Below are 71,151 nucleotides of genomic sequence, written 5' to 3' on the forward strand. Positions count from 1 at the left end.
CTCCTGCAGAAGAAGGAAGAGGCCATTTGTGCTTAGTGTCACACGGGGGGGTGGGGGTGGGGGGTGTTCTGTCCTGTGGGATTCCTGTCCCAGGGCGTAAACATGCTGGACAAGGGGCTCCTGTCCTGGTGCATGGCAACTCTGGGAAGGTCGAGACTTCTTTATTGTCGCTCATCCCCTGTATGATCTGAACCAGCAAGAGCAGCTCAGGAATGGAGCTCTGGGCAGGAAGGAGCTCCCAAACTCCTGCTCCTTGAAGCCAGTGGCCATCCAAGGGTGGGGCCCAGCCATGGACCAGCCCCTCTGCACAGGGATGGCCGTTGCCCAGCCCTGCTCTGGCCAGCCCCAGGTGGCAGCCAGCACCTGAGGGTCCCCCCTGCCCCCTTGGCTTTGATTCTGGCAGCCTTAGAGCTGCTGCAGAGGTGAGAATTGTGTGGGGGAAAAAGGCCCTGCCTGTGGTTTGCTCAGCCCTGCAAGAAGCACAAAACCCAAAGGGAGCCCAAGCAGTGGCTCTGCGAGGGACTATGATGGTTTTCAGAGAAGGTTGGGCTGGAAATCCCCCCTGCAGGGGCTGCTATGAGGGAACCAGTCCACCAATTGAACATTTTCTCCTCTTGGTAAGAGACTGAGAGAGCCCCAGATCTACTCCAAAGACAACAACACTCAACTCAACAGCCTGACAGAGACCCTCCTTCTCGAACAAAACCTGCAGCCTTCTGGTACCTCATGGAAAGAACACTTGGGATTGGACTGTGGCCACCACATAAGAGAGAAATGTGTGGAAATATCAGTCAGTGGCTCTGCCCATGGCCACGGTGGGGCTGTGGGGAGTGATGTTGTCTGGATTCCAGGTGTCCCCAAAGCTGCTCCAGCACTGCCCTCCTCACTTGACTGAAAGGCTGAGGGTTTGCAGGAATTGTGGCATAAAGCCACCAGATGTGCTGCTGTGGACCCGACCTGGGGTCAGGCGCTGCCTTCCTTCCATTTGGGATCATGGAGAGCGGGTGCAGGTGTTGCACAGGGCGTGTGCCTGGCCCCAGGACACTGCTACGCTGCCAGTGGGCACTGGGATCCAACCTGCTGCCTTGGCGGCTTCTGCCCGCTGCCGGTGGTGGTGCCAGGACCGATTGGTGCCCGTGAGTTTGCAAAAGGAGAGATTTCCCCTCCTCCCTCCCGTCCGAGGCCGCCATGGCCCCTGAGGGGATGGAGCTGGACCGGGGCGCCCCCTGCTGGCCGGGAGTGCTCCCTGCAGCGCCCCCTGCTGGCTGCGGTTATAACTGCCGCAAAAACCAACAGCGCTGAGCGGGAGGGAAAGTTCTGGGTTTGTGTTGTTTGTTCTGTTCTGTTCTATAAATTTCCTAGTAAGGAGCTACTATTCCTTTTCCTACACTTTGGCCTGGAAGCCACATTATCTTTTATATTAAAAAAAAGTTTTAGACTTGGACCTTCACTCCAGAAATGCTCCCACTTTCCCTGGAAGATATTTCTCACGTAAATGAGTTGCCAACACCTCCGTTCCAGCATGGAGGGGACAGACACCCCAAGACCAGACACGGTCAGGGATTTGGCCACCTCATACTCTGCCTTTTAAGCCAGTTGGGCCACCAAGGGCCCTCTCTCCAGGTGGCATTTCTGATCACCTGGCCACTCAGGAGCTGGCTTTGGCAGAGTGTCACACTATCCCCAGTGTGCCATGGCTGACAGACTGATGGACAGACAGGGCCCTGTCTCACCAAAAACAGAGCCTGACCCACCCCCACCACATACTGGTGTTCCGAAACGTCTCCAGACATCAAAAATTCCTGTCTCTGACACCCCACCCTGTGCCATGGCCTAAACCCCACTGCCCTGCAAAAGGGGGAGGCTCCAGAACCCCCACAGGGCCTTAGTGACATCCTGGTGTGGGGAACACGGCAGAGGAGGGGTTTGGGACAGGGGACAAGGGAATCCAGAGACTCCTGAAGGCTGCTTTCGCCATCAGTGAAAGGAAGGTCGAGGGCCCTGCCAGGTTCCTCTGGTGGAGGAAACATGGGGACAGTGTATGGAGTTTGTTCCTTTTTGGGGGCTTTCCCCAGAAATTGTTCCCTTTTTGACCCATTGGACACTGAACCTTGTTGCTGTTGGTTTTATTCTCTCTCATTGCTGTTTCAGGAAACTGTTCTTCCCTCAGCCCTTTGGGATTTTCATGCCATTACAGGGAGGGAGAGGGGCAGTTTTTAGTGGCAGCACATACACAAGTGGGTGCCCATGGGTGGGGACCCCCAGTGCCCCCCAGTTCCCCCCAGTGTCATAGCACATTCCCGTAGATGTCACTGGACTCCCATGGTTGCCTCTGGGGTCCCCACAGCTCCGTGTAGGTCACCTGGGGATCCTGGAGGGTGGTGGCACAGGGGACGCTGCGAGAGACACAGGCTGTGGGATCTGGGTGGGGTGACACTCATGGGTGACGTGTCCTTCTGTGTGTGTCCCCCCTGTACTCACCCCCTGCCCTCTTGGTAACCACAATGAGGGTGTACAGAACCTCCCCCTCCTCTGGGGGGGCCAGGGGATCTGGAGGGGCCCTGAGGGAATATAGGGGATGTTGGGGAGGGAACAGGAGATCTTGGAGATTGGGGTAAAAGGGGAGAGTTTGGTTTGAACCCCTCACTTACCATTCCTGCTGCTTCCTGGCAGCTGCAGAGGAAAGAGGGGAGGGATGACTGTGGGGTCCCTGGGCCCTGACACCTCTCAGGAATCCTGAACCTCCATGAGACCCTCCATTCTTCTTAGGACTCCCAAGCATTTCTGAAGCCCCTCAGAATTCATGAACATCCCCAGTGCCTCTGACCAAGTCGTCATCAAGAACCCAAAGCCAGGTAGGTACTGAGACTCCTCCCCAAACACACTCAGAGGGCCTCTGAAAGAACCCCCAACATCTCTTCAGGACCCTCCAGCACTCCCCAAACCCTACAGGACCCTCTGCCAAAGTCACACCTTCTGGAGCTGTGGGTGCTGCCCTATCGCTCCCCAGCTCTGGGGGCCTCTACAGCTCCCTGGGACCCCCGTCCCCCCCATTGTCACCCACGCACACAGTGCCACCAGTGCCAGGCCACAGTGACATCCACAAGCAGGAGCAGGAACAAAAGAGCCCCACCGACCCCTGCAGCCACTGCAAGAACCAGAGGGGGACACATCAGTGTCACCCATCACCCCAGGGCTCCTGCACTCCCTGGTGATCCTGTGGGACCCCACCTGAGTCCCTGTGTTTCCCTGTGTCCTGTGGTGTCACCTTCAGGACACTGGGGATGTCAGTGGCATTGTCCACAGGCACTGCGGGTAGTACACAGACAGGGCTGAGGGTACAGGGAGGGGCTGGCACCCAGTGTGGGGGGATAGGGACGGGCAGGGATGCATGTGGTGGGGATGGTGTCACAACTCAGAGGGGTGAGGGCACAAGGGGAGTAATAGAAGGACCAAGGAAATTTGTGTTGGGGACTTGGAGATGCCCAGAAAGGGAACCCAAGGAGGCTGTAGGGGCTCCCCGTGCCCATCCCCACACTCACTGTGCACTATGATGCGGAGCAGGGCGCTGCTGTTCTGCATGGACTTCCCCCCCGGGAGCGCACCTGGCAGCTGTAATTCCCCGAGTGGGAGATCCCCATAGCGGGCACCAACAGCTGCGAGGACCCCTGTGGCCCCCCAGCACCCGCCCATCCCGGTAGAACACGTGCTGGAGGGGGGCTCGGGGCCGCAGGGGGCTGGGGGTGCTGAGGCAGCTGAGAGTCAGGGGGGACCCGACGGTGGGCTTGGGAGGACCCTCCAGCACCGGCACTGAGAAGAGCTCAGGGAAGGGGAGGGAAGAGGGAATTTTGGCCCCGAGTGCTTGGGGAGGGGCTGTGGGGGAGTCGAGGAGGCAGCGGTGGGGTGCTCACTCTGCACTCTCACTGTCAGTGGTGGTGACTCCTTCCCACCCCAGGATCCCACCCAGCCCCTGCAGCTGTAGCAGCCCCTGTGGTGCAGCTGCAGAGGGGACAGGAATAGCTCAGTGCTATTGGGAAACACCTCCAGTTCTGTCTCCTCCTGGTAGAAGTCACTGAGGTGACCGTGCTGTTCCACCAGGCCTGGCAGCGCAGTGTCCCCCTCCAGCAATGCCCACACTGGCATCTGCAGCACCAGATCATCTGGGGGACAGAAGGGATTCATCACATCACAGTGACCTTGAGGGTCCCACTGACATTGCGACCCTCACTGAGTCACATCCAGTGCACCAGAGGTCATCAGTTCCACAGTGTCCTCTCCCTCTGGGATGCTATGGCATGTCCCCAGATCAGGGGATGGGCTCTGGTTACACAGGAGACGACCCGTGGAACAGAGCCCACCCAGAAACCTCAGGGTTCCCGTGGGTTCCAGGCTGGGGACACCCAAACCCCCCTCACCATATGAGACAGTCACAGGAGGGCTGAGGCCAATGCCGGATCTGTCACACATGTAGGTGCCTTTCATGACGTTGACGTTGGCATGTACCTCCAACTCCCAGCGCTGCCCATTTCTGTACCAGGTGGTGCCACTGGTGGTCCCTGAGCCCTGGCAGGGGAGTGTCACCTGGTCCCACAGCACTGCCGGCCTCCAGGGGGGCTCCACCAGGAGCTGGGTGGTCTGGGCACCTGTGGGTGACAGGGAACACCAGCCTGCCAGGGCCAGTGTGGGGCTGGGACAGCGGGGTGGGGACATGGCATCCCCCGAGGACTCACCAGCGAGGCCGAGGGTCTGGGCTGGAAGGGAGAAGGGACAGGGCTGGGTGAGGGTGGCACTGTGGGGACAGAGCTACAGGGGCATGGGGTGTGGGGGCTGTCCCCAAAAGGTCTCACTTGGAGCACTGGTGTGGCACAGATGTCTTGAGTACAGGGACACAACAGCCAACCCTCGTTCAGCCATAGGGACCCTGTGCTGGCACAGGTCACCCATGCCAGCCTCACAGCCACATCTCCATGGCCCTGTGCCCATGATCCCATTCCATTGGCACCTGTCCCCATGGCCCATCAACATGGTGCTTGTCCCCTTGTTCCTGTCCCTGCATCCCTGTTCCCCTGTACCTGTCCCCACATGTGCCCCAACCCCAAGTTTCCTTCTGCCACATCCTTGTCCCCACAACTCCATCCCCCTGGCCCTGTCCCCACATCCCAGTTCCCCTCTTTCTATCCCCATGACCACAACTCTGGTCACACAGGGCTCCATGCCTTGCTGGCATTGGGGACCTCAGGGGACCCCACAGTCCCCCTGTGCCCCCTCCCCATCCCCAAGGTGTCAGGCCCGTTCTTGGGGTGCTCACCCCACAGGAGCAGCGCCACCTTCCCGGCCATCCCGGTGTCCCCAGCCATGTGCACTGGCTGTCACTCGCTGCTGTGGCCACCGCTCCCCTGGCTGGCAGCGCTTTGGATGAAGGGGAAGGAAGCGAGGTCACGTCTGTCCCCACTTGTAAGTGGCCCTTGGTGGGGGCAGGGTGGGGACAGGATGGGGGCAGGGTGAGGATATTATGGGATGGTCTTGGGACAAGGTGGGTGATGCTGTTGCCAGGAGTGGGGGGTTCAGGGGATGTGGGGAACCAAGGATGGGTTTCCAGGAGAATGGGGGTCCAGAGAAATTGGGGTCTCCATGCCTGGGGGGATTCAGGCATGGGGGTACTGTGGGAACATGGTCCCCAGGGATTTGGGGTAATGGCATGTGGGTGACAGGGTTGGGGGTGTTGGGAGGAAAAGGGGACCCTCGGGAATAGGGGTTCTGGGGGAAGAAGCAGCCCATGGGATAGCATGAAGGTAATGGTGGTGCTGCGCAATGGGAGTCCTGGGATGGGGGTCCCCGGGGAGGAGAGACCAAGGCAATGGGGATCCCATGGTTGGGTTCCCATGGGAATGGGGGTGCCAGGGATGGGCAGTGGCTGGGTGGGCACAGGGGTCACAGCTCCTTCCTGGGGTGCCTCAGATTTTGGGGTGACTCAGATTTTGGGGCACAGTCCCCACCCCTGGGCACCCCAGGGCTGTCCTGGGAGGCTCTGGGTCTCCGCCCCACAAATCCCTGTGCATTTTCCTGTCACCCAAATTTCCTGGCTTAGCAGTCTCAGGCAGCACTTGATGCCCAATTCACTGTGACAAAATTATACATCCATATGAAAAAGGCAAAAATCTTTTCCCACACCATTATTTTCCCAATAAAAAGACAAACTCATCAAAAATCAAACTGACAAGGTATAAAATGCTCTGGTTTATAGAATCTTTTTAATAATTGCTTTCCCAAAAAGAGGAAATCAAAACACAATAAAAACACAAATATGTGGAAATAGAAACACAATAAAACCACAAACAAATCACAAAGAAATGAGAACTTTTTGGTTCCGTTAAGCAGCCCCTTGGTGCATGCAACAGCAATGTTTGTTTGTGGATAACAGAGAGTGTGGAATCTCCCTGAGTGTCCAAAAGCTCCATGGAATTGCTCCCTGCCTGCTGGGCAGCAACACAGCCCCTAAGGAAGCCTTTTGTTGGGCCATATATAGGAACTCTCCCCATTTTGCTCATTCCCACCCTGAAACTTGATTGACTTCTCATGGATTCAGCTCCCAAAATGGGAGAAGCTCTGTCCATTCTTGGGACAGTGCACAGGAATCTGTGGAAATGCCCATGTGTGTCTCAGGGTCTGATTCCCTGGTAAATCCACTCCAGCCTGCCCTGAATTCCCCTGCCTGGGCACTCCCTGCTCCTGCTATGACACCCCTGTTCCCCAGCCCCTCGTGTGCAGCTCCTGCTCAATATTGCCACACTTTTCTCTCTCTTTTCTGGTGTGCACATCCAGGACCCAAACATTATTTCCAGGAGGTTCCAAAGGGCTGCAGGTTTTTTCAAGAAGGAGGGTCCAGGTCAGGTTGTTGAGCAGATTGCTGTGGTATTTGCAGTAGTTCTGGGGCTTTTTCAGTTCCTTGGGGAGAGGGACAAAATGATCAATTGCTGCATTTCTGGACTGGTTCCCACACAGTTGCCTTTGCATGGGGTGTTTCCGGCCAGCCCTGCTCTGAAAACCACCAAAGGCCCTCACAGAGCCACTGCTTGGGCTCCCTTTGTGGTTTGTCCTTCTTGCAGGGCTGAGCAAACCACAGGCAGGCCTTTTTCAACCCACACAGAATTCTCACCTCTGCAGCAGCTCTAAAGCTGCCAGAATCAAAGCCAAGGGGGCAGGGTGGACCCTCAGGTGCTGGCTGCCCCCTGGGGCTGGGCAGAGCAGGGCTGGGCAATGCACAGTGCAGTGTGCACAATCCCTGTGCAGTGGGGCTGGGCCATGGCTGGGCCCCACCCTTGCATTGACAGGGGTCCCCAGGATGTGCCACCCCTGGGACAGGCACCCGGCCAGGAATGTGCAGGGACATTTCTGGAACTGCCACCCCCTGGGACAGGACCCCCAAATGCCAGGATGTGTCACCCCCTGGACTGGTTTCCCCCAGGTGAACTCCAGAACAGGGACCTTAGAGGACAAAACCCCTCTGGATGTGCCCCCAGATGACAGAACTCCCTCCCCCCTTTCCCATCTGACTCTCAGCACAAACGGCCTCTTCCTTCCTGTCCTGGAAAAAGAAAGTGAAAATGTTGAGGCAGCACTGCCCAACACCTCCATCCCCCAAAGCCTCCCCACCCTTCCCTGCACCCCCTGCTCCCCATTTTCCCCCTCTCCTGGGTCCCTCAACCCATTCCCTGCTTAGGTGCACCCCAGGATTGCTGAGCCAGGAACCGGGGTTGAGGAGATATGGCAAAAAGAAAGGAGAATAAGGAAAAAAGAGAAATAAAGAGAGGAAAATGTCAGGGGCAGGGGAGGACACAGAGGCAGAGCTACCTAGGACCCCCATGCAATGCCTGGCCAGGAAACGAGCACCCCAGGGGAGCAGTGCTGGACCCTGGGTCATGCCCAAAATCTGAGGCACCCAGGGAAAGGAGCTGTGATCCCTGTGCCCACCCAGAAATTGCCCATTCCCAGCACCCCCATTCCTCTGGGACCTCAACCTTGGGCCCCAATTTCATTCTGTCTTCCCTTCCTTGGGACCCTTATCCCTGGACTGCAATTGCCATGATCTCCAACCCCAAGGAACCCCATCCTGGTAATTCCAGACCCTGGGACACCCCTTCCTTTGGGGACATTGATTCACCAGGACTCTCATTCACACAGGGTCCCCCTATCCCCTGGCATCCCCATGCCATGGCCCCCATCCCATGATCACAAATCCCTGGAGGCCAAGTTGTTCATGGACCCTCATTCTCAAGTCTGAGTTCACCCAATCCTTGGGACCCCCATTCCCATTGGACTCCCTCCCTGGGCATCCCATTCCCTCAGACACCCATCCCTGGCTCCCTACACCACCTCAAAATTGTGGCAACACCATGTCTCCACCATGTCGATCATCACCCCCATGTCCCACAAGATCCCCACCCTGCCCCCACCAAGGGCCATCTACACATGGGACAGGAGGTGACCTCGCTTCCTTCCCCTTCATCCAAAGAGCCGCCAGCCAGGGGAGCAGTGGCCACAGCAGCGAGTGACAGCCAGTGCACATGGCTGGGGACACCGGGATGGCCGGGAAGGTGGCGCTGCTCCTGTGGGGTGAGTGCCCTGGGCACAGGCCTGACACCTTGGGGATGGAGAGGGGGCACAGGGGAGCTGTGGGGTCTCCTGAGGTCCCCAATGCCAGCAGAGCCAGAGCAGGGCATGGAGCCCTGTGTGACCAGAGTTGTGGGGTGGCTGTGGGGACAGGAGCTGGAGAATTGGGCTGTGGAGACAGGAACAGGGGGATAGACATCTGGGGACAAGGATGTGGCAGAAGGAACCTTGGGGCTGGGGTAGCTGTGGGGACAGGAGAACAGGGATGCAGGGACAGGGAATAGGGCCAGGTACCATGCAGATGGGCCATGGGGACAGGTGCCATTGGAACAGGATCATGGGCAGAGGACCATGGGGACTTGGCCATGGGGACAGATGCTGTAGGGCTGGTGGAGGCGGTCAGTGCAAACATGGGATGTCCACAGTGTCCCCATGACCTTTACCCAGCCCTGTCCCTTCTCCCTTCCAGCCCAGACCCTCGGCATCACTGGTGAGTCCTCAGGGGATGCCATGGCCCCACCCCGCTGTCCCCAGCCCCACCCTGGCCCTGGCAGGCTGGTGTCCCCTGTCACCTGCAGGTGCCCAGACCACCCAGCTCCTGGTGGAGCCCCCCTGGAGGCCGGCAGTGCTGTGGGACCGGGTGACAGTGACCTGCCAGGGCTTGGGGATCACTGGTGCCACCACCTGGTACAAGGACGGGCAGCGCTGGGGGCAGGAGGGAGGCGACCACTTCACTGTCACCGAGAGAGTCACCTACATGTGTGACAGACCTGGCAGTAGGTGCAGCCCGCCCGTGAACGTCTCAGACGTTGAGGGCGGTTTGTGTCCCCAGCTTGGCACCTGCGGGAGCCCCGAGGATGCTGGATGGGCTCTACTCCATGGGTCACCCTCTGGTGTGACCAGACATCCCACAGAATCCCACTGTGGGGGGACCCTTGTGTTGAAATTGAGAAAACCTGGTGTGCTGGCGTTGACCCAATGTGGGGTCTCGGTGACATCAGGACCCTCCAGACCCCTGTGATGTGACGGCACCCCTCTGCCCCACAGACTGGCTGGTGCTGCAGGTGCCAGCACGGGCACTGCTGGAGGGGGAAACGCTGACACTGCGCTGCCGGTACAGGCAGGAGATGTCGGTCACTTCAGTGGTGTTCTACTGAGAGGAAACAGAACTGAGAGGGCTCCACAATGGGACCGAGCTGTCCCTGTCCCCTCTGCAGCTGAACCACAGAGGCCACTACCACTGCAAGGCCTGGGTGAACTACGGGGTATCAGACAGATGGGAGGAGTCAGCGCTGGTGACGGTGACAGTGCATGGTGAGCACCTCACAGCCGCCACCCCGACAGCCCCATAGCGCCTCGCCAGGGACTCGGGGTCACCATTCCCACAGTCCCCCATCTCCTGCCATAAGCTCCTCTGGGTGCCAGTGCTGGAGGGTCTCCCCAAACCCACCCAAGGGTCCCCCCTGACTCTCAGCTGCCTCAGCACCCCCAGCCCCCTGCAGCCCCGAGCCCTCCTCCTGCACGTGTTCTGCCGGGATGGGCAGGTGGTGGGGGGCCCGCAGGGGTCCCTGCAGCTGTTGGTGCCCGCCGTGGGGGTCTCCCCCTCAGGGAATTACAGCTGCCAGGTGCGCTCCGAGTGGGGGGCCATGTGGAAGAGCAGCACTCAACTCTGCGTCAGGGTGCGCAGTGAGTGCGGGGATGGGCACGGGGAGCCCCCACAGCCTCCTCGGGTGCGCTGCCTGGGTACCTCCATGTCACCTAGACACCTTTCTTGGGTTCCCCAGCCTCTGTCCTTTGTCCCGTCACCCCTCCATGGTGTGACTCCATCTATGACATACCCCCTCACACCCATCCCCTTCATCCCTATCCTCATACTGGCTGCCAGCACCTCCCTCCAGCCTCAGCCCTGTCTGCGTCTCCCCAGTGCCTGTGGCCAATGCCACCATCACCCTCAGTCCCCTGTCACACCAGCTGTACCCAGGTGACTCCATGACCCTGTGCTGCTCAGTGCAGGTGGGCTCAGCCCCTGTCACCTTCACGTGGCTGCACAATGGGCAGGAGGTGGCCCAGGGTCCCCTCCTGCAACTCAGGGCCTTTGATGAAGGATACTCAAGCACATACCAGTGTGTGTGACCACCAACCAGCTGGATGGGCACCAGGCACTCAGCCCAGAGCTGGCACTGAATGTGACACCATGTAGACACAGGGATACAGCTGAGGTTACACAGGGTCACCAGGGAGTGCAGGACCCCTGGGGTGATGGGTGACCCTGATGTGTCCCCCTCTGGTTCTTGCAGTGGCAGCAGGGGTCGGTGGGGCCTTTTTGTTCCTGCTCCTGCTTGTGGGTGTCATTGTGACCTGGCACCGGTGGCACTGTGTGCGTGGGTGACAATGGGGGGACGGGCGTCCCAGGGAGCTGTGGAGGCCCCTAGAGTTGGGGGTCAATAGGGCAGCACCCACAGCCCCAGAAGTGTGACCTTGGCTGAGGGCCCTGTAGGGTTTGGGGAGTGCTGGAGAGTCCTGCATGGATGTTGGGGGTTCTTTCAGGGGCCCTGAGGGTTTCTGGGGGAGTCTGTGCCTGATGGGTTTTGGGTTCTGGATGCTGAGTTGGTTGGGGGCATTGGGGTGGTTCATGAATTCTGGGGATCTTCAGAGATGCTTGGGGGTTCCTGAGGGAAATTGAGGGTCCTGTAGGGGTCAGGAATCCTGAAAGTCATCAGGGCCCTGGGGACCCCACAGTCACCCCTCCCCTCTTTTGTTTGCAGCTGCCAGGAAGCAGCAGGAAAGGTGAGTGGGGGTGTCCAGCCATTACTCCCCCACCCCACATCTCTCCATCCCCTCCCACCCATCCCCCTTATCCCCACGGGCCCTCCCCAAGCCCCTGGCCCCTCCACTGGAGGGGGAGGTGCTGTACACCCACGTTGTGAGCAGCAAAAAGGTGCAGTGTGAGTACAGTGAATGGGGGGGACAGTGACCCATCACCCACTGGTGTCATCCCCCACCTTGGTCTCCACAACCAGTGTCTCTTGCAGGGCTCCCCAGCAGCACTGTCCATCAGGCACCTCCGGTGACCTACGCGGAGCTGCGGGGACCCCAGGGGCGACCATGGGAATCCAGTGACATCAATGAGATTTTGCCATGACACTGGGGGGAACTGGAGGGCACTGAGGGTGCCCACCAATGGGGACCCACTTGTGTGTGTGCTGCCTCTAAAACTGCCCCTCGCCCTCCCCATGGAGTCATAAAGATCCCAAAGAGCTGAGAGAAGAACAATTTCCTGAAACAGCAACCAGAGGGAATAAACCCAACAGCAACAGCAACAAGGTTGAGAGTCCAGAGTCACAAAGGAATGGTTTCCAGGGAAAGCCCTTAAAACAGAGGCAAATCCCAGATGATTCCCCCAGCATGTTTCCTCCACCAGAGGAACCTGGCATGGCCCTTGACCTTCCTTTCACTGATGGCCAAAGCTGCCATCAGGAGGCTCTGGATTTCCTTGTCCCCTGTCCCAAACCCCTCCTCTGCCATGTTCCCCACACCAGGATGTCACTAAGGCTCTGTGGGGGTTCCGGAGACTCCCCCTTTTCCAGGGAAGTCAGGATCCGGCCATGGCACAGGATAGGGTGTCAGAGACAGGAATTTTTGATGTCTGTAGACATTTTGGAGCAGCTGTGTTTGGCAGGGGTGGGTCAGGCTCTGTTTTTGGTGAGACAGGGCCCTGTCTGTCAATTATTCTGTCAGCCATGGCACATAGGGACAGTGTGACGCTTTGACAAAGCCAGCTCCTGAGTGGCCAGGTGACCAGAAATGCCACCTGGAGAGAGGGCCCTTGGTGGCCCAACTGACTTAAAAGGCAGAGCATGAGGTGGCCAAGTCCCTGACCCTGTCTTCTCTTGAGGTGTCTGCCTCCTCCACATTGGAACCCAGGAGTTGGGCACTCATTTAAAAGAGAATTATCTGCCTAGAAATGTGGGAATATTCCTGCAATGGAAAGAATACCCACTTCTACAACATTTTTTAATTTCAAAAATGATGTGGCTTCCAGGCCAAAGTGTAGGAAAAGGAATACATCTCTTTCCTAGGAAATTTATAGACCAGAACAGAACAAACAACACAAACCCAGAACTTTCCCTCCTGCTCAGTGCTGTTGGTTTTTGTGGCAGTTCTAACTGCGGCCAGCAGGGGGTGCTGCAGGGAGCACTCCCGGCCAGCAGGGGGCGCCCCGGTCCAGCTCCATCCCCTCAGGGGCCATGGCGGCCTCGGACGGGAGGGAGGAGGGGAAATCGCTCCTTTTGCAAACTCACGGGCACCAATCGGTCCCAGCACCACCACTGGCAGCGGGCAGAAGCCACCAAGGCAGCAGGTTGGATCCCAGTGCCCACTGGCAGTATAGCAGTGTTCCGTGGCCTGGTAAATGCCCTGCTCAATGCCCACGACTGCTCTCCATGATCCCGAATGGAAGGAAGGCAGCACCTGACCCCAGCATGTCTCGGGTTCACACCAGTCACTCTGGTGACTTTACACCACAATTCCTGCAAACCCTCAGCCTTTCAGTCAAGTGAGGAGGGCAGGGGTGGAGCAGCTTTGGGGATGCCTGGAATCCAGACAGAGTCACTCCTCACAGCCCTACTACGGCCACGGGGCAGAGCCACTGCTTGATATTCCCACACTTTTTCCTCTTCGCTTGCAGCCACAGCCCAAACCCAAACATTCCTTCCATGAGGTACCAGGTGGCTGCAGATTTTGCTCAAGAAGGAATGTCCAGGGCAGGTTGTTGAGCAGACTGTTTTTGTCTTTGCAGCAGTTCTGGGGCTCTCTCAGTCCCTTACCAAGAGGAGCAAATGATCAACTGGTGGACCGATTCCCTCATAGCTGCCCTTGCAGAGGGAGTTTACAGCCAGCCCTGCTCTGAAAACCATCTAAGGCCCTCACAGAGCCATTGCTTGGGCTGCCTTTGGGTTTTGTGCTTCTTGCAGGGCTGAGCAAACCATAGCCAGGCCTTTTTCCCCCACAGAATTCTCAGCTCTGCAGCAGCTCTAAAGCTGCCACAGTCAAAGCCAAGTGGGTGAGGGGGACACTCAGGTGCTGGCTGCTACCTGGGGCTGGCCAGAGCAGGGCTGGGCAATGGCCATCCCTGTGCAGTGGGGCTGGGCCATGGCTGGGTGTCATGGTTTGACCCAGAAACAGGATTTCTGGGATGCTGTAGATAGGGCCAATATGTGCTCAGATTTGAATATTGCCATCTGGCCCAACCACTGGGCATTGGATCCACCTCTGGGAACACAGGGTAAAAGCAGGGCTCTCCCCCTGGCAGAAAAGCAGGGCTCTCCCCCTGGCAGGCTCTCTTTGGATTTCCGGCACGAAGGAGTTGGGTCTCTCCCCCGGCCCAGTTGCTGGCTGGGCAGGGTGAGGGGAAAAGCCATGCGACCCGGCCTGGGAGAGGTAGGCCTGGCCCCCCGCCAAGGGTGGAAGGAAGAAGTAAAGAAATGCCGGGAAGCAATGGGCAGCCTGTTTCCCTCCCCCTTGGAGACAGACAGAGAGAGAGTGCAGCCTGCGTTTGTGGCCGTTACCTTGAAATTTAGTAAATATGTGCTGGCAGCAGGCAGCCCGGCTGAGGAGATGGGGGGGTGTGCAGCCAGGAGTCCAGCCGCTTGGAGGAGTTTTTAACCCTTTTGGGACAATGAAAACTTCACAGAACATCAACCCTTCCTAGATGAGTGATGAAGGTTCTGGACCAGAGAGAGCGAGAGTGAGAGATGTTGGAAAAACGGAGAAGATGGAGTGGCATTTTATGCTGGACTCTTTTGTGTAGCCATGGACAGAGCCATGTTTCCGTGTGATACAGAGACTGAGTCCAGGGGGAGAAATGTCCCAGAGCCAAAGAAGATTCAGTGTGGGTACCCCTTGGCCCCAGGGGGTATATAAAATATGGGGGGGACAGATGTCCCAAAGGTGGAAGACTGTGCTTTTCTGGAACTGGACAAAGCATCCTTAAAAAGACAACCCTGGAAGCAGCCCTGATTCTTGTTCGGTGGTAAGAGCACCGGAACAAGGACGGAAAAGGCCACCACGACACACGGAAGGACTCCCTCTCCTCTTGAGGAACTGAAAGGTGAGCATTCTAAAGGGGTGGTGCTGGACCCAGAATTGGTGATTTTGGAAGACGTATTGTATTGGGAATTTAGGTGAGAGGAGGAGGAGAGTGTTTTTGTGAGGTTTTCATTTTCCTTGTGTTTTCTTTTGTGTGTAGTTTAGTAATTGTTTTTGTAGTTTAGTTAATAAACTTTTTTTTCAAGTGGGAGCCTGCTTTGTTTATTCCTGGTCAAAATCTCACAGCAGACACCAGAGAAAGTGTATTTTCATGGGGGGGCATTTGGCCTTGTGCCAGTGTCAAACCTTGACACTGGGCCCCACCCTTGGATGGCCACTGGCTTCAAGAAGGGGGCATTTGAGAGCTCCTTCCTGCCCAGGGCTCCATTCCTCAGCTTCTGTTGCCAACTCAGATCCATCAGGGGACTAGCAAGAATGGAGAAGTTTGGATGCTCCTGGAGCTGCCATCCCCCAGGACAGGAGCCCCTTGTCCAGCATGTGTCCCCCCTGGGGCAGGATCCCCACAGGACAGGAGCCCCCTGGATATGCCCCCCCAAGACAGAACCCACCCCCTGTGTTCAAAGGTGTCAAACGGCCTCTTCTTTCTGCTACAGGAGACAGAAAGTGAAAGTGTTGGGGGAGGCACAGCCAGACACCCCCATCCCCCACAGCCTCCCCAGCCCTCCCTGCAGACCCCTCACCCCTGCTTCCCCCACCCTGGGCTTCCCCCAGCCTGTTCTCTCCTCAGGTTCCCCCAAAGACCATCAAGGCACAAACTGGGGGCTTGTGAAATTGAGGGGTAAAATGATGGAAATGGAAAAAAAGAGAGGAAAAAGATCCTGGCGGCTGGGGGGGGCACAGACCCAGAGAACCAGGTAATCTGTCTGGGGTTATCCCCAGGCCACTGGCACCTTGTGAGGGCTGTACTGGCTCTAGGTCACCCCAAAATCTGAAGCACCCAGAGAAGGAGCTGAGATCCACAGGCTCACAAAGTCACTGCTCATCCCTGGAACCCCCATTCCCCTGGGAACCCAACCACGGCACCCTCATTCCCTATGTCCCACCCTCTCTGCATCCTCCATCCCAGTATTCACATTTCCCAGGATCACCATGGCCCAGCACTCCATTCCCAAGGAACCCTCTCCCGTTCATTCCAGCCATGCAATGCTCCTTCCCACAAGACCTTGATTCTCCCATGACCTACCATTGCCCCATCCCATGACCCCAAATCCCTGTACCCCATGTTCCTTGGGGACTCCCATCCCTGAGTCCCCCCAGCTCTGGGGAAACCCATTCCCATGGCACCCCCATCCCTGGTGATTCTCCCCCCTCAGGACCCCCATCCCTGCTTCCCCAAACCCATCGAGCCCCCCACTCCTGGGAACCCCATGTCCCACTTTGTCCCACCTAGCCCATCCCCAACTTGTGGCCAGCCTGGCCCCACCAAGGGTCATCTACACATGGGGATGGATGTGACCTCGCTTCCTTCCCCTTCATCCGAAGAGCTGCCAGCCAGGGGAGCGGTGGCCACAGCAGCGAGTGACAGCCAGTGCACATGGCTGGGGACACCAAAATGGCCAAGAAGGTGGCGCTGCTCCTGTGGGGTGAGTGCCCTGGGAACGGGCCTGACACTCCGGGGATGGGGAGGTGAGGGGCACAGGGGAGCTGTGGGGTCCCCTGAGGTCCCCAATGCCAGCAGTGCCAGTCCATGTTACCCACAGTGAACCTGGGTGGGACTGGTGATGTAGGGTGGCTTTGGGGACAGGAACAGGGGGCAGGAATTTGGGGATGGGGATGTGGGGACAGGAATGTGGGACTGGCACCTTTGGGCTCAGGTAGCTCTGGGGAAAAAGACAAAGGAACTGGGATGCAGGGACAGAAGGGGACAAGTACCATGAGGATGTGGCCATGGGGATGGGATCATGGGGATGGGATCATGGTGGGGGGGACCTGGGCCGGCATGAGCTGTGTCTGTGATGTCCTCATGCCCAGATTGTCCACAGTGTCCCCATGTTCTGTCTCAGCCCAGGGTGGCCTCTGTGTCCCTGTTCCCAAGGCGGCCATGCCACAGGGATGTGGTGCATGGGTGCCTGTGACACAGACATGTCTCCCTGCCTCTCCAAAACATTTGGGGACCGCCCTCATGCCTTTTCTCACAAGAACTGCTGTCCCCACGAAGACAGTTTGGAGACAGTCACAACACCTTGTATCCCAGGTGCTGCTGTCCCCACAGTGCCACCCTCACCCAGTCCTGTCCCTTCTCCCTTCCAGCCCAGACCCTCGGCCTCGCTGGTGAGTCCTCGGGGGATGCCATGGCCCCACCCTGCTGTCCCAGCCCCACGCTGGCCCTGGCAGGCTGCTGTCCCCTGTCACCCACAGGTGCCCAGACCACCCAGCTCCTGGTGGAGCCCCCTGGAGGCCGGCGGTGCTGTGGGACCGGGTGACACTGACCTGCCAGGGTTCAGGGACCATCGGTGGCACCACCTGGTACAAGGAGGGGAAGAAATGGGGGTAGCAGGGACACAATCACTTCAAGGTCACTATGAGAGGCAATTGCACGTGTGACAGACTGGCAGTGGGCTCAGCCCCCCTGTGAGAGTCTTAGATGGTGAGGGGAATTTGGTTGTCCCCAACCTGGCGCCTGCGGGGACCCCAAGGGATCTGGGTGGGCTCAGCTCCATGGGTCACCTCCTGGTGTGACCAGAGCATGTCCCCTGCTCTGGGGACATCCCAGAGCATCTGATAGTGGAGGGATCCATGTGTTTGAATATGGGATCCCTCGTGCCCTAGGTGTGACCCACTGGGGGGATCCCAGGAAAATGGGACCCCCTGCTGTGACAGGATGCCCCCCCCTCCCCCCCACCCCATGTTCCTCAGCCCAGCTGTTGTCACAGGTACTGGCATGGGCGCTGCTGGGGGGGGACATGGTGATACTGTGCTGCTGGGACCAGCAGGACAAGTCAGTCACTGGGGTGCGATTCTACCATGGGGACAAGGAGGTGGGGGGGGTCCCTCTATGGGACTGAGCTGTCCCTGTCCCCTCTGCAGCTGCACCAAAGTGGCCGCTACCGCTGCTGCTGCAAGGGTTGGGTGATACCTTGGCAGTCATCAGCAGCAGCAGTGACAGCGCATGGTGAACATCCCCCCGGCTGGAACTCCAATCTCCTGACAGACCCAAAGACTCTTCCCAGCAGCCTCAGAGTCACAGTCCTCACTTCCCCTCTCCTTTCCAGAAGTCTTCCCTTTGCCAGTGCTGGAGGGTTCCCCTGAGCCCACTGAGGGGTGCCCCCTGACTCTCAGCTGCCTCAGCAACCCCAGCCCCATGTGGTCCCGAGCCCCCCTCCTGCACGTGTTCTACCGGGACAGGCAGGTTGTGGGGGCCCACAGGGGTCCCTGCAGCTGCTGGTGCCCGCCGTGGGGGTCTCCCCCTCGGGGAATTACAGCTGCAAGGTGCACTCTGAGGGGGAGCTGTGCGGAAGAGCAGTGCCCGGCTCCGTGTCACAGTGTGCAATGAGGGCAGGGATGGGCTCAGGGAGCCCCCACAGCCTCCTCAGGTACCCAGCCCTCCCTGGAGACCCCTAGCCCTCCCTGATGCCTGCCCTATGGCCCTCAGTCTTTCCTGGATTCATGCCTGGCTTTCCTCCACCTTTCTTGGGTCCCTTCCCGGCTCCCCCAGCTCAACATGAGAACCCCCATCCTTCCCTGACGCTTTTTCCATGTCCTATCACTGCTGCCCCAGGTTCCTCCCCAGGTCCCCCATTCCTGGCTTGTGTCCCCCCATCCCTCACCACATCCCCTCACCCCTCCCTAGAAACCCCCACCCCTCTCTGAGGTCTGTGCACGCTCCCCAGGTCGCACCTCCCCTGACAGGGTCCTTGGGTACCCTTCCTAGTGTTGCCCCCCTCCCTCTCTAGGTGTCCCCTCCCTGAACCCTCCATCCCCCCATGGGGTTCCGTTCAAAGCTCCCGCCATCTCTGCGCCCCTTCTCCCTCACTGGGCTCCCCCTGCCCATCCCTGACACCTCTGGGTCCCTCCCTGTCACCTGCTGTCCTCCACCTGTAGGCGTCCCACCCTCGGGGGTGTCCCTGTCAGCACAGCCCCCGGGGGAACAGGTGGCACTCAGGGGCCGCCTGGTGCTGAGCTGCACAGTGGCCATAGGGACAGGTCCCCTGTCCTCCTGGCACCGGGAGGGCTCGGGGGCATTGCTGGGCACTGGCCCCCGCCTGGAGCTGTTCCACGTTGGGGACAAAGACAGTGGCCAGTACCAGTGCGGGAACAGCAATGGGGACAGTGCGGCGGAGAGTGTCCCCCTGAATGTCACCGTCCTGGGTGAGCGGGACCCTCGGGCTGGGGGTGACCACACTCACGGCATCACTCATCCCACCTTGCCCTGTGCCAGCCCCATTTCTGTCCCCACAGTGTCCGTGGACAATGCCACCATCACTCCCGGTCCCCTGTCACACCAGGTGTGTGCAGGTGACAACGTGACCCTGAGCTGCTCAGTGCAGGTGGGCTCAGCCCCTGTCACCTTCACCTGGCTGCACAACGGGCAGGAGGTGGCCCAGGGTCCCCTCCTGGAGCTCAGGGCCATTGATGTGGGACATTTGGGCATCTACCAGTGCGTGGCCACCAACCAGCTGGGACAGGACGGACACCGTGTGTTTTCTGGGCAGTCAGTCCTGAGCTGGTCCTAGAGGCGACCCTTGGCTCACCCTGGGTCACAGGTGGTGTCAGACAGGGTCACCAGAGTGTTCAGGACCTCTGGGATTCAAGGTGACCCCAATGTGTCCCCTCTGTCCCCAGCAGTGGCTGTGAATGTCGGGAGGACCCTCCTGTTCCTGCTCCTGCTCCTGGCTGTCATCGGGGGCTGTCACTGGTGGCACCGCCAGGATGGGTGACAATGGGGGGGATGAGGGTCCTGGAGTGAGAGGGATCCCCCAGAGTGGGGGCAGAGATCAGCAGCACTCAGGGCCCCTGAGCTGGGGGAAACTGAGCCTGCAGTGACCTCAGTTTGAGGTCCTGGGGATTTGGGGGAATTTGGGAATTTGCTGGGTCTTGATTGGGCTCCAGGGCCATCCCTGGATTTTGAGGAACATTAGGGTGGCACAGGGAGCTCCTGGAGGGTTTGAAGTGTTCTTGGAAGGCTGTGCAGGCATATTGGAGGATCTTTATTGGGGGAGTTTGGGGGGTGCCCCTCCTCGCTTGGGTTTCTGAGGGTTCAGAGGGTCTGGGATGTTGGGGATGTTTGGAGCCCTGCGGTGGTGCAGAAGTTCTGGGGAGTTCAGAGATGCTTGGAGAATACTGGGGGAATCAGGGGTCCGGTGGGAATCGGGGCTGCAGTGGGGATTTGGGGTTCCCATGGGTGGTTGGAGCTGCCAAGGTCCCAGGAAGGTTCAGGGGTCCCGGGGTCCCCACAGTCACCCCCTCCTCTTTCCCTTGTAGCCTCCAGGAAGCCCCAGGATGGGTGAGTGGGGGGCTCAGGCCGGGACTCCCCTTTCCCCCTCCTCAGACACCCCCCAGACGCCCCCTTAGCCCCACAGGATTCCCCGGAGTAAGGGGCAGTGCTGGACCTCAAGTCATGGGAATCGAATGAGTGAGGGGTGTGTAGGAGGGGGCCAAAGGGACACGTCACCCATGGGGGGCACCCCCCCACCCAGGTCCCCAAAACTGGTGTCTCTCACAGGGTCCCCCTACGCCACATCCCCCCAGGTGACCAACACAGAGCTGTCGGGACCCCAAGGGTTACAGCAGGACCCCAGTGACATCTACAAGAATGTGCTGTGACACTGGGGGCTCTGGAGGTCCCTGACTAAGGGCAGCCCCTGTGTGTCATCCTGCCCCCAGCTCCTGTGCGTCCCCACTGTGCCCGGGGATTGGCAATTAGTGGGGGACTCAAATGGCCTGCCCAGAGCTCCCGTTCCAGTGCTCCCAGTGCTCCCTTGTCCCTCTTATTGGACTCAAAATGCAGCTTTTTGATTAAACTGGGAGAAATGGTTTTTGTTTGTTCAGCTCTGCCTGGTCAGCTAGGGAAGGAGGAGGGTTCTGGTCAGGTTGTTGAGCAGATTGGTGTGGGATTTGCAGGATTTTTGAGGCTCCCTCAGTTCCTTGGGGACAGGGATAGAATGATCAATTGCTGCATTTCCAAACTGGTTCCCTCACAGCTGCCCTGCAGAGGGGAAGGAGCTGCCGCTCCCTCTCGGTGACACCGACCAAGGGCTCAGGGATGTTCTGCGGTGCCGCCCCATTACCTCTGGTCCTGCCCCCGCAGCTGCCAAGCCCCTCAGGCCGAGGTGGAGCCCAGCAGCAGCAGCAGCTCCCTGAGGGCCATGAGAGCCCTGGGTTGCAGCTTGGGGAGGCCGGGGGTCTCCCCAGATGCCACCCTGATGCCTGCCCCATCTCCAGCCCTGCACGCTGCCCCTGGAGCCCAAACCCCACACCTGGTGCTCCCTGAGCAGTGTTTGAGGCCTGGAGCTGCTGCGGAGCCTCAGCCTGGCCTGGCCATTGGGCAGGCTGGGGTGCCGGGAGGAGCCAGGAGGGCAGAGGGGACTGGGAACCCTGGGGAGGAGTCCCGGGCACTGCAGGAACTGAATCCCGGCCTTGGGTCACTGTCGCAGGTCGCGGCTGGCATTGCGCTGTGAGGGCCGGTGTCAGCATTGATGGAGACAGCATCCCGTAGTTTGCATGCATGAAGCCAGTTTATTGATTTGGAAAGCTCCGTTTATATACCTTTTCAGCTATAGCTACAATTAGCAGCAATCACAATGTTTACATTTCTTGGTAATATCTCTTAATCATAGCTTTGCACAGGCTCACAGAGGCACGTACAGTCTTGCATGATTTCTCTCAAACGAAGAATACCAAGCACACCGTTATCTTTTGCTTCCTCCTTCAAGGTTCTGCTTTTTCTTGCCAAGGCTTGCAGCCTACAAGGGCTAAAACGTCCGTGTCAGTTACAAGCTGAGCAGTACTTTCAGTCCTGCTTTCTGGCTGTATTCCCATATCTCCCCCTTTCTTTTCCACCAGTAAAATCTTTTTTATCAATTTATCAATTAGTCTTTGAACACATTGCAAAACACATGGCAAACAAATTACCATAAGCAACATTACGGCTAAAACATAAATTCCTATTTTAACTAAATTTTTAAGCCAGCCAGTAAGCCCTCATCCCTCAAGTATTTGTCCAAGAAAATCCCCATCGCTAATTTGCAATTTAGTTACACTCTGTTGAAGGGCTTGTATGCTAGCGTGGATAGAATGAGAGTGGTCTGACAGATTGATACAGCATAAGCCTTCAAAGCTTCACAGCCAGTAGTCCTGGAAGTCCTACTTCTGTTCTTGTCTTGCTTGAGAGCTGTGTGGCAATTAGGGAATTTTTCTTTTCTCTGGGTCTCATTCTCTTGGAGGCCGTCGACATTTGTCCAGATGAGCAGGTAACTCTTTCGGACCTGTTGGTGGTAAAACACATGCCTACCTTCTCCCTAGGTTAGTAAATGAGTTAGACCTTCTCACTGTACACTCAACTGAAGATCTCTATATAGAAATTTTTAGAAATTGCCTCTGCACATGCAAATCTTCAAAGCAGTATCACTCTGCAAAAGATCAAATTTGATTTTATTTGCTTTCAAAATTTTTTGTGTAAATATTAGTGTAAACACTCTTGAGGAGCCATACTCTCCCGTCTTTTGGTTTTAACAACATGTGTCTCTTGTTATGAACATGAAGGCAACATAAAAAAACAAAATATGCAGCAAAACAATAAACTTACACTAAGCAGAAGTAAATCAGATAATATGTACAATTAGTAGTACATGAGAGACAGAAGGGTGATTTAAAACAATGCATTATCAATTCCCTAAATACTGTACCACCCCTAGGGTCTGTAGATACTGGCAAGCCTCATTTTAGAGTGAGGGCTTGGAGAACCATTCCTGGATAAGATTTCCAAGTTCACTCTGAAAGGCGTTCCAGCTAATATAGGTCCAAGTTTGGCAAGTCAGAATGACCTGAGTAAAGTTTTGGTGCAGAAAACCCCTGGGGATGGTGGGCACCCATGGGAGCTGGGGGCAGGGGCACTCACATGGGGAGTGTCCTTGGGCTGGAACCCCCAATGCCCCCGTGCCCCAGTGTCACAGCACAGTCTTGCAGATGTCACAGGGTCCCACTGTCATCCACGGGGTCCCGACAGTTCCACATTGGTCACCTGGGGAGCTGTGGCACAGAGGGGGCTCTGTGAGAGACACCAGGGTGACGTGTCCCTGACACCCCCCATACTCACCCCCTGCCCACTCGGTGCCTATGATATGGAGGTCCAGCACCACCCTCTCCTCCAGGAATATCCTGTGGGGATAAGGTGGGGGGTCTGGATGGTGTCTTAAGAGGGGGAAAAGGGAGTCCCAGCTCAAGTCCCCCACTCACCTGTCCTGGGGTTTCCAGGCAGTTGCAAGGAAAAGGGGAGGGGGTGACTGTGGGACCCTGGGACCCCTGAATCTTCCTGGGAACCTCGGCAGCCCCAAACACCCACAGGACCCCCAAATCCCCGCTGCAGCCCTTATTCCCACTGGACCCCTGATTACTCCAGGACTCTCCAAGCACCCCTGAACCCCCCAGAACTTCTGCACTACTGCAGGGCCCCCAACCTCTCTGGTGTCCCTGACCTCTGAGCCCCGAGAACCCCAAGCCTGGTAGAGAGAGGCACCCCTGAAACTCTCCCAGGACCCCAAAAAGATCCTCCAACATCCCTGCATGGCCCTCCAAGATCTCCCCAAACCCTCCAGGAGCTTCCAGTGCCACCCCAAAGTTCCTCAAAGCCAACCCAGGAATGACCCTGGAGTGCAACCAAGACCCTGCAAATTCCCCCCAAATCCCCAGGTCCCCCCATTGTCACCCACCCTGCTGGTGCCACCAGTGACAGCCCCCGATGACAGCCAGGAGCAGGAGCAGGAGGGTCCTGCTGACATTCACAGCCACTTCTGGGGACAGAGGGGACACATTGGGGTCACCACAAAACCCAATGGTCCTGAACACTCTGGCAACCCCGTGTTACTTCACCTATAACCCAGGGTGAGCCAGGGATTGCCAAAAGGGCCAGCTCTGGGCTGCGTGCCTGGAACATGCGGTGCCTGTCCAGCTGGTTGGTGCCCACACGCTGGTAGGTGCCCAAATGACCCACATCAACAGCCCCGTGCTCCAGGATGGGACCCCAGGCCACCTCCTCTCGTCATGCAGCCACGTGAAGGTGAGAGGGGCTGAGCCCACCTGCACTGAGCAGCTCAGGGTCACGTTGTCACCTGTGTGTACCTGGTGTGACAGGGGACTGGGGGTGATGGTGGCATTGGCCACAGGCACTGTGGGGACAGAGGGCTGAGGCCAGAGGGAGGGGCTGGCAGCAGCAGCACTGTGAAGAGCTCTGGGAAGAAGACAGGAGGTGAGGACTGTGGCTCTGAGTCCACTGGGAAGGGACTTTAGGAATTTTGGTGTTCCAGCCACAGAATGTTATGAGTAGAAAAACTGTCCATTTTTTTAAAAGGTTGCAGGGTTCACAGATTGGGCTAGTTGCTGCCAGGCTGGAGTTCCAACTGTTTGTTATTGTAATCGCCGGTCATTTCCATTGGCTACCTGTCGTTGATGTTTAAGAATTCCCCCTTTTGTCAAGTGACATCCTGCTGCTTCCTGGAGGATGGCACCCAGACAGTGAAGAGCTGTCACAGACAACTTTTATGAAAAATCCTTTCTTTAGGATTTTTCCTCCTGAGAAGCTGGAGGCCTCAGGAACAAAATGTAAGCAATGATTGTCTGCTGCTGTGGAATGCAACAGGTGGATCTGTGATTGGTCTCATGTGGTTGTTTGTAATTAATGGCCAATTACAGCCCAGCTGGCTTGGACACAGAGCCCCGAGCCAGAAACCTTTGTTATCATTCCTTTCTATTCTTAGTTTAGCTAGCCTTCTTATGAAACCCCCTTGTTCTATTCTTTTAGTATAGTTTTAATGTAATATGTATCATAAAATAATAAATCAAGCCTTCTGAAACATGGAGCCAGATCCTCATCTTTTACCTCATCCAAGAACCCCTGTGAACACGGTCAGAAAGAGGAAGGGACATCGAGTCGGCATGCAAATGAAGTCAGATCCAGCATGACATAGGAGAAACCCCCCCAACAAACCTAGACAAAAACCTCTAAAAACAACGAGCCAACACAAAATTGATGAATCAAAGTGATGTCGAGACGTGAGGAACAGAATCTAGTATCTGCTAAGACCCTTTTTACCCCTAACCTAAAAAGATGTTGGCTAGACAGAAGACCTTGAATGTTGAACCAAAAAGCAGGGAATCTCCTGATGCTGTCATGAGGATGGAGCCCCCAGCTCTCCCTGCAGACCAGCGGGCAAAGCTACACTCTTCCTCCTCCTCCGTGGCACTCCTGGGAGCAGCAGCAGCGTGAGTGCGCACCCATCGGTTCTCCCCACCCAAGCTGATCACTTTTAATAAAGACAATTAAAAAGGAGAAAGGTCTCCTGCCTGTGTTTATTTCACTGGAGAATCATCCGGGATAGCCACACCCAAAGAGGACACCAGGACTCGCCATCTTGGACACCCAGGACAGCTGGCTATCAGGACCAGAGAAGATGGGCTTGGGACCAGTGACGCGGAGGAGCGTTGGATTGGTGAGAAGTATCTTGTGGCGGGAGTAGGGGGCGAGCAAGTGTGTGTGAGTGAGATGGGGGCTGGCAGCTTGGATCCTCAGCACAAGTGTGGACCTCCTAGTACTGTGGTTCCGAACCCCTGCGAGGGGGCCAGCTGCAAATGGGGGGAAGCGAGTAGAATCAGTGTGAGTTGTCTCCTAAGGGGTAAAGAGGGCCCTCCCCTCTGGGCCTGCAGAGGAAATAGTGTATGAGTGGCACACATCTCAAAAGTACTGACAGACGGAAGTCAGGCAGATTGCAAGTCCCAAGAAGGATTCAGGCAAGCTCACAAGTCCTGCAGGCAAATTAAGTCCTGACAAAGGGGTCAGGCACGAATCCCGGCGAAGGAGGTCAGGGTCTCGTGTTTTTAAATCCTGATACATAATGTTTTGGGGAGAAAAGAAGAAACCTCACAACTTTGTAAAAGTTGTAAAGCTCGGTATGTTTATTACAGCGCTGGACACATGCGGAGATTGCTCTCCTCAAAAAAGGACATGCGTACCTCTGAGAACTTCAGGTCTCTTTTTATCTCTCTCAAATACATATGCATACAGTTTCACAATAGGTTCATACATATTCATTTTTATGGGTTTCGTGTGACTTTTACCACTAGTTCCTTTTTATCAGAAAGAATTCCGAGGTCAGGTCTACTTGCCCTTACAGCAGTCCCTGTCTCTCTCTGTCATCTTCTGTCTCCCCCCCTTTATCTCTGTCCTTCACTGAAGTAACTTCACTGAGCTTAGGCCTTGCAGTCTGGCTAAATAACTATGGTTTCTAACCAGAACTCAACTCAAAAATGTACATTTCACCTAAATTAAAATGGATTTCTATCCTGGAAAATTTTCACTTTGCCTCAGTAAGTCCTGGCATTTGGGGAAGTTAGGCAAACTAGAGATCAGGCAGTGGTTTTTGTGTAAAGTCCTAAGTGCTCAGGCAAATCTGAAGTGCGGTGGAGGAGGCTGGAACTCCTCAAATACGAATTTTTCTTGAGATTACCTGTCAGTACATTTTTTTTGAGTAAAGACACCTTTGTGATTTTTTTTTTCTGCTGAGACTTGAAAAAATGGGAGGATGTAATAGTAAAAAGAGAGGTGAGAGATTGAAGAATATACCCCCCACAGTCCCTTAGGTGAACTGCTAGAGAGATGGGATTCTGTAGAGGCCATGGAGTGATTAGATAAGGTTAAAGATGATTCACTACTGTGTAGAAGTCTGGCCAGCGTTAGATGTGCAAGGAGGATGGCCATGATGAGGGAAAAAAGACAAGTGGATGTGTCAACAACTGAGTTACTATCTGACAGCTTGAGGAAATACTGATCCTGAGCAACTATTATATGCAGCTTGTTGGTTAAAGAGTGCTATTGTGGATGAAAGTTTGCAAATTTGTAAAGTGCAGAAGAAGAAAGAGGGGAATGAAGGAGGGGATGCTAGTGTTAGAGAGAGTAGTAAAAGGTGGGACCCCCTAGACTATTTGCCTCCTGATGCCCCTCCACCTTTTCATCCTCTTCCTCAGGCACCTCAAATGGCAGATCCGGCTTTTCCCCTGGCTGCCACCCCATTACCGCCCCCTCTAATTCCCTCTACCTCTTTGCCTTCCTTTGTGGTAGACCCGGTATCTCCCCTGGTAGCCATTCCCTCACCACCCCCTTCGGCTCCTCCAGTTCCTTGTGCACTCCCACAAGTGCCTACTCCACCTGCTGCATTCTCCACCCCTTCTCCAGCTCCAATTAACATGCACCCAGGCTCCTCTCCCCCTCCTATTGCTATCCCCTTACCTCCTCCTAGTTGGGACACAAATGCCTCCTTACTTGGTAAACTCTTACCACCAAATACAGCTGTGGATCTACAGAAAGTCCAGGGTAATGCTAATACCTCTCAAATGAGTAGTTTTGTATCTGCAGGTGGGCCATACTGTGGTACCCGATCCAGGACCTCCAGAGCAGAGAGACTTTTTTCCCTCAGAGAAGTTCCTATGGGAGGAGTAGTGGGAGGTATTGGCTTTGTGTATGCTCCTCTAACTGCTTCTGAGGTGAGAGGATTCAAGAAAGAGTTAGGGAATTTAGTTGAGGACCCAGTGGGCATGGCCAATCAAGTGGATCAATTCTTAGGTCCAAATATCTACACTTGGGGGAGAATGAATTCTATTTTAAATATAATATTTTCCTCAGAAGAGATCCGGATGATTAGAGCTGCTAGCATAAGAATTTGGGAGAAAGAGAACCGTCCAGGACCCCAAGTGCCATCAGGTGAACAGAAATTGCCACTAACAGATCCCAATTGGAACCCTAATCAGGAGGAAGGGAGGAAGACCATGATAGAATATAGGTCTTAGATAATTCAGGGATCAGAGTCAGTTCCCAAAGGAACTAATACCAAATTGACATTTGAAGGTACACAAGAAAAGGATGAAACTCCTCCTACTTGGCTTAATTGCCTAAAGCGGAACTTCCAATTGTACTCTAAAATAGATCCAGACACCCCAGAAGGTCAAGTGCTAATAAAGGTCCAATTTGTTACCAAATCTTGGCCCAATATACGGAGAAAACTGGAAAAGATTGAAGATTGGCAAGAGAAGGACATTAATGAGTTATTGAGAGAAGCACTGAAAGAGTATTTAAGGAGGGAAGAAGAAAGAACACAGGCCAAGGCTAGGATCATGGTTGTGGTAGCTAGAGAAAGTGTGGGGGCAAGCAACTCTATCCCACAATCCAAGGTAACAAAAGAGTAGGCGGGTCCACCACCAGGAGGAGGCAAGGATAGGCCAGTACTGTCAGGTACAAGAGGGATGGAGAGACCTCAAGTCCCAATAAGCGAAAGGCACTGCTATTATTATGGAGAAACTGGACACGTTAGGAGGGTTTGTAAAAAGCTCAGTCTCGATGAGGCAATAGCAAGGCAACAAGAAGCCTTAGAGAGGGTTCTTAGAGGTGACAATTAGGGGTGTCAGGGGCTTTACACTTTAGGGGACCCGATGCAACATGTAGAGGAGCCCTTGGTAAACTTTGAGGTGGGACCCCTAAATGAAGAATTTGAATTTTTCGTTGATACAGGAGCAGATAAGTCCTGTCTCAACAAAGTACCAGAAGGTATGGTAATTGGTAGAAAACTTTGTGAGGTATTAGGGGCTGACGGGAAACCATTTAGAGTCCCAGTGATTGAAGATGAAAAAATAATTGGAAACTCAAGACAGTGTGAAGCTAATTTTAGTCACCTGTCTAAGCTAGAAAAGAGTGTTAGGAAGAGATTGGCGAGTTCATTTGAGGGTTGGGATTGTCCCAAGAGAAGGGAGGATGGTAGTACAAGTAATGAAGTTATCCCAAGGAGATGTCGCAGAGATAAACCCTGAAGTGTGGGCTGAAGGGGAAAGCAGAGCTTATTGGATATTCAACCGATAACAATAAAAATGCAAGATGGTACATCACCCATATGGGTTAAATAGTATCCGATTTCCCTAGACGGAAAGAAGGAGCTTGCTATAGTTATTGGACAACTGTTGCAAGAAAGAATTTTGGAACCCTGTATGTCACTGCACAATACCCCTATAGTGGCAGTTAAGAAAGTTGAAGGGAAATATAGGCTTGTGCAAGATCTGAGGGAAGTCAATAAAAGGACCATTGCCAGACATCCAGTGGTGCCCAACCCGTATAGTCTCCTAAGCAGAATTCCAAGAGAACATACTTGGTTCACTGTTATAGATTTGAAGGATGCTTTCTGGTTGTGTCCTTTGGCAACAGAATGTAGAGATTGGTTTGCCTTTGAATGGGAAGACCCAAGTACAAAAAGGAGACAACAGCTAAGGTGGAACAATTACCACAAGGGTTCACTGAATCCCCCAACTTCTTTGGACAAATCCTGGAGGGTTTGTTAGAACAGTTTGTTCCTGAACAGGAAGTACAGATTCTGCAATATGTTGATGACATGATGGTGTCAGGGAAGAGAAAAGATCAGGTCAGAACAACTAGTATTAAGCTTTTAAATTTTGGGGGGGAAAAAGGACTAAAGTTTTCCCAAGAAAAGCCACAGTTCGTACAATTGGAAGTAACATACCTGGGGCATCGAGTTGTCATGGAAATGACATTGGATCCAGCATGACATGGGAGAAACCCCCCCAACAAACCTAGACAAAAACCTCTAAAAACAATGAGCCAACACAAAATTGATGAATCAAAGTGATGTCGAGACGTGAGGAACAGAATCTAGTATCCGCTAAGACCCTTTTTACCCCTAACCTAAAAAGATGTTGGCTAGACAGAAGACCTTGAATGTTGAACCAAAAAGCAGGGAATCTCCTGATGCTGTCATGAGGATGGAGCCCCCAGCTCTCCCTGCAGACCAGCGGACAAAGCTACACTCTTCCTCCTCCTCCGTGGCACTCCTGGGAGCAGCGGCAGCGTGAGTGCGCACCCATCGGTTCTCCCCACCCAAGCTGATCACTTTTAATAAAGACAATTAAAAAGGGAAAAGGTCTTCTGCCCTATTTATTTCACGGGGGGAGTGGGGGGGAGGGTGCTGAAGCTATTTAGGGCTGGCCCCTCCCTCTCCTGCTCCCCATAATTCCCCCTATGGGGTTTATGTCCTGGGACTTGGGATGATTTGAGTTTGTTGGGTTTTGGGAGAAATCCTGTTCCAGACTTCTCCATTCTTGTTCATCCCCTGCAGGATCTGAGCCAGCAAGAGCAGCTTGGGAAGAGAGCCCCAGGCAGGAAGGAGCTCCCAAACTCCTGCTCCTTGAAGCCAGGGGCCATCCAAGGGTGGGGCCCAGCCATGGCCCAGCCCCACTGCACAGGGATGGCCACTGCCCAGCCCTGCTCTGGCCAGCCCCAAGGGGCAGCCAGCACCTGAGGGTCCCCCTCTGCCCCTTGGCATTGACTGCGGCAGCCTTAGAGCTGCTGCAGAGGTGAGAATTCTGTGGGGGAAAAAGGCCTGCCTGTGGTTTGCTCAGCCCTGCAAGAAGCACAAAACCCAAAGGCAGCCCAAGCAATGGCTCTGTGAGAGCCTTAGACGGTTTTCAGAGCAGGGCTGGCTGGAAGGGGCACCTGCAGGGGCACCTGCGAGGGAACCATTCCAGAAATGCGGCAATTGATCATTTTGTCCCTCTCGCCAAGGGACTGAGAGAGCCCCAGAACTACTGCAAGGACAACAACAATCTGCTCGACAACCTGCTCTGAACCCTCCTTCTTGAACAAAACCTGTAGCCTTCTGGAACCTTATGGAAGGAAGGTTTAAGTTCTGGCTTAGCTGCCAGAAGAGAGGGAAAAGTGTGGGAATACCGAGCTGGGGCTCTGCCCTGCAGCCATGGTGGGGCTGTGAGGAGTGACCCTGTCTGAATTCCAGGTGTCCCCAAAGCTGCTCCATCCCTGCCCTCCTCACCTGCACAAGGCACAGGGAATAGACAGGGCTCTGCTCCACACCTGCTGCACCCCTTCCAGGGTACCCCTCCACTTCCTGGAGCTGTGGGGGCCTTACCCTGGCAACGCTCGGTCCCGACACATCGCGACAGTGGCTTTGGACACGCTGTCACAGTCGGTTTGGACACTCCGTGACCGTCCTGGCACTCGCAGCGCGATGGCAGCTGGGCCCCTTCCTGGTGCTCCGGGACCACCATTGCGGTCCCTCCTTTCCGCAGACCCCACCGCAGGGTCTCTGCTCCCCCCTGTCCCAGGGTCTCCCCTCCGCCATTTCGCTCCCTCCGTGCTCGGGGCTCCCCAGTGGGGTCCCCGTCCCTCCATCCCGGCCCCTCCCACCCGCTGCCCCCCGGCCCCTCCGGCCGCGCCCCCCGACAGCCCCGGGGCCGGCACCGGCAGAGGCTGCCGAGCTCCTGCAGGATGAGACGTTCCTGGGGCAGCGCCGGCCGAGCGGGGCCCGGCTCCCTCACGCTGTCCTTGCCCGCAGCACTTAGGGTCCCACCTCGGCCCTGTGGAGACACTGTGGGTTAAGGAGACTGAAGAAGCTTCCCTCGAAAGCTGTTATACCCCATTGGCTCTTTCCCTTGTTCCTATGTCCCTGAGCCACTCCGTCCCTATTTCCCCATTGGCCCCCATCTTTGTACTGCCCCGATACCACTGTTCAGCCCCTACCTCTCAAGACACACAAACCTGGACTCTCCCCGTGAGTCCTGCCTTTCCGCTATGAACATCTCACAACGTGGCTGAATTAAACATCTATTGATACTATGCAAAGGCCCGTTTTGCTTCCTTATCCTGCACTTCATTAGCAGCTATTTTGGCTGCCACACTGGGCTGATCCCTCTGTATGTGCCAGCCGCTCCTGGAGTGCTGCCCTTTGTCAGGAATGAGCCCAGGAGCACCTGAATTATCCCAAAGGCCTGGACTGGGACCTCCTGTAGGGCTGTGCCTGAGCCCTGAGGGGTTTGAGAGCCCGATGGGTGTCACTGCTCTGTCCCAAAATCTGGGGGGAGCAGGAATGGCAAGTGGTGCCCCACCATGGCACAGCCTCGTGGGCCTCACCTGAGCACCCTGCATAATTCCTGGCATTCCTGATCCACCTGCATGGCCAGGTACTGTTTGTCTCGGACATTTTCTGAAAAATCCTTTGCTAGGATTTTTTCTCCTGAGAAGCTGAGAAGCCTCAGAGGAAAAGAAAAGCAAGAATTATCTGCTGCTGTGCAATGCAACAGGTGCATCTTTGATTGGTCTCATGTGGTTGTTTTTAATTAATGGCCAATCAAAGTTCAGCTGTCTCGGACTCTGGTCAGTCACCAGATTTTATTATCATTCCTTTCCTCTTCTTTCCTTGCTAGCCTTCTGATGGTCCTTTTTTCTATTCTTTTACTATAGCTTTAGTATATAATTTTCTTTTAATATAATCTATATAATAAAATAATAAATCAGCCTTCTGAAACATGGAGTCAAGATTCTCATCTCTTCCCTTATCCTGAGACCCCTGCAAACACCACCACAGCTGTTCCTGTGGGCCATCTGCTCCAGACGCTGCTGCCTCAGCCGCTGCTCCAGCTCGGCCTTCCTGCTCGGCCAGTGTGAAGCAGCAGCCACATGGCACAGGCACTGAATTGTCCCCAGCACCAGCAAAACCCACCAATAAATCTTCCTTGCAGCTAAAAAAGCTCCTTCTGGGCAGAGCTAGGGGCATCTGACTCCCAAATTGTGTCCAATGCTGCCACAGCATCCCAAAATCCCCAGGAGAGGCAGCAGAGCTGTGTGTTTGTGCACAGTCTGAAGAATGCATATTATACGATTGGGTCTTCACGACTATTAAAGTGAATACTATATGTGTTATGTTGGAAAGTTATGCGGTATTAATCCCTTTTAAGTAGTGTAGTAAATATAATTTTTAGGCTATAGCATAATATTAAAATAGAAACTATGTGATGTAAAATACTTTTTGTAACTAATTCAAGGAATGGAAAAGACAATAAAGAAATTCTTTGCAAAGATAACAGCAACAGGACGCCAAGATTTCAAGAAAAGAATTATTGCCTCTATCAGGAAAACTCACACTTCAAGGAACCAAGAAAACTGATTTACAAGATGAGGGGGGGGAAGCTGAAATTAGGCAGAAACACCCTAGTTTGAAAGGAGTGTTTGAATCATGTATGAGATATATGAATACGCAATAGGCTATTGCTTTTAAGGAGTAATCCTTTGTTAGCAAGGTGTGCTTTGTGGCAAAGTGTGAAGCACCCGGATGTCCATAATTCTTTGCTTTTTCTTGTCTCTCACTGACCAATTATTACTATTTTTATTACTATTTTAATATTATTTAATTTCTACAATTTTAACACAATTGCATGGCGTTTTTCACAATTGGTGTCGTGACCCGGATATAACAGCTCACTGCTGAAACCCCAGAGAATTCTGAGTGAGGAAGGGGTGCCCTGTCAAGTTTGGCGACCTTGCTCTGCTTCTTCTGGCATGATCGGCAAATGCAGATTTTTACCCAGTGTACAAAAAGAGACAATAAAACAAAGAAAAGGGAAAAGGCTCCCTAAAACCATGGTAATTGGCCTCCTAAGAGTAGTAGTGTACCCGAAGACCCGGAAAGGAAAAAGGATTGGAAGTACTTTTGGGGGGGAAGGTATGGGGGGATGAATGTGTGTGTGAATTAAAGGTGGGCTGGTTACCCCAGACCTGCTGAGTGAGGAGTCTTCCTCTGCCGTTCTGTCTTCTCACGAGAAAAAATGCCAGTAAAGAGAGAAAGTGAGAGATAAAAGGAGTGAGAGAATCCTCCTGGGTAACTGGGACTGGGTCACAGGGAAGGGGTGGAGCTCCTGGGAGAGAGGGAGCCATGGGTTTTCCTGGCAAAATCCACTTTGAAAACGGGATAAAAAGTGCAGGGGGCCCCTAGAAAATTTGTTGGTTGAGGGTCTAAAACCACACAAGAGACTCAGAAGTGCTAAACTCTATAGCACCTAGGCTTAAAAATTGCTAGGCTGAAAGTGAAATAAACATGGGCAGGAGACTTTTCTCCTTTTTAATGCCTTTATTAAAAGTGATGAGCTCTGGGGGGAGAAACGATGGGTGCGCGCTCACGCTGCCGCTGCTCCCAGGAGTGACTCGTGTGAGGAATGAAATCCTGGAGATGAGAGCCCTTTTTCAGAGTAGTAATTGGTAGTTGACGTTAATGAAGTTGATAAGGTCTTAATTTGAAGTGTTGATCTGTTGTTAAACATTGAATGTTAGAGTTCTAGGACTTGCCTTCAGTTGCCGCTGTTAGATGTTGCTCTTTTACCCTGTATTTGTATCTCTCCCGGTCATGCTCTGCGTTTGTTCCCCTTTCCATCTCACCCTGGATTTGTATCCATTCTCCTCGGGAAACACTTCCCCTACTCCCCTGCTCCCAGAAGGACTTACACCCAGACTGAATTTAAATAAGAGGCTGTGGGAACTATATGAACCCTCTCAAAACAACAAATTAGCACACAAACTTTGACTTTAGCCCATCAGAACCACAGTAAGTCGCCCACTCTTGGCTAGAGCCGGACTCTGTCCTGTCACCATAACTTGCATAGTACCCGGCTTGGAAGATACCCCTCGGCTGCGAGCCAATACTTGCCTGCTTAAGGATTCTCGTGCGGACGGAAGCGGCAGCTGTGTTGAGAGACAAAGCAGCACTCCTCCTCCTCAGCGTCGTCCAGTGGGAGCAGTGGCGGTGTGCGCGACGCCTCGGGTTCCCCACCCAGAGCTGTCTTTAATAAAGGCCTTTTCGAAGGAGTTGGTCTCCTGGCCCTATTTACCACAGCTCGGAGGAGGAGGAAGAGTGCAGCTTTGTCCGCTGCTCTCTGGGCAGAGCTGGGGATTCCGTCCTCATGAGAGCATGGGGAAAATCCCTTGTTCCCTTTTTAGGTTTTACTCCTAGTGTCCTGCCTCTAGCCGAGGTCCTTCCGTGGCTAGAGCAAGGGGCAAAAAAGGGTCTCAGCGTCTCTGCAGGCTCTGGGCTTTGTTCCTCACGTCCAGACATCACTTTGATCTCTTAATTCTTTGTTGGCTCATTGTTTTTGGGGTCTTTTGGTAAGTTTGGTGGGGTGGCTTTCCCATGGCTTGCTCGTTCCGAGGTAATTTGCATGCTCTCCAATGTCATCCCCCCCCTCCATGTCCCCTCCTTTCACTGTCCCAGGAGGGTCATCCACCTGGCAGCAGTCAGGGTGGTACTGACAAAGGGAGTAGTTAACGAAAACGACTGGTGATTACAATAACAAACAGTTAGAACTCCACCCTGGCAGCAACTGGTCCAACCTGTTCACTCTGCAATCTTAAAAAAAAAAAAAAAAAAAAAAAGGTAACCTTTTATTTACTCATAACAGAAAGTGGCAAACTCAAGAGCATCTAGGCTTAAAAGCTGCTAGGTTGAGAGTAGCAAACACTAGAGACCCAGGGGTGTGGGATCCAAGAGCACCATGAAATGGCCAATAACATCTGACATTTTAACAAGTAATTTGAAAGTTAAAGGTACCTTATTGTTGTCTTGTTGTGTGTGTGTGAGAGTGGGTCACACACAAAATCAGCTTCAGCTTCCCGGGTGAGTGGGGGGTTGTGGCAAAAGGTGTGTGTGACTGTCACGGACATATTTTATGAAAAATCCTTTTGCTAGGATTTTTTCTCCTGAGAAGCCTCAGAAACAAAATGAAAACAATAATTATCTGCTGCTGCGGAGTGCAATGTGCATCTTTGATTGGTCTAATGTGGTTGTTTTTAATTAGTGGCCAAAATCCAGATGTCTTGGACTCTCTGGTCAGTCACCAGATTTTATTATAATTTCATTCCTTTTTTTCCTTGCTAGCCTTCTGATGAAAGCCTTTCTTCTATTCTTTTAGAATAGTTTTTAATATATAATTTTCTTTTAATATAATCTATATAATAAAATAATAAATCAGCCTTCTGAAACATGGAGTCAAGATTCTCATCTCTTCCTTCATCCTGGGACCCCTGCGAACACGACCACATGTGATCCACAAACAAGCCATTGTTCCCGGGACATGTGGGGACTATGGGGAGAGAGAGTGAGTCACACGCAGACAACCTCACAGATGACCTGACACCAGAGGTGACCAGATTCGGGCCGGTGGCACTGAAGCCCAGAGAGGCTGACCGCAAGGCGAGGCGGGGCTACAGTATCATTGGACCTTTTAGCACTGCGGCTGCAAGGGGTAGTCATGTGGCCCATTCCCTCAAGGGTATGGGGGGTGGGAAGTCCATCTTGGGCAAGATGCGGAGGTCTGAACCCCTGACTCTGAGGCTATCTCTAGGGAAGAGGGGTAGCCAAACCTCAGGGGAGGTGGAAGGGCTCAGGGTGGGATGTTGCGGTGTGATTTCATGGTTTGCCTCAGAACTCTGGGTCCCTCCCCTGAAGATTCCCTCCCAGGTGTGTCAATCACCTCTCCTTTCCCCTCCCTGAGCCCTGTCGAACACTGTCTGTCAATCCTGGAATTCCAGAAGGGCTTCAAGTGATTGCCAGAACCAAAGGATGCCCTCTATCCCCTGGGGGAGCACTGGGCCATCCGGGTGTCTTTTGTCCCTTAAGACTTCCTCTCTTACCTGGTTGGTGAGCTTCCTACCTCTTCCCTCCTCCTCTTCCCCTGGGTAAGTGAGCGGGCAACCACACAGTCCGGGAGTTCTGTTGGAGCAGTTGCTAGATTCCGAGGCCTGTAGGCCAGATTAAAAGCTCTGGATCAACACCCTCCATCAGAACCAACTCCTTTCCTTCACCATTGCCTTAAAGCTTCTCCATCAGAGGAAAACCTGAGGAGTGGACCCTCCATGGAAGAAAACTCCATCCCACCACTACCGGAGTCCTAGCATGACTGGACTTGTCTTCACGTGCCCAGCTGCAGCACACAGCTAACCAAAAGTGTCTCTGAGATCAAACACCACAGTTGCTGCTATTTGGTTCAACAGTAAGAGCCAGACAAGCCAAGGCACGTCCCATCTGCAATATGGGTAAATACCAATAGTGGGGGCCTACACAGACAGTGATTCTCTGGCAACAGGGATCCGCTTTGTATAATTCTAAGAGGTTTGCTAATGTTTCCTTCCTCTGCCCAATAAAGTAAAAGGGAAATTCTAGGGTGCTGAACTGAGGTCAGTTGAGAAATGTGAGGTTCTCGGGTGTAGAAAAAAAGGGTACCTTGTGTAGTCCGGGTGGGCGAGGTACAAGAACCAAAAACTTGGCTAAGCAGAAGTCAAGATGTATGAATGAACAGGCCTGATTTGTGAATGAATGGTGTGAATGAATGTGAGATAAGAGTATCTTTCCTTCAGAGTGTGTGTGTGACAAGGAGTAAGTGCTCCTTAGATAAGAACACCAGATAAGAATGCCCAGGGGCACCAAAGCCCATTGCTGCAAGGAGAATTTTCTGCATAAATAGAAAGAGATTAGAAAGAGATCTTCTCTTACTTCAGTTTAAAAAAAGAGTAAAACAGAACTTTTAAAGGGCCAGTAACAGTAAGCAGTTTTATTTACCAGCCTGAAAGCTTATAGTAACTAAAAGTCAATAGGGGTCAGACCCACAGTGAATGAGGTGGGCAATCAAAGAAAAAGAATGAGAACATTCCTCCTGGAAGCCCCCTTGGTGATAGACTAGATGACTGGAATAAGTGGGAAACAGCTAAAAAGTTAGAGCAAGTAAAGATGGTTTATTATTGTGTGGAACATTGGCCAAAGAGGAAATTACAACAAAAATCCTTAAAATGAGCCTGGAAGTAGAGATAAGTGGTTATGTAATTAGTTATATCAGCAAGTGTGTAAACAAGAAAGCCCTAATTCAGAAGAAGTAAAGTATGTTACTTGCTGGGTCAAATTCTTAAAAGGAGATTCTAAGGTATACAAACTAAAAAAAGATAAGGAGCAGAAGTCATTGGAAAAGGGTACAAAACGCTCAGTCCTGAAAGAGTTGTGGGGATTGATTTGTGGAAGCAAACAAACTCCACAACTTTTGTGAAAGGTGTAAAGCCAGTATGTTTATTACAGCGCTGGACTCATGTGGGGATCGTTCCCCTTAAAATGACATGCGTACCTCTGGGAACTCCAGATCTTTTTTTATCTCCCTTTCTAGGAGACATCTGAATCCTAAGGTATGAAATAACCCTAATGAATATTGAGAATCTAGAGATTGTCACCTCAAAATGTTTAAATCCTGCTCAATTCTTAAGTGGGGAACCAATGGAAAATTTAGAGCATAATTGTATAGAGCTAATTGACATACAAACAAAAGTAAGAGAAGACCTATAAGAAGACCCTTTACCATATGGAAGAGTCCTGTATATAGATGGATCCTTTTGAATTGTAATGCGATAAAGGGCATCAGGATATGCCATTATTGAAGCAGGGGAAATCAAGAAAAAGGGAAATTACCCTCAAATTCGTCTGCACAAAGTTGCGAGATGTATGCCCTAAAGAGAGGTTTAGGTTTATTAGCAGACAATATAGGGACAATCTACACAGATTCTCAATATGCCTTTGGGATAGCTCATACCTTTGGAAAAATCTGGCAAGAGAGGGGATACCTTAAAAGGGAAAATCTGGCGCATGAAAGTCTGATCAGGGAAGTACTCGAATCCCTCAGAGGACCAAAAGAAATTGCCATAGTCCATATTAAAGGCCACCAAAAAGAGGATACCCCTGGAGTCCAGAGAAAGAAATTAGCAGACCTGGTGGCCAAAGAAGCAGCCTTAGAAATGGGGGATCCAGTCATAGTCCTAATGGTAAAAGACAACCAGGGGATAATAAGGGAAGAGGGGGTACCAATTTTCGATGACAATGAGCTAAAAGAAATAGAGAAAATGGGAGGGGTAAAAACAGAGGATGGAAAGTGGTGGACCCCAGATGGGTGACAAATATTCAACAGAATAATAACCAGGTGAGATGGAAGAGATACACCGATTAACTCACTGGGGAACACAAGGAATATATGATCATTTACTGAAATATTACATGGGGATAGGAATATATGAAATAGCCAGATCCATCAGAGGAGAATCTTTAACCTGTCAAAAAGTCAACAAAAATGTGATGCAAAAAACCACTCCTGGATGGAGGAAATTAGCCATAAGACCTATCCAGAGTACTCAGGTTGATTTTATTGAATTAACTCCAGCCCAAGGGTATGAACACCTATTGGTCATAGTTGACCATCTAACCCATTGGGTTAAAGCATTCCCCATGAGAAGGGAGACAGCCCAAACTGTGACAAAAGTTCTCTTGGAAGAAATTATTCCAAGATACGGGCTAGTAAATATTATTGATTCGGATCATGGCCCCCACTTTACAACCAGTGTGCTGCAATAAGAGCCCTGCGAATAAAGTGGGAGTTGCACACCCCTTGGCACCCTCAGAGTTCTGGGAGGATTGATAGGGTGAATCAAACCTTAAAGAATATTTTAACAAAATTCCCAGTGGAATTGGGTCAAATGTTTACCACTAGCCCTATTACAAATAAGAACGAGACCCAGAACAGATCTAGGGGTCTCTTCTTAAAAAATGTTGTTTGGGCTGCCTTTCTTGCTTACCCCATACAGTATTGGGGTACATCTAGGTGGGGGGGGGGGGGGGGGAGGGGGAACGACAATGCAAAAATATATAGAAACAGTAACAACAACCCTAGAAGAATTAAGGAAAAAGGGCTACCTTCCCCAAACTTCCCCACTGAACTGTAAAATACATGGTATTGATCCAGAAGACTGGGTATTGATTAAATAATGGAAGAACCCTCCTGCTTGCTTTGAAGGCCCCTTCTAGGTCATGCTTACAACAAACACTGCAGCAAGAACAAAGGAGTGGGGGTGGACTCGTGCAAGTTGAGTGAAGAGTCCAGTACAACCCCCAGCTGAGACAAGCAAATGGGCTATAGGCAGCAGAGATGATAAAGACTTTAAATTGGTCCTGAGGAAAACACCGAAAGAAGTGCAACCCTGAACACAACCCTGCCACAGGAAACATCTACATAGTTAACCTTATATCCTTAAAGTATGTTAATGTTTGTTATAGTTATAGTATAAGTTTAAGTTTTGTTTAGCTAAGAATTGACAATCAAAATAACATCTCACTTTCCAATACTGCTCCATAGAGCACTCTCCTTGCACCCCGAATCGGGACCAAATTGAGGGAAGGGAGTCAGTATGATAAGGGTCATGGCAGAATGTCTCCAGAAGAAAGGAAAACTAGACGTGGGAGGTAAGATTGGATTGGGAACTACTGTGGAGAGTTTAGTTCAGGCATGGCTTGAAGAAAAAGGCCATGAAGCCATGCAATTGAGAGAAAAGTAATAGGTAGTTGTGAAACAGTTCCCAGCCTGACTTCTATAAACAATTAGACTCTTTCAGGCATCATTGTATAAACAATAAAGTTCTCAGGCAGTCTTCACATAACAAGTGTAACACCCTCTCTGGGAAAAGATGGCACCCTGAGAACAGATGTGGAAGTTTTGGGAACTGTTCATATCACAGTGAGAACACTGGTTTTGTTTTGTGTAAACAATCAACGGTGTAGTAAAACAAAAGGTGTGGTTAGAGTTTTCTCTGTTAGCCTATCATAAACCTGTATTTTGGAATATGCATGAAGTTCGTTAACACTATTATTTAAGCTGACTGATCGATCAATAAATCGAGTTCGATGCATCAAAGGATTGGTCGTTCTCCCCTCACTTCAACAAACTACCTGCAGGAAATACTGTCTGGGCACCAAGAAAACCCCTGTGGTTTGAGAGATGAGGAGGCCAGCCTGTACCAGACTCCTGCTCGAGGCAATGCTACTACTCATCCACTTGAGAGGAAGTGGAGGAAACACTTGTGAGAAGTGTTACTATCCCTTGTATAGAGGAGATACAGTAAGTGTATTGATCAGAGTACACACAAACATGAATCCTAAATGTATTGATCACTCCCAGTTAACAACCTGTAAAGAAGATAATAAAATATATTGGCTAGCTAAAAATATTGCAAATCCAACCCAGAAGATGTCAGGAGATTGCCCTATGAAAGAAAGATGGGTATGTTTCGAACAAGAAAGTGAAACAAACTTAGAGGATACATTCAAAGACAATGAAATGCACTTGAAAAGACAAAGGGATAGAGAGGGACAAATATATGGTAAGAATCTTTTCATCAATATGGTGGAAAAGATTACAAAGTAATTTAATTTGACTGATTGTTGGGGGGGACACACTTAAGTGAGATTTGGCCATGGGAAGGTATCAGTTTAGGTTCCCTAGACATTTTTAAATGGATTACATCAAGACAAAGCATGGTAGCTCCAAAAAGAAGGGAAGGAGAGTGGAAGTTAAATCAACAATAATAGGGGAAGAGTGTTTATCAAGAAATGGGAAAATGTATACTATAGAAGAAGGACAAATGCCATGCAAAAGATATCTAGCAGCAAATGACACACACACCAGGTGGATCCCAGAAACCCCCCCATTCATATTTGGTCGATAGAAAAAACTGAAAGTAGATGTGTATACAGGGAAAAAGAAAAAATGTTTGAATACTTAGGAGATTATTTTAACCCATTCTAGGCAATAGAAACCCTATCCAAATATTGGAAACATACAACAAATCAAGATTCTAATTTCTGGGTTGCACCTAAAAACTTATTTTGGATCTGTGCTAACAGGGCATATGTGAAGTTAGTGGGAGGGTGGACTGAGAGTTACACAATTGGAGCAATAAAACCATCCTTTTTCTTACTGCCTTAGGATGCGAAATCAAACTTGAGAGTCCCAGTACATGATGATCTGGCCAGAAAGAAAAGAAATTTATTTGGCGGAACCCAAAATTGGAACAATGAAATTTGGACCCCACAAAAGATTATCGATACTTATGACCCGGCTACTGGGGCCCAAGATGGATCCTGGGGGTACAGAAGCCTAGTATATATGCTCAATTGAATCATCCGTTTACAAACAGTACTTGAAATAATGTCCAATCAAACAACTCTGATTCATTTATCTCTTAAACCAGCAGCGACAACAAACACAATCAGATCCAATCAGATCCAATTGGCAGTGGACTACCTCCTTGCAGAGGAAGGAGGGATCTGTGGTAAATTCTGCGGTAAATTTAATGCTTCAGAATGCTGCCTAGAGATTGATGACCAAAGTCATGTAATTAAAAACATTACTCAAAATATTAGAAAACTAACCTATGTTGGAACATAAAAATGGGCCCCCTTGTTTGGAAAATCCAATTGGTGGGACAACTTGTTCACCTGATTAATGGTAATGGAAGTCATCGTAATGGTAATGGAATGGCCAATGGTGGAAGAAGTTAGCCTTCTTTGTGGTGTGTGCACTAGCAAGTGTAATATTCCTACTACGTGCAATTCCATGTCTAGTCCGGATTGTAACCAGCTCTTCATCCAAAGAGCTGCCAGCCAGGGGAGCAGTGGCCACAACAGCAAGTGACAGCCAGTCCACACGGCTGGGGACACCAAAATGGCCAAGAAGGTGGCACTGCTCCTGAGGGGTGAGTGCCCTGGGCATGGGCCTGATGCCCTGGGGATGGGCCCTGATGAAGCAGAGAGCAGTAGGGGAGGGGACACAGGGGGGCTGCGGGGTCCCCTGAGGTCCCCAATGCCAGCAGTGCCAGTCCATGTTACCCACAGTGAACCTGGGTGGGACTGGTGATGTAGGGTGGCTTTGGGGACAGGAACAGGGGGCAGGAATTTGGGGATGAGGATGTGGGGACAGGAATGTGGGGACTGGCACCTTTGGGCCAGGTAACTCTGGGGAAAAAGACAAAGGAACTGGGATGCAGGGACAGAAGGGGACAAGTACCATGAGGATGTAGCCATGGGGATGGGATCATGGGGATGGGATCATGGTGGGGGTGACCTGGGCCAGCATGAGCTGTGTCTGTGATGTCCTCATGCCCAGATTGTCCACAGTGTCCCCATGTTCTGTCTCAGCCCAGGGTGGCCTCTGTGTCCCTGTTCCCAAGGCGGCCGTGCCACAGGGATGTGGTGCATGGGTGCCTGTGACACAGACATGTCTCCCTGCCTCTCCAAAACATTTGGGGACCGCCCTCATGCCTTTTCTCACAAGAACTGCTGTCCCCACGAAGACAGTTTGGAGACAGTCACAACACCTTGTATCCCAGGTGCTGCTGTCCCCACAGTGCCACCCTCACCCAGCCCTGTCCCTTCTCCCTTCCAGCCCAGACCCTCGGCCTCGCTGGTGAGTCCTCGGAGGATGCCATGGCCCCACCCCGCTGTCCCAGCCCCACGCTGGCCCTGGCAGGCTGGTGTTCCCTGTCACCCACAGGTGCCCAGACCACCCAGCTCCTGGTGGAGCCCCCTGGATGCCAGCAGTGCTGTGGGACCGGGTGACACTGACCTGCCAGGGCTCGGGGATCACTGGTGCCACCACCTGGTACAAGGACGGGCAGCGCTGGGGGCAGCAGGGATGCAACCACCTCGTCACCGTGAGTGGCAACTACACTTTGGACAGACCTGGCACTGGGCTCAGCCCTCCCATGAGCATTTCAGAGGGTGAGGGGGGTTTGGGTGTCTGCAACCTGGCACCTGTGGGGACTTCGAGGTTTCTGGGTGGGCTTCTCTCCATGGGTTACCACCTGGTGTGACCAGAGCCTGTTCCCTGGTCTGAGAACATCCCAGAGCATCTCAGTGGACTGGACTGTGACGAATTTGAACGAGGCCAGATTTTGAGAAGGAAAAAAGCTCTCGTTTATTAAAACAAACTACAGAGGACAGGGAGTTTGAGATAAGCCCAAACTCCCACGCAACAACCTAAAGATAACAACGTGTCCCAAACATGCTGGGTTCTCCCCGAAAAAGTAGGTCCCTCTGAAGGAGAAGAACCCTGAACCCAACTGAAACCCTCATTTTATAACCCCTCTCAGGTCCAGGGTTGGTGAGTTTTGGATCTGCATGTTGATTGGTCGTTTTTCGGTGTTCTCATTGGTCCTTATTGGTACTTATTCTGGACCAATCAGTTTCTCAGTGTGTTGAATGATTTGTCAAGTCCCCTGTCCAATCACTTCCCACCCCCCTTCAACTATCACCCCCACCAAACCCTGGACCTCCCTTTCCCGGGGCCCACAACAAACACCCATCAACTCACCCCAAAATGACAATTCCCAACCCAGCTCCAATTCAACTCAAATTGAACACCATTTATAACAGGACTGCTGGTGAGCTGGATGTGACCCAATAGGGGGCCCTTGTGATGTGACAGGACCCACTTGTCCCCCAGACCCACTGGCGCTGAAAGTGCCTGTCGGAGAATGAGGCCTTTGTCGGGAATGAGCCATTTGTCAGTGAGGGGAGACTCGGACACTCAATATGAGTGATAAGCAAGTTCCGTTTATTGAAGAGAGCATCAGACACTTATACAGCAAGTAATAAGCTCATGAATATTCTGTAATTTACACCGTCCATTGGCCACACCACAACATCAGCTCTTCCCCATTCCTTAGGGGTTACATCTCTCTTTTCTCATGTCTCTTTCACTATTTGTTATCATACTACAGATAGGCCCAAGGACACGCTATCTTGCAGGTGCAGGACTTGGAATTAGCCACGGTCTTGTTCTTTTCCATTCTCTAGTCAGCTAAATTCCCAACAGGTGCCAGTATAGGTGCTGCTGGAGGAGAACATGGTGACACTGCACTGCTGGGGCTGGTGGAACAGCATGATCACCTCGGTGTCATTCTACCATAAGGACAAGGAACTGGGAGTGTTCCCAAATGGGACTGAGCTGTCTCTGTCCCCTCTGCAGCTGAACCACAGTGACCACTACAGTTGCAGAGGCAGGTGAAATCCTGGGGGCTGCAGGAGTCCCTGCTGGTGGCAGTGACAGTGCACAGTGAGCACCCACAGCCGCCACCCCGACACCCCCACAGCCCCTCCCCAGGGACTTGGGGTCACCGTCCCCACTGCTCCTAATCTCCTGCCCTGACCTCTTCCCTATACGGGTGCTGGAGGGTCCCTCCAAGCCCACCAAGGAGTCCTCCCTGAATCTCAACTGCCGCAGCTCCCCCAGACCCCTGTGGCCCTGATTCCCCCTTCCTACACCTGTTCTACTGGGATGGGCCAGGTGTTGGGGGCCCACAAGGGTCCCCACAACTGCTGTTGTTCACTGTGGAGGTCTCCCACTCGGGGAATTATAGCTGCCAGGTGCACTCTGAGTCAGGGGTGCTGTGTGGAAGAGCAGTGCCCAGCTCCACGTCACAGTGCGCAGTGAGTGCAATGATAGGCATGAGGCCTCACACCAAAATCTCTACCAGCCCTACCTGAAAGCCTCCTCATATTCTCTCCATTCTTTCCCCTGTGCCTTCGTTCAACCCTGAAGACCCCCCACACCTCTCTGAGCCCACCATGTCTCTCCCTGAATCCCTTCTGTCAGTTCTCTTGTTCTCTGTCACTGCCTGGGTCACCAAAGCCCTCCCTGGGGTCCCTTCTCCCACACTGAGCTCCCATTTACTCCCCTCCTACCCCAACCTCCCCTGCATCTCCCTGTATCCTCCAATCATGTCATCTCCCCCCGCAGGGGACCCATTCTCAGGGGTGTCCTTGTGGGTGAAGACCCCCGGGGGACAGGTGGCACTGGGGGACTGCCTGGTGCTGAGCTGCATGGTGGCTGCAGGGACATCGCCACTGTCCTTCTCCTGGCACTGTGGCGGGGCTTGGAGGCACCACTGGGCACCAGCCCCTGCCTGGAGCTGTGCCACTTTGGGGACAATGACAGTAGCTGCTATCATTGCTAGGCCAGTGAAGGGGACAGTGTGGCCGAGAGTGTTCCCCTGAATGTCACCATCCCAGCTGCCCCTCATAGCAGCCATCCCACCCGCACCCCACAGATGACATCCCACTTTAAGTAATGGCCACTACCACCACAAGACATAATTCTGTGCGAACAGGACCTTCTGGTTCTGGGTGTCTTTCACCCACAGTCTCCCATATCTTCCCCATTCCATCCCATCCCTGTACCCCTACCCAACACTAGGTGCTAGCCCCTTCCTCCAGCCTCAGCCCCATCTCTCCCCCACAGTGCCCGTGGCCAATGCCACCATCACTCCTGGTCCCCTGCCACACCAGGTGCGTGCAGGCGACCCCGTGAACCTGCGCTGCTCAGTGCAGGTGGGCTCAGCCCCTGTCACCTTCACCTGGCTGTGAGACGGCCGGGACGTGGTCCGAGGTCCCCTCCTGGAGCTTGGGGACATCAACATGGGACATTCAGGCACCTACCAGTGCGTGGCCACCAACCAGCAGGACAGGCACCATGTGTTCCAGGCCAGACCTGGCCCTGGAGATGACACCATCGGCACACATGGACACAGGTGGGGTCACGCGGGGTCACCAGGGCTGCAGGACCCCTGAGGTGACAGGTGACCCCAATGTGTCACGTGTCCCTCTCTGTTTCCAGCAGTAGCTGTGGGGATCAGCAGGACCCTCCTGTTCCTGCTCCTGCTCCTGGCTGTCATCACAGGTTGTCATTTGTGGCACTGCTGGGGTGGGTAACTGCAATAACTGTGGGTCTCTAGGCTTATTGTAATCCAGAGCCGGCTTGCTCAACACTAAAGTCCACACAGAATTGCATGAACAAGACAAAAGATGAAAAGCGCTCTCTGCCAACGTGGAGATGAGTATCCTGTTACAGGGCTTGCAAGCGTCTTCCAGGGTGAAGAGAGAGGCGAGAATCTTGACCTCATGTTCAGAAGGCTTGATTTATTATTTTATGATATATATCACATTATTACTATGCTAATAGGAATAGAAGGAAAGATCTCAGAATGCTAGCAAGCTAAGAATAGAAAAGGAACCAACAACAAGTTCCGTGTCCAGGCAGAAAGCAAGAACAGCTCCGCCGTGAGTGGTCAGCAAATCCAAACATTAACAGAAGACCAACCACGGATGCACCCGCTGCATTCCACAGCAGCAGACAACCACCATCCACATCTGCTGCTGAGGCCACAGCCCCCCAGAAAGGGGAAAAATCCCAAAGAAAGGACCTTTCACAAAAGATGTCTGTCACAGTAACCAGTTTATTTGCTTGTCCACGGACACTCCTTCCACGGACACTCCTTCCACGGACACTTCCGAGGTCAGTGACCACCAGGTAGCAAAGAGACGGAGCCTCACCTGCGGTAGGGTTTTATGCCCCAGGTGATGAGGGTGGTGAAAGAGGACCGCGGCCAATGGGATAACATTGGGGAGGGGCGAGGGGAGGGACCACCCGTGAGGCAGACCACCAGGGATACAGAGACCAGGGGGGTGAGGGAGAAACCATGTGAGGAGGAATATACCATCCACGTGACCCAATAACATATTTCCCAACACCCGGTGCAAACAACTAAATAACTATTTAGTGCAATACCACAGGTAACGAGGAGGGGGATGGGCTCCTGAAGGGCAATGGCAAGTCCCCAGGTTTGGGGGGCAATGGGGCAGTGATCAAAGCCCTGACACGGTGGGGCTGAGCCCTCAATAGTCTTTTCTCAGGGGGGACCTGGGGGCATTTTGGAGTGTTCTGGGGTGTCCCAGGAAGGGACACCCTTAAGGAATATTGGGCTGGCAATGGGAGATCCTGGGATCTTTGAGATCCCTGCTGTAGGATCATGCAGGAATGTTGGTGGGGGGGTCTTCAGGGATCCTGGGGGAGTTTCCCTCCCTGCCATGTTTGGGGTTACAGTGGGTTCGGTGGTGCTCAGAGGTCTTAAAGGGAATCAGGGGTACAGTGAGAGCTCAGGGGTCACTGGGGGGTCAGATGCCCTGGGGGTCCCACAGTCACAGCCCAATCTCCTTTTCCTTGCAGCCACCAGGAAATCCCAGGACAGGTGAGTAGGCAGTTCTGGCCTTTCCCTCCTCCCCAGACCATACCCCCAATCCTTTTTATCCCTGCAGGGCCCTCCTGGATCCCTTGCCCCCCCCCACTCAAAGGAGGGGGAGGTGCTGGTGCTGAACACTGACATTGTGGGCACCGAGCAGGCAGAGGATGAGTACAGGGAATGCAGGGGTGAACAAAGTCCCAGAGTGGTAGATGAGATATATCATAAACTCTGTAGCTGTAGCAGGAGCCTTAGGGCGTCCCACCAGGGCAGGGGGTGTGGGGACTACAGTGTAGCAAAGAAACCTTGGGGCGGTGGTAGAGAAAAAGCACCACTGGGTAGCTGCAGCCCAGTGTAAGAGACGGTCTGAAGTTTCCCTCATTTGCCTCAAGATCATCGCAAAGACAGAGACTAAGACCATGAAGACCCTGACTAGAGTTCTGGGCCTGGTTGAGGTGGATGCTTGCCAAGTGATTGTGTACAAGTGTGTTTGCTGTGCCACCATGGTACACTGCTTCAAGCAGGGCCTGGCCAGGAGTGACTTGCTCTGTAAGCTTACGCCTGCTTCACAAACCCCGCTCATCACAATAGCCTGTGAATTTTCCCACCTTTTGGCCAAATGATCTTTCTGGGGTAATTTTGGTGATCCCCCATGGAAAATTCCTCATCTGCCTCACAACCACTGTGACAGACGGAGATTGAAGCTCCCTCCCTAGGACTGAGACTGAGACCCCTATAATTCTAACACAGGGGGTGCTGGCCTGATTGAAGCAGGATGTTTGCCAGGTGTTGCCTGCAGGTGTGTTCACTGGACCAAGACTGCTTCCCATATAAACAATTCCTGGAACAAAGGGTCCCAAACTGGACTGTCTGTACTTGTTCTCTACAGACTTATTCTCCATGGTCCTGTACCTGTTCCCCCTTTGGCGGAGGACTATAATAGACTCCTGAGTCAACCAAGGCTTTGGGATTCTCCTCGATGTGACAAGACAGATCTGTTGGCTGGACCACGAGGATTTCATCTCTCCATTGGTAGCTATATTCCCCTTCCCCTTCTTTCTCTCTCTCTCTATTCTTTATCTCCTTTCTAATCCTTCTATCGCATTTGCTGTGGGCACTCAGTAAAAGGTGCAATTTGTTTTGATTAGTACTGAAATCCCCTTTGTGTTGTTTTTTGCACTCTGAGATCAGTTAACGAACCATCACAACCCCCACTTGTACTAGGCGATCGGATCAGATCAGATCGTGACACCCAGCTCCAAACAGGCCAGGGGGAAGGCTCCCTGGGAGGGGAAAGTGCTTGGGTTTCCAGGGTGTGAGAAACGATTGCTCACTTTTAAAATTTCAAATGTTTATTAAACCTTAACAAAAAAAAATGGCTGAATAAGGAAAAAGTTTTCAGCACTGGGAGTCCCTGTGACCACCAGCCACGTGCTTCTCTACAAAATGGATGCTCTACCTTTCATATCTTTAGCTCTCCCCACCCCCTGTCATGCTGGCGGGTTGGGAAAGTTGCCTCAATTACTCGCCTCCACATTGAGCACTGTCTCTACTAAATGGTGACATTCGCCCTCACTCTAACACCGTGACTCTCAATCTGGCAACCCTCAGGTGCTCTCTGGCCCCTACAAATCCTTCAATTTCATGCATCCTGCTGGCCACAGGTTCCCTGCTTTCCTCTTCTGTACATCCTGCCTGCAGCTTCTAACTCCCTCTTTCACACACATCCCACCAGTGACAGGGTCCCCACTTTCTTCCCCCACCACACGTCCTTCCGTTCTTTTTCATCCGACCATCCAATATCTTAAAGCTTCAACAGACCAGGACAGGTCCAGTTAATTGTCTGAAGCTGACTTTTATACATCTGGATTATGGAAATTTCAATCTGGCTAAAAATATTTATGAGGATCTTCTAAGTCTCATACCCACCCCAAGCACACTACTTCACTCACACTTTAAGCATTACTCTTAGCTCTTACACTCACTAGTACTCACTTATCTGATAAAATCAGCAGGGGTGTGTCATTCATCTGAAATCTCTTGGGCCATAAAAGAGATTTTATATCCCAGATGAGTGCCCCATTGTGAGAAACAACTGAACACTTTTAAAATTTAAAAGGTTTATTCCCCTCCAAATGATTCTGTTGGAATGCCAGGGCTATCAGCCACTCTTTCCATGTGACTTGACTGCTGGCTGTTCATCTAGGAGTCACCCCCTCCCACTCCCAGCACCTTCAGCATGACAATGGGAAAAAATTCACTGAGAACCCTAAACCCATAACATTACCCATCCTGAATTTTTTTCCCATATCAACATTGAACTTAAGACTTTTCAACTGTATACATACTTGCATTATTCAAATTATATATATATATATATATATATATATATACACACATCAAGATACAGCTACAGGTGCAGTGGCATCATGGACAGCTCACCCAAAGATAAGATCTCCTTGAGGGATACACCATGTTTCTCTGCCTTTTGTGTCACCAACCAGGTGCAACCTGGTCCTTGAGCAAAAACAATCTCATGAGTGGGTTTGTCATTTCCTGAGGCATGGTTAATCCAAACTGTTTTCCCTAACAGGCCTCTCAGCTGTACCACAGAGACTGTGAAAAATGCATATTTTATGATTGGCTTTGCGCAAATATTAAAATGAATATTATATGTGTTGTGTTAGAAAGTAATGCTGTATTAATTCTGTTAAGTACTGTGTTAAATATAGTTTTAGGATATAACAAAATGTTAAAATAGAAACTATGCTACGTAGGATACATTTTTCCCAAAGAAAGAACTCTCACCAAGACAGCAGACACAGGACACCTAAATCTTTCAAAGAAAGAGAATTTATTGCTCCATTATCAGGAGAAACTAACTTCTGCCCACCTCGCTTGGGCAGGATGACACTGTTAGGATTATGAGGAAGAAGTTGACGATGACCAGACAGAATCCTGTATTTTAATGGAATTTATGCATCATGTATGAGATGTATGAATATGAAACAGGCTATTGTTTTTAAGGGTTAATCCTTTGTTAAGGGGTGTCCTTTTTTGGACTTATGCTGCCCAGCAAAAGGTACCCAGACATCCGCAACTCTTTGTTTCTATTGTCTCATATTGTCCTAATTCAAACTGTCCAAATTATTATTATTCTAATTGTATTACTATTTTTATAATCATTTTATTACTATTAAACTTTTTAAGTTTAATAGTAATAAATAAACAAGTGATTGGTGTTTTTCACAGGGACCTTATCTCCATCTACAGTGTGAAGGGACTCTGGTGTTGACTGGCCATGTAGCCTTTGCTGAATGCTGATCCCAGTGCTCAAAGGTCCCCCGATGCAAGCTCTTTGAGTCGTTTTCAACCATCCATGACACTGTTCAACCTTCCCAGCAGATGGTGCATGGTAGGGGATGTGATACATCCACTCCACACTGTGCTCTTTTGCCCAGGTGGTAAATAAGCTATTCCTGAAATGAGTTCCACGATCTGACTCAATTAGCTCTGGGGTGCCATGTCACCACAGGACTTGTTTTGCCAAGCCCAGGATGGCGTGCTGGGCAGTAGTGTGAGGCACTGGGTGCAGCTCCTGCCATGGTGATTGCATCCACCATGGTGAGCACATAGCACTTACCTTGGCGGGTTTGTGGCACTGCAATGTAATCAAACTCCCAGGCCTTTCCCTACCTCTACTTATTCCAACGCCCACCATTCCTCAGAGGCTTTACTCTCTCAGCCTACTTAACGGCAGCACATCTCACACTCATGGGTAACCTGGGAGATGGCGTCCATGGTTAAATCCACCCCTTAGCCTTGTGCCCACTGAGCAGTGAAATCTCTGCCCTGATGACCTGAGGCCCATGGAGACAGAAACAACTCTCCCTTGTGCTGCCAGTCCAGATCAACCTGTGATGTTTTGACTGGGGGAACCTGGTCTGCCAGTTCGTTATTCCAATGTTCCTTGTTGACTTGACTCTTAGGCACGTGTGCATCTCCATGGTGGACTCTCACAATCGGCTTTTCCACCTGGATGGTGATGTCTTGCCACATTTCAGAAGCCCAGATGGGTTTCTCTTTACATTGTCAATTGGCCTCTTTCCATCTGTCCAGCCACCTCCACAGAGCATTGGCTGTCATCCATGAGTCAGTGCAGAGGGAGAGCTTTGGCCACTTCTCTCATTTGGTGATGTCCAGAACCAACTGGACAATCTTGGCAAGGTGCTCAGTTGCTCAATTCCTTCTGTTTCCACAGCAGCAATTCCAAAAGCCCATCGACTTCCCTTTGGGTCTTCGAAGTACCTGTTCCTGGGGTAGTCAATGCTCAGGATCCATAGGGCATCTGGGCCACTTAGAATGGAGTGTTTCTGCCAGTCCTTCCCAGTCAGGGAATATGCATAAATCTGCATAAAGCTGATGCAATATCAGGGGTATAAAAGATGGACCCATCATTTTTGTGCATGAGCCTCTGGCATTTTGCCATGCTCCCAAGCACAGTCTCTTTTGCTTTGCTGATTTTTTTTGTTCTCAGTAAAACTTCTATAACTCATTCCCATTTGGGGTCTGGATTGTTTATAACAGGTGGTCAGCCAGAGTGATCACCCACTTCTTTTGTTAACTCACTCACCTGCCATCCATCCCTGGGGCATCACCCCCTCTTTCTTCCATCATCTTTCAGTTGACAAATGGCAAAACTTCACTAATAAGCCCAAACCTGTAACACAACCCCAGAGTGGGACATGTGGGACAAGGAGCCTCAAGGCTCCTCCAGCCCTGAGGGCAGTTCCTCCCAAACAGCCCTGAGGCCAGGGAAGGACGGAAAACACCATCTTCTCAGAAACATTGTTTATTGGAAAATTTAGTCAATGCAAATGGAGCCCCAAATCCGTGGGGAATTGGAGCTGGTTCCTGGTGGGGCTGGGCCTAGGAGGGGGCTCTGCTGGATTGGCTCTGGGCTTTGCGCTCCACCTGGGCACAGTACTTTTCGGGCATTCCAGTGGCTCTGCAGAGGAAAGAATCCATCAGGTTCCCAATGGATCTGGGACTCTGGCCCCACAGCAGGTCCCATTTGCTGAGGATGCAGAGGGAGCTGGGAGGTGGCCCAGGCTGGGACACTAGGAAGGATTCGGGGAGCCCAAGGAGCCCAGGGAAGCAGCACTGGCAGCCCCTGACCTGAACTCCTGCAGCTTCTGCTGCCTGAACTGGGTGAGGCGCTGGCTGCGCTGCCGGACCTCCTGCTGCAGCCGCCGGCCCTCCTCAATGACGGCCGCCCGCTCCCGCTGCCTCTGCTGCTGCAGCTCCTGGATCTGCCGCCAGAGATCTTCGGCATGGGCGCGCTGCCGGAGCTCCCTCTGCTCCTGCTCCAGCTTCTCCCGCTCCAGCTGCTCCTGATGGGCCCTGTGGAAGAGCTGGGCTGGCTCAGGGACCCTGCCACAGCCCCTCACACCTGGCACAGCACCTGGGCTGGCACTGGAGCCCCTAGAGCAACTAGCTGGAACTGGAAGCCCCCTGGCCACCACCTCAGCCATCCCTCAGTCCCATGTGCCTCACCTGAGCACCCTCTGGAATTCCTGGCGGTCTTGCTGCACCTGCATGGCCAGGTACTGCTCCTTCTGGGCCACCTGCTCCAGCCGGTCCTGCTTCAGCTGCTGCTCCAGCTCGGCCTTCTTCCGCGCCTTCTCCAGCTCCCGCCGCCGCCATTCCCGGTCTGCGACCTCTTGGTTCCTCTTGGCTCTCAGAGCATCCTGCCCAAATAGGGGACAGTGCTGAGCTTCCCTCAGGGGCACCTTTGGAAGCCCTTGGCCGTGGCTTTGGCTCTGCTCCAGGATGTCCCCTGGCTCCAGAGGCTGGTCCTACAGATCCCCCACATCCAGGGGTGCTGCCCCTTCACCAGTCTGGGGACAGGGACGGTGGCAGGGGAGCACATCACCTGTTCCTGGGCCACTCACCTGCTCTGCCTGCCAGTCCTGGGCCCGTTCCTGTGTGGCCCTGAGCCGGGCCAGCTCCTTCTCCTTCTCCAGACGCAGTTGTTGCTGCTCTGCCTCCAAGGCGGCCTCACGCTCCTACAGGGGTCAGAGCCCCAGGGTGGGACAGAGCCCCAGGGTGGGACAGAGCCCCAGGGTGGGACAGAGCCCAAGGACAGCTCCTGCAGCCCCTGCCCACCCCACCAGGAGCCCACTGCTCTTACAGCCTTCTGCCGCTGCTGCTCCAGCACCCGCTCATCCTCCAACCTCTCCTGCTCCCGCTGTTGATCCTTCAGCCTCTGGCTCTCCATGTTGAAACGTTTAATATCAGCATGGATTTGCTTTAGTCGCTCCTGTTTCTGCTCCCAGGCCTGGAAATGCCATGCAGGGCTGGAGATCACCAAGTCAAGTGCTCTTCCATCCTTGTCACCCAGGGCAGGAAGGCTTTGGGCCACCTCCCTAGGATGTCACAATGTCCCCAAGGGACTAGAGCTCTGATCCTGCTGCCTGCTGTCCCCACTCCCTGAGTGTGGCTGATCTAGCTCTGCCAATCCCTTTCCAGCCACGTGGAAACCTCCCTGCAACTCCCTATTCCCTGCTCCCACCTTCCGATCCTCCCTCTTCATCTGCTCCAGTCGCTCCAGCTGCCTCTGGCCCTCCTGGTACAGCTCCTCAGCCCTCAATGCCCGCTCCTCTGCATTCTGCTCCATCTGTTTCACAATGCCCTGCCGGGCTCTAGGAATACAAGAGCAGAAGGGTTTCCTATGGCTTCATCCTGCTCCCCATCATGGGCATGCTGGCATGGACAGGGCTGGTGTGGTTGGAATGGGCCAGATGCCTCCATGGGGAAGAGGGAGCCTCCTGCTCACCTCATCAGCTCCTGCTTCCTCTGGCGCTCCAGCTCCTCCTGGACCTCCATGCCCTTCTCCTGCTCCATTTCCATCATCTTGTCCAGACGCTTCTCTTCCTCTGCCAGTTCCTTGAGGATCATCTGCTTCTCCAGGACTTGCTTGTCCCGGATCATGTTGCACTTGGCATTGAGGAACAGCTGTGGGGACAAGAGGTGTCTGTGGCTCGGAGCTGCACTGGGACACAGGGAGCAGGGAGGGCCAGGGAAGGAGAGGAAGAGCCTGGGAGCACAAGGAGCAGGGGAGACTCAGCAATGCCAGGTGATAGAGGGGAGTGCCGGCCCTACCGCGTTCAGTTCCCGCACATCTTCCTCCTGCTCCAGCCTCATCCTTGTCGCTCGCTGCAGCAGCTTCTGCTCCTCCTGCTGCAGCTCCTCTTCCATGTCTCTCCAGCGGTTCCTCTTGTCCTCCAGCTCTGCCTTTCTCTGCTCCTCGATCTGGGCCTTTTTTAGGGCTTCCTATGGGTACAGAGAGCGCTGCCCAATCCTGGCCACCTTCCCAAGGGCTCACAGGGGTCACACTTCAGGTGCTGCCCTCCTGACACTGAGTGGGAACATGTCAGGCTCCTGGCATGTCCATGGGCACCCCTCCCCACACCTCTGGGCAGACACCCCATGCCCTTTGAAGGCTGGCAGTGCTGGGCACAATTTCAGGGATGCTGCCCAGCTCTCAGTGAGCCCTGAGCCCTGCAGCCTACCCTGCGCCCCAAAATGTGGTGGACAGAGGGAAGACCCCCTGCGGGAGCCACCACCCCTCAAACCCAACTGTGGAGCAGGAAAAGGGGGAAGCAGAAAGGGAAATGCCTACAAAAGCAGCGTCCTGTCTGGCTCTCAGCGTCTTCAGCCTGTCCCAACGCTCCACCTCAGTCAGGGCTCGAGCTGATTCCTTAAGTTTCTCATATTCCTTTTCTCCAATGATGAGACATGGCTGGGGCTTCTCCTGGGGAATGCTGGGGAGCACAGGGAGAGAGCTTAGTGGCATGGTGACCCCAACAGGTCCCTGTGCTCCCTGAGCTGCCCACTCAGCCACCATGTCAGCCCAGATCAATATGGGAAGTGCTGGGGAAGCCGTGGAGACCTGGCTCTCTTGTTTTGGGGTGAGGCAGGAAGGGAAAGTGTGGTGAAAATGGCACCAGGCAGGGATGCAGGGGGCAGGATCCCCGGGGGTGGCCAGGGCACACTGCCAGTCCCTGCTCCCTAGAGATTTTGGGATGCTGCACTGACACCTATTCCCCCAAAACCGCTCAGGACTCGGGCACAGCCTTACACGAGGTCCCGGATCAGGTCCCTGGTGATGATTCTGGTGGTCTTTGGTTTGTATCTGACAGAGAGCTGTGATTCAGGCGGTTTGGGCACATCCTGAAGGATCACAATGGGGCTGCTGGAGCCCGTGACCTGTGGGAAAGGACGATGTGAGGGATCCGAAATGCCCACACAGTGCTCCCTGGACACCAACTGATCCTGGGAGGAGCTCTGGACCCTCAGTCGGGATGTGCCCTCAGGGGCACGACCGAAAGGGGCCGGAGGGGCTGGGGGTGAGGCGAAGACCGGGGGCAGACCTTGGGAAGGAGGGACTGAAATCCTGGTGGGCGAAGCTGCCGACGGCGCGGGAGGAGGGATCCCCGGGAGGAGTCTCCCGGACAGAGGGACTGAGATCCTGAGCCGGTAGTCGCGGCTGCCATGGCACTCTCATAGAGTGCGGGAGGTGTGACAATGTCCTGGAGCCGACATTCCAATGTGATGGGACCAGCGGTTGGGACGTGTCTGAACCGACTGTGACAAAGAGCCCAAAGCCACTGTCGAGACATGTCGGGACCGACTGTTGCCATGGCAGCGCCCCCAACAGCTTCCGGGACTCACAGGATGTCCTAGAGCAGATGGGGGACGGGTATGTTGGTGTGAAAGCTCCGAGAGCTGGGAAGGGCAAATCCAAGGGAAGGCAGAGATGGAATTGCGGCAGCCAAGAGGAACCCGAGTGTTATAGATACATATTATAATATTGGCTTTTTGCAAATATTAAAATGGATTTTATATGTGCGATGTGAAAGTAGCTTTGTTATAAAGATATCATTTTTATTTCTAGTATTAATCTTAGACATAGTATTGAAATAGCTGATATAAGTATGCTTGTATTAAAATGCCTGCTTGTATTGCATAACATCCAGTGAACGCAGGATGAAGACACCTGCTACAGATATGCCAACTATCAACACCCATCCTCTGAAGACAGTGTGGACCAAGGCCCAAAACTGAAGACGATGATAAAAAAGGACTAAAAGAACAACCCAGGAATATGCATCCTCTAAAAAGGTGGATCCAAGGAGGAAATATGCTGAACAGTTCTTGGAACATGTAAACTAATTTGGGGGAAAAGTTTACTACGCGAAAGGCTGATTGATATAAGGGAAAAGATATTTAAGGGGTATCCCCAAAGAGAACAGTGTGCTCTTGGCTGAGTGCCAACCTTTGCTCTAGGGTCCTTGTCTCCTATTGTCCTTTATTAAACTTTTTAAATTTTCACAGGAGAGTGAACGTGGTTTTCACTCCGAGGTTGCGAGAGGAACAGCCCTGCAGGAAGGAAGGAGGGGCATGAGGGTCTCCAGGGATTCGCCCAAAGCCTGTGGGGGTCCCCAGGCAGCAGACACCCTGCTGCAACCCTGCAGGAGCCCCGGCCAAGCAGAGGATGCCCGAAGGAAGCTGTGAGCCCGTGGGAAGCCCCTGCTTGAGTAGTTTCCGGGGCACTGAGCATGGGCAAGGAAGGGCCTCAGCCTGGAGCAGCTGGGGCAGAGCTGCAGCCCGCAGGAAGGACTCCGGCTGCAGAAATCGCTGGAGAAGACTCCTGTGGAAGGCAGGAACCCCAGTTTGGTGGAGGAGGGCAAGGACTGCAACTACTCTGGCTGAGCAGCAACAGAAACAACCTGTGTGAACTGCCTGGGGCCTCCCTTCCCATTTCCCTGTGCTGCTGGAGGGAGGAGGGAGAGCCCAGGAAGGAGTTTGGGGTGGGGGGAAGGTTTTTTGAAGGGTTTATTTGACTTTTCCTTATCCTGCTCTGATTTTGTCAGCAGATATTCAATTCATGTTGTTAATTCTGAGCCTGCATTTCCCGTGACAGGATTTGATGAGTGATCTCTCCTGGTCCTTGTCTCAAACCAGGAACCTTTTGTTCAATTTTCTCTCCCCATCCAGGTGTGGAGGGCAGTGAGAGAACGGCTGTGGTGGGTGCAGGGCATCTGGCAGGAAGGAGGGTCCAGGTGAGGTTGTTGAACAGATTGTTGTGGGATTTCAGTAGTTTTGTGGTTCTCTCAGTCCCTTGGCAAGAGGGAACAAATGATCAATTGTTGCATTTCCGGACTGATTCCCTCACAGCTGCCCTTGCATGGGAGCTTTCCATCCAGTCCTGCTCTGAAAACCACCAAAGGCCCTCACAGAGCCACGGCCTGGGCTCCCTTTGGGGTTTGTGCTTCTTGCAAGACTGAGCAAACCACACGCAGGCCATTTTCCCCCACAGAATTCTCACCTCTGCAGCAGCTCAAAAGCTGCCAGAATCAAAGCCAAGGGGGCAGGGGGGACCCTCAGGTGCTGGCTGCCCCCTGGGGCTGGGCAGAGCAGGGCTGGGCAATGGCCATCCCTGTGCAGTGGGGCTGGGCCATGGCTGGGCCCCAGCCTTGCATTGACAGGGGTCCAGAAGATATGCCATCCCTTCAACAGGTGGCACCACCACCCCCAGGGACAGGACCCCCCACGCCATGATGTGTCAACCCCTGGACTGGTTTCCCCCAGGTGAACCCCAGAACAGGGACCTCCCAGGACAGGACTCCCCTAAATGTGCCTCCCAGGACAGAGTCTGCTCCCCTTTCCCATCTTACTCTCAGCACAAACAGCCTCTTCCTTCTTGTCCAGGAAAAAGAAATTGTTGAGAGGGCACAGCCAAACACGTCCATCCCCCATGGCCTCCCCACTCTTCTCTGCACCACCTCTCCCCATTTTCCCCCTCCTCTGCGTCCCTCCAGCCTGTTCCCTGCTCAGGTGCTCCCCGGGATTGCTGAGCCAGGAACTGGGGGTGAGGGAACATGGCACAAAAATGAGGAAAAATTTAAAAAGAGAAAGAAAGAGAAGAAAAGGGCAGGGGAGGGCACAGAGGCAGAGCTACCCAGGACCCCCATGTGATGCATGCACAGGAAACAAGCACCCCAGGGAGGCAATGGGTCATGCCCAAAATCTGAGGCACCCAGGGAAGAAGCTGTGACCCATGGGCCCACCCAGCCACTGCCCATCCCTGGCATCCCCATTCCCCTGGGAACCCAACCATGGAACCTCATTTCCTTCTGTCTCCCCTTCCCTGGGGCCCCCAATCCTGGACTGCAATTCCTCAGGATATCCATTCGCAAGGAACCCCCTCCTGGTAATTCCAGACCCTGGGACACCCCTTCCCTTGATTCCCCCAGGACCCCCATTCTCACAGGGGTCCATTCTTTCCCCTGGCATCTCCATCCCTCAGCCCCCACCCCATGATCAGAAATCCCTGGAGGTCACGTTGTTCTGGGACCCTCATCCCCATGTCTGAGTCCACCCAACCCTTGGGACCCCCATCCATGGTACCCCATTCCCCTGGACACCCATCGCTGGCTCCCCACACCACCTCAGCCTCCAAATTCAGGCAACACCATGTCCCCACCATGTACCACCATCACCCCCATGTCCGACAAGGTCCCCACCCTGCCCTCACCTAGGGCCACCTACACGTGGGGACAAAGAGGTGACCTTGCTTCCTTCCTCTTCACCTGAAGAGCCAGTGGAGCAGTGGCCACAGCAGCGAGTGACAGCCAGTGCACATGGCTGGGGACACCGGGATGGCCAGGAAGGTGGCGCTGCTCCTGTGGGGTGAGTGCCCTGGGCATGGGCTTCGCCCCCCTGGGATAGGGAGGGGACTTGGCACAGGGGGACTGCAGGGTTCCCTTAAGTCCCCAATGCCAGCAGAGCCTGTGCGTGAGGTGACCGGGGTCATAGGGGCAGGAAGATGAGGACATTAATGGTGGGACAGGGATTCGGGGAGGCATCAGGGGGCTGGTGGGGGTGACCTGTGACAGTACGGCATGGTCATGGTGTCCCCATTTTGGGGGTGTCCACAGCATCCCCATGCCCTGTCTCACTAGGGGTGGCCACAGTGTCCCTGTCTCCGAGGGGTCCGAGCCACACAAGGACAGATTGTGGACAGCCACCACCCCCCATGCCCTTCTGCCTCTGTCCCCACAGTGCCACCCCCACCCAGCCCTGTCCCTTCTCCCTTCCAGCCCAGACCCTCGGCCTCGCTGGTGAGTCCTCGGAGGATGCCATGGCCCAACCCCGCTGTCCCAGGCCCACGCTGGCCCTGGCAGGCTGGTGTTCCCTGTCACCCACAGGTGCCCAGACCACCCAGCTCCTGGTGGAGCCTCCCTGGACGCCAGTGCTGTGGGACCCGGTGACACTGACCTGCCAGGGCTCACTGGTGCCACCACTTGGTACAAGGATGGGTAGTGCTGGGGGCAGGAGGGACATGACAACTTCACTGTCACTGAGAGTGACACCTACATGTGTGACAGACCTGGAAGTGGTCAGCCTCCCTGTGAGTCTCAGATGGTGAGGGGCATTTGTGTCCCCAGCCTGGCACCCGTGGGGACGCTGAGGGTTCTGGGTAGGCTCAGCTTCATGGGTCACCCCCCTGGTGTGACCAGAGCCTGTCCCCTGCTCTGGGGACATCCCAGAGCATCCATGTGCTGGATGCTATCCAATGGGTGGTCACTGGTCACATCAGGTGTGACAGGTCCAATGTCCCTCAGACTGGCTGGTGCTGCAGAGGCTGGTACAGGCACTGCTGGAGGGGGACACAGTGACACTGTGCTGCCAGGACTGGCAGAAGAATTCCAGAAGGGTTGTCCGCAAACATGAGGTCTTCAGTCTTGCAGTGGGAAGACCCCTGACACAGCCACAAGAATTTAAGAGACAATACGGCATGTCCACCAGGCCTGGGAGTTATGGAAAATAAGAAGGGAGAGCCCCCAAGGCCTTGTAGTGGCTCAAGACACAGCAAGGCTTGGTGAGGCTGCTGTGGTTCAGCTCCGCACCCCGGCTCTGTGCCTCAGCAAAGTCCCCTCCTGCAGATTGGGAATGCTGGATCCAGCTGCTGCTGGAACCAACTGAGCCCATGCCCCGGACTCCAGTGTCCCCTCTTAGCAGGGCCCTTAGCCCTCCTCAGCCACCAACGGCCATTTTGTGTCCCAGGTGGTTCAGTGTCATCCAAAGGGACAGAGGGTCAGAGAATGGCACAGGAAAAGACCTGATGGCAGAGAACATGTCCTGATCCACTGAAAGCTGGAGCCTGTCATGTGGATGGGGCTGTGGGTGGGTGTAGTTAAGCAGAGTAGTTAACTCTCCCAGTGCAGGGAGAGTTTCCCAACCTGTGCACCTGATTCTTCTGGAACTTAACCCTGATCCTCCTCCCTGCACTCCACCCTCATGGCTTTACAAGCCCACCATGGACCTGGGCAGGCTGGTGGGTCAGAGAACAGTATCAACAGGAAAAAGCAGCAGCTGTGACATCCTCTATCAAATCAGGTTTGTGGTGTCACCAGAGCAATATCTGTCCCACAGGGCAGGCAGCACCTGGAGGGGACCCTGAGATATGACACCCTGCAGATAACTGCAGCAGGCAAATGGGTGCTGGAGGCAGCACAGGGGGCAGAGCCCCACAGACAGGCCCCTCTGGGCACTAACATGCTTCGCTGCTCGGATTGCTGCAGCTGCAGAGGAGAGAGAGGTTCTGCCTTCAAAGGGGTTGGACAAGGCAGTTTGGGACTTCTGGTTGTTCTTTTTTCTGTTTGCTTGTTTCTCCATTCAAACACAGAGGACACCTCACAGCTGCTGCTGCAGCCACTGAATCCTTTGCCCAGAGGGCTGAAGCACGATGCAGGCAGCACCTCATGGGGGACGGGCCATCCCAACCCAGATGCTCTTCTTGGGGGTTCCGGGGTGTCCTTTCCCAAGCTCTGGGCTGCTGCTGGCATTGGACTCTGCTCAGTTCTTTTTGCTCTTGGGGGCGTCATACTTCCTCTTGCTCGAGTACCAGAGCAGCAGAGGGATCCCCATGGAGGGCAGGGTCATCACGCCAAATGCCGCCCAATTCAGCTAGAGGGAGAAATTGTTAAGAGAAAAGTCAAAACAATCCAGGCCAGGGGAGTCTTAAAGCAATGAGGTCAGAGGAGGAGAGGCAGGAGAGACCTCACACTCTCTGCAGTTTCCTCACATGGGGAAGCAGAGGGGCAGGCGCTGACGTCTGCCCTCAGTGACCAGTGACAGGACCCAAGGGAGTGCCCACAGTTGTGTCAGAACAGCCGACATTAAGGCTGGATATTAAGAAAAGGCTCTTTCTCCCAGAGGATGCTCTCCCAGGCACTGCAAGAGGCTCCCCAGGAAAGTGGTCACAGCACCGAGCTTGACACGAGCTCAAGGAGTTTGGATAGGGCTGACAGGCACATGGTTGGGATTCCTGGGGTTGTCCTCTGCAGGGCCAGGAGTTGGACTCCACAATCCTTGTGGGTCCCTTCCAGCACAGGAGATTCTAAGAGTCTACTCTCAGATTTTCTGCCTCAAATGCCACAGTGCAGCTCCTTCACACAGGGAGCTGGGATGGAAACTCAGCCACTTCTGTGACAGTTCTCTGGAGAACTGACAGGAACCAACTCCAGCCCCCTCTGGAGCTCTCCAGGTGACTGCAGGGCAAGCCACAGACACGATGTGCAAGCAGGAAGCCACCACACTGGGCTGCAGCTGCCGTGATGCACTTTTCCACTGTCAATTGAAAGGTACTCACAAAGTGAGGGGAGAACCTCCTGTCGAAGTCACGCTAGGCCAGGATTCCTCCCTGCCCAGGAGCACTGGTGAAGCCAACCTGGAAAAGGCATCGAAAAGACAGGCTTTGCCACCTTTCCTGCTCGCTCCAGAACTGGCCAGGGTGAGAGCAACACAGACATGCATCGCTGCAACCGTGCAGCTCTGGGAGCATGGTCAGGTGTGTCTGCAGGGATCCCATAAATCAGCCACTTACCACCACCTGGGCACCCTCCTGTGCCAGGTGCGTGATGGTGGCAGAGGTGAAGTTGAAGTACCCAGCCTTGAGAGGCCGTAGAATCACGGTGTGGGACACGTTGCTGGCTCTGGGAGCTGGACGTTAAGGAACACTGTTATATTTCAGCCCAGGAAGAAAAGTGAGGAGATGTGAACGAGCAACCAGGAGCCAGGTGAACAAGTCAGTGCTGCTAACAGATCTGAGTGCTCGTGGTCATTGACAGCCAGACCCACCCAAGGCTGACCCAGTTGCTCCTCCACAGGCAGAGGAACTGCCCCGGGACCTGGTCCTGTCTGCAAGGAACTTTGTTTTTACACTGCACCATCCAGAAGAGGGGGTTTGGATCTGGCACCCTGTCCAGGCTCTGGAAGGAATTTCAGGGACAGCAGATGAAGATAGGATGAAGCTGCAGGATACTCAGGGGCAAGAAAGAGAGTGGGAAGAAATTTCAAAACATGAAAAGATATGGAGCAATTCTGTCCCACTTGACGCTGAGCATGCCAGAGACAATGCCACAACCTTCTGGGGGGAAAGAATCATCCCCCCAGGGCAGCACTGAACACAACAAAGAGAAGGATGAGACAGGAATCTTAAGCTTTGCCATCTGCTCATAGGCTCTGCAGCAAAGCGCACTCACACTTCCATCTTGACCAAATCGAAGAATTGGTTTTTCAGAGATAAAATGTCACCAGTAGAAGATAGGGAGGAGAGTTGAGGTATCATACAGGGAGACTGCAGAGGGAGGAAGGCAAAGCTGAGAGAAACAAACACAAGGACAGGAAAACCACCATTTTTTCCACAACACAATTTGGCAGTTTGCTGAACTTCAGATACCATCCTATGGATACACATGCTGGCCTAAATAATAACCAAATCCCACATATAAAATTACAGGATCTCATTAGTGTTGTATCAATTCAACATTACAGCACCATATATTCTTCTGTTAGCAGTACTGCACTCAGTATGCATTATTCTGCCTTAAAAAAATTATCAAAAACCAAAATCTCAAAGCCCTTTAATAGTGTCCTGCATTTTTTCAGTCAGCTTTTCATTCTGCAAATGACGCTTTTTACCAGCATGGTGGAAGTTCTGTTTTATCTTTGACAGGTCCTGAGTTAATCCTGATAGCAAAAAGGAATTTTCATTAAAAAGAATAAATGTGAAAAACAGCTTACAAAGCCAAGAAAGAACTGCATGCGTGGGGAACAGAGTGTCACAGGACACCACAGGAACTATATCATGCTGGACTGACAGCTTCAGCAGCCATGAGGTGAAAGCAGGGAAGAGGAAGGAATAGGCAAATTTCAGGGTCAATCCTTCAGGCAGTGCTCGAAAGCTCAGAGTTAGAGGGAGCAAAAAGCAATAGCACATCATGGAGCTCAGAAATTGCCTTGCCAACCCTGCAGCCACACAGAGAACATTTGCTCGTGGTCAGTACTGAAGCCTGGACAGGGCTTACCTGGAGCCAACATTGCAGATGCTGTACTGCAAAGTCAAGTCCTTGCCCTCCACTGCATATCTGTTTAACAGGGATTTGGAGGCCAGGAGCCTGGCACCATCCTCACAGTGAGCCACAGACACCAGAGCAAACATAGCAAGAAGTGGGAGCTTCATCTAGAAACACAAAGAAATGGAATGTCACTGATCATTTGAAATCTCTGAACACTTGCCTGTGAGACACAGCACTGTCCCAAATCTACAGCCATGGAAGAAAAGTTCACGGTCTTGTCCCCTTTCAAAGCCCTGCCAGTACCACTCCCTTTGACAGAATCCTGAAACATCCTGAGTTGAAAGGCACCCAAAAGGATCATCAAGTCCAAGCCCTGTCCCTGCACATCTCACTAACGGGCAAAGCTTTCCAATCACTAAGCCTCTTCTAGTAACTTCCAGAGCAAAAGCTTTCATCAGTTACTACTTTCATCAGTTTTAGCAACTAACAGTTAATTGCCCTTGGAAAGCCTGGCAACTTTCCAGTGCTGTCTTACACAACAGAATTAGTTTTTAGAAAGCACAGCTCCTCACTTCCAACATTATTCTTCCCTATTTCCAGCCACTGAGAACCACCAACTCCCTCCAGTGGCTTTTATGATCCTCTGCACATGTCCCTGCTTCAGGCCACGTGGTCTGACTTATCCAAACACATTGCCTCTGCAGCCACTCTGCTGAGAGGACAAGGAGACAACGGGAACACTACAGATGTGACCAGTGAGGACACTTGATGGGGCTTTCAAAAATTGTGAAACAAAAACTGCTTCAATATCAGGGCCTCTGCCTTCCACAGTCACAGGGTGGCTGGGATTGGACAGGACTGTAAAGACCATGCAATTGCATCCCCCTGTCATGGGCAAGGACACCTTCCACTAGCCCAGGCCGCTCCAAGCCCCATCCAACCTGGCCTTCGATGCTTCCACAGATGGGGCAGCCACAGCTTCTCTGGACAACTTGTGCCAGTGACTCACCTCCCTCACAGGCACCAATTTCTTTCCAATATCCCATCTAACTCTGCCGTCTGGCAGTGGGAAGCCTTGTTTTGTCACTCCAGGCCCTTGTCCAAAGTCCCTCTCCAATTCTCTTGGAAGCCCTGTAGGCCCTGGAAGGGGCTCTAGGGTCCCTCTGGAATCCTCTCCAGACTCAACACCCCCAGCTCTCCCAGCCTGTGTCCAGAGCAGAGGGGCTGCAGCCCCTGGATCATCTCTGTGGCCTCCCCGGGACTCACTGCAGCAGCTCATTGTCCTCCCTATGCTGGGGAGCCCAGAGCTGGAGGCAGCTCTGCAGGGCAGGGTCTCAGCAGAGCAGAGGGGCAGAATCGCCCCCTCACACGCTGCCCACGCTGTTGGGGATGTGCCCAGGACAGTGTTGGCTTTCTGGGCTCCCAATGCACGTTGCCACAGCGTGCTGAGCTTCTTGTCAATGTCCCATGCCCCCACATCCTTCCCAAGGCTGCTCTCCATCCATTCTCCCCCAGCCTATTTGTGTTTCGGGTTGCCCTAATGCAGGTGCAACACCTGCCCTTGGCCTCGCTGAACCTCCCGGGCTTGGCACGGACCCGCCTGCCCAGCCCGTCCCAGCGTGGGTGCCAGAAGCCCCTTCCTTCCCCCCAGTCGTGCCCTGCTGCAGCCGCACAGCAGCGCATGCAGCCCTGGTTGCTCCTGCCCACTCACGAAGCCCAGAGGCCCAGAGGGCCTCAAGGACACCTCCCAACAGGAAATCGTCGGGTTTCACCCACACTGCCCGCGGAAGACCCCGGCTCTGACGTTCCAGCTCCAGAAACCGGCTGGTCCTTCCTGGCCCCTCAGAGCTCATGAGCGATCCTCTCCTACTGACTCGTCCCGAGGACCGAGGACACAGACTCCAGCTGCCCCGAGCCTCCCACCCTTCATCGTCTCTCCCGCCACCAACGCTGCAAAGACGAATCAGCACAACCGCGGTGGAAATAACGCACACGAACGGTGACACAGGAAAGCCCTATGCCCCCTGGGAAACGGAGTCTAGGCTCGTGAACACGAAGGGACTCCGCGCCTGCGCAGGGCATGTTTCCTGCGCTGCCCATTGCCCTCAGTGGCAGAAGTAGTGGCAGGCCGCGCGCCGTGCCGCGCTGGGCCGGGCTCTCGTGGGAAGGCTCTGTAGAAGAGCAGCAGATGTATCTCGGCACGACAAGTAGCTCTGGCCATGCGAGCAGCCTGCCCAGGTCCGCGGGGAATGTGTAGAGTAGTGAGGAAGGAGTGAAGGAGAGGGAGTAGGGCTAAATTCCCCAAGAATCGGGTGCACAGAACCCCAGGGTCTCCTTTCCTGCAATCAGTACTCCCTGCTTGACTCACTGCCCGAAGACAATCTGCAGTCTTCTGCTGCCGTGGAACAAGAGGTGTCCTGACCTCCCTAGTGCAAAGCCAGCAGCTTTTGGTGTTTGCAGCCCTGCAGGAATCCCTGAGAGTTCCCCTGTGCCTGTATCTATCAAGCAGATTACCTCAAGTGGGAGAAAGGCCTCAGGATCCTCCTCTGTACAGATTTTGCTCCTCACATGTGGAACTGGGGGTATATGACTTCATTACCTGAACCTGTATTTGGAGGATTAACCACTGATATATAAATAGACCAAACTTATATCTGTTGAAAAGTTTTTGGCTGTCCTCAGTTTTAGATGTAGCCCCTTGGGGAGGCTTCATCTGCCCTTAATGTATGTGAAGACCCTTCGATAAATATATAAATTTCTATTCCCTTTATTCTGTCTGCCCTCTAATTTTAGTTTTGCAGAAATCCAGCAAAGTTTGTGAAATTTTTCACCTTGCAGCCCGTTACCAGCCAGTGTGAGTGGTCACAAACAGAGGCCATTTTACTTCTGGGAAAAAGTAATTTCCCCAGGGTCTAGATATCACTTCAAAGGTAGCATGTGGGGCTCTAAGGAAATGCTTGCTCCTAGTTCCCGTAAGCTTTAATTTTGGAAAAATCCAGAAAAGTTAGCAAATTTTAAGGTTGGCACTCTACTATCAGCCAGTGCAAGCATTCACAAACGGAGGCCATTTTCCATGGGAAAAAGAAGTCATTTCCCCAGGGTATGGGGGTCAGATAAGCGGTGGTGTTTGGGGCTCTAAGGACTTGCAGGGTCCTGGTTGCTAGCAGCTTTAGTTTTGGAGAAATCTAGTAATGTTTGCAAATTTCTAGCTTGGCACCCCATTATCTGCCAGGGCGACTGGCAACAAACAGAGGCCATTTTCCAGTGGAAAATGAAGTCATTTCACCAGGGTCTGTGTACCAGATAAGAGCTGGCATTTGGGGCTCTAAGGACTTGCAGTGTCCTAGTTGCTGACAGCTTTAGTTTTGGAGCAATCCAATAAAATTTGCAAATTTCTCCCGGCACCACATGATCTGCAAGTGCAAGTGACTGCAAACGAAGTCCATATTCCATGGAAAAAGAAGTCCTTTCCCCAAGGTCTGTGAAATAAACAGGGCAGGAGACTTTTTCTCCTTTTGATGCCTTTATTTCAAGTGATCAGCTCAGGATTGGGCAGCTTGGATGGGTCTGCAGCTTCCCGTCGTCTCGGTCACGGTGATGAGGAGGAGGAGGAGGATATGCACAGCTTTGTCCACTAGGGGCAGAGCTGGGGGTCCGGTCCTCGGGGGAGCCTTTAGGGCGTGGTGACTGCTTCGGATGTCACATCTGCCGCCTCTCTTGGCCCACTCCCGGTGTCGGGACGACTCCCGTGCTCAGGCTGAGAGGGACTACAAAGGTGTTCAGCATCTCTGCAGGCTCAGCACTCCGTTCCTGACGTCCAGACATCACTCTAATCTCTCAACTCTTAGTTGGCTCGTTGTTTTGGGGTCTTTTTTAGCAAGCTAGAAGCAGTAGTTTCTCATGGCATCCTGGTCTTGGAGTTATTTTGCATATCCCCCTGCCCCAAGTCTCTTCTCCTCACTGTTTGGGGAGGTCCCACCCTTCACTGTCTCAGAGAAGAGCCATTAACTCGGCCCCAGTTAGGCTTTTACTGATACAAAAACAACTATTAATGACAACGACCCATAATTACCATAACACACAAGCAGCACCCCAGCAGCAATAGTGGTAACCTTTTTCTCACAAAAAAATTAGCAGAATTTTTGTTCAACCAGTCTGAGTATCAGATTAAAGGTGGCCTTTGCGGCTCTAAGGACTTGCAGGGTCCTTGTTGCTGGCTGCTTTAGTTTTGGAGAAATCCTGCAAAGTTTGCAAATTTCTAGCTTGGCCCCAGACGGTCTGCCTGTGGAGTGGCTGCAAGCGGAGGCCATTTTCCATGGGAAAAAGAAGTCATTTCCCTAGTGTTGCAGCATGTCAGCTACTAGTATCTCTGAGCGACCTGCACTTCATTAGCCCAGAGTACTCTGGCTTAAACTGCTGATGAATGAGGCGAGAGTCGAGTCTTTGTGTGGAACTCCAAATGCTGTTAATTGCACTCGAGGGGGTCTGGGGAAAGAGACAGAATGGGGCTGAGAACACTGGCTTCTTTATGGGGGGAAAAAGGGGCAGAACGATCCACTAAGCCAAGACAAATAGGGGACAAGAGGGGGGAGAACATTCTAGGGGGAGTACATATAAGGTAATAACTGCAGTTGAACTGGGTGTATCCACTGTGCACCCAGTTTTGTTCTGCACCAACAAAACCTACTGCATCAACATGAGTCTGCAAATGCCCGTGGGCAAGACTGTTACATTCAGACAGTTGTCTCTTTTTGCCCTGAGGTTAAAGTTCCAACAGTAGGCCCCTGGGCCTCCACAACTCCCCTCTTTTTGTTTTCTAAAAAAGAAGGCTTCTGCTCTAGTTTATTGCAGGAATTTAACAAAAATGGATAAAATAACCAACGCAATGAATGCATTAAACCAAGTCTACGAAACAGTTTTAACCAAAGATGAAAGCCAGCCTTTCATCCCCCAGTCTTTGAAAAGTCCAGTGAGCTAGTCGTTGCCTTCAGTCTTGATCTTATTTACTCAGTCTTTTAGTAGCTGGTTGCTCTGTTGTATTCACTCGCTTTGCAACAACAGGCTGGAAAAACACATGCCTTCAAATGTCAGACAGCCATAGACATGGCTGTGGGCAAGAAATTGTGGCTTGGCTGTGGAACCACCCAGCTGAAGGCATGCAGCACAGTGAGGAGTGTACAGATTCCTGCTGCAGTGGCAACAAACGACGACATGCTTTGACTGTAGCTAATTTAGTATCGGGAGGCTTGGGTGGCCTAAAAGTAAACAAATAAAGAGATTAACAGGTGAAACTTAAATTCTGGTCCCACTAAGCTTTCTCTTTTGTAAGCCAAGGGTTTGAACACAGCTTATTAGAAGAAACGTATCAATGCTAAAACATAGTTTTTACAAATGCTAAGTCATGTTTCTTGGTTAGTGATGTCTGAGCTATCTTGGTCTTGGTTTGTGTGGTCCATGCTGCTTAGGAGATCTTGTTCTGTCCTTCTCCTTCTTCTTTTCCAGGCTGCTGCTGTCTCTCTTAGGCTTTCATTCTGTTCTTCTGATTGACGCTCTGGTGTTTGCCTTGCTGTTCCCAGAAACGGTTTTATGTTTTTTGCTGGAATCCATCTTGGGCCTGCTGCCGTAGAGACACAAGCATATCCTCTTCCCCAAGTAATTAATAGGAAAGAGCCCATAATTTGTTTAGATTCAGGCTCTTCAATCAACACAGGTGGCTTTTCTTTTAATTGGGCTGCAGTAGAATTAGTAAAATGCCTGATGATTGGGGGAGTTGGCTCTCAATGAGAGATAATATCTGGACTCCCCCTTTCTATTGATCAAGGATCCTTTTGATGGAATGGTGGGCTGTCTCGACGATGGACTGTCCTGTGGCAGAGTGTGGTATGCCTGTGACATGTTTTATACCCTACTGGTCAGAAAATTGTTGGAATCGTTGGGAGGTATAAGCAGACCCATTATCAGTTTAAATTTCCTGTGGAACTCCTAAGGTGAAAAAGGCTAAAAAGTAATGTTTTATAGTATCTTTTAATTTTTTTGCCAGCATGGGCAGAGGCAAAAACTGCACCAGAAAAGGTGTCGATGAGACATGGGTGTATTTTAGTCCCCCAAAAGGAGCATAGTATGTGATGTCTGACTGCCAGACCTGGAGACTCTGTAGTCCTCTTGGATTGACTCCAGCTCTGACAGAAGAAGGGCATGTTCCTGACAATTTGGGCAGGTGGCTACAATGGATCTTGCCTGGTCTCAAGTAATTTTAAACATCCTGACTAGTGCAGGAACATTTTGATGGTAGAATTGGCTGCTGATCCTAGCCTGGTCAAAAACATTAGGTAGGGTGTTTTGGACAACCATCACTAGGGCATCTGCTCTAGCATTCCCATCTGCTATAAATCCAGCAAGGGTGGTATGAGGTCTTGTGTGCATGATATAGTACGGGTGTTGTCTGTGGGACAAAAGATAAATTAAATGGGAAAGTAAATCATCTAGTTGGGGATTAGAAATGTCTCTTAAAATTGAATTTTCGGCCCGCTGTAGTACACCATAGACATATGCCGAATCAGTAATCAAATTAATAGGCTCTTTGAATTTGGAGAAGGCCCTAATGACTGCAGCGACTTCAGCAATTTGGAGAGACCCATAAACCAGTTCAATATCTGAGTCGCATTTTTGGGTTGTGGGGTCTTTCCATGTAGAGACAGATTTGTGTGAGTTCCCAGAGCCATCTGTGAAAACAGCTAGGGCCTTTAACCGTTTTGGCTTTTTAGAGGTCTGGGGACTAAATTGAGAGATGAAATAAACAGTTTGTGTTTTGGAAAATGACTAGAAGTGAGAATCAGTAAACTCATTAGAACTTCATTTGATTGACAAGATTTGTGGCTTTTCAAATACTACAGCAGCATGTTCAGTAATTTATGTAAGCAATGTTGGGCATCTTCAGGTGGGATTTGGGTTCATGCAGCCAGATGAAGCTTCAAGCCCATGACAGTTTCCAACTGGATAAAAAACAGCACAAGGATTTCTCAAAAGATCACCTATCACAGTTCTAATTTGTGTCCATACATTTTGGTTTTAGCAGCTACTGGCAAC

At 52.7% G+C, this 71,151-nt stretch overlaps 1 protein-coding gene and 2 pseudogenes across 1 annotated transcript; 1 reads left to right on the plus strand and 2 right to left on the minus strand.

Annotated features, from left to right (window-relative positions):
• Positions 1-8,582: 8,582 nt before the first annotated feature.
• On the plus strand, positions 8,583-48,586 carry LOC134427977 (Fc receptor-like protein 4; annotated as a pseudogene).
• Positions 48,587-52,564: 3,978 nt separating this feature from the next.
• On the minus strand, positions 52,565-56,193 carry LOC134427811 (cilia- and flagella-associated protein 45-like). Its single transcript, XM_063173924.1, is given in 12 exon segments — positions 52,565-52,643; positions 52,814-53,038; positions 53,192-53,385; positions 53,590-53,703; positions 53,829-53,975; positions 54,210-54,339; positions 54,474-54,652; positions 54,800-54,970; positions 55,320-55,461; positions 55,779-55,927; positions 55,929-56,040; positions 56,042-56,193. Coding segments are annotated over 12 exon segments (1,794 nt in total).
• Positions 56,194-61,546: 5,353 nt separating this feature from the next.
• On the minus strand, positions 61,547-64,229 carry LOC134427850 (translocon-associated protein subunit beta-like; annotated as a pseudogene).
• Positions 64,230-71,151: the final 6,922 nt, after the last annotated feature.

Source organism: Melospiza melodia, chromosome 21, assembly GCF_035770615.1.
Source record: "Melospiza melodia melodia isolate bMelMel2 chromosome 21, bMelMel2.pri, whole genome shotgun sequence".
Lineage (NCBI taxonomy): Eukaryota > Metazoa > Chordata > Aves > Passeriformes > Passerellidae > Melospiza > Melospiza melodia.